The 54,060-nt window shown below is 38.3% G+C and overlaps 9 protein-coding genes across 10 annotated transcripts; 4 read left to right on the top strand and 5 right to left on the bottom strand.

Annotated features, from left to right (window-relative positions):
* The first annotated feature begins 5,354 nt into the window (after positions 1 to 5,354).
* LOC125475029 (F-box/LRR-repeat protein 3-like) lies at positions 5,355 to 6,104 on the top strand. Its single transcript, XM_048579363.1, has 3 exons — positions 5,355 to 5,411; positions 5,467 to 5,586; positions 5,628 to 6,104. The coding sequence occupies exons 1-3, from the start codon at positions 5,355 to 5,357 to the stop codon at positions 6,102 to 6,104; spliced, it is 654 nt and encodes a 217-aa protein (XP_048435320.1).
* An 11,379-nt stretch (positions 6,105 to 17,483) lies between these two features.
* Positions 17,484 to 20,652, bottom strand: LOC103962744 (PI-PLC X domain-containing protein At5g67130). The gene is made up of 8 exons (XM_009375512.3): positions 20,425 to 20,652; positions 20,205 to 20,327; positions 19,263 to 19,400; positions 18,951 to 19,049; positions 18,526 to 18,829; positions 18,046 to 18,269; positions 17,830 to 17,916; positions 17,484 to 17,704 (listed from the first exon to the last, which is right to left on the bottom strand). Exons 1-8 carry the CDS (start codon positions 20,533 to 20,535, stop codon positions 17,672 to 17,674), a joined length of 1,119 nt encoding a protein of 372 aa, XP_009373787.2. The 5' UTR covers positions 20,536 to 20,652; the 3' UTR covers positions 17,484 to 17,671.
* Positions 20,653 to 23,968: 3,316 nt separating this feature from the next.
* Positions 23,969 to 24,958, bottom strand: LOC103962745. The gene is made up of 3 exons (XM_009375513.3): positions 24,798 to 24,958; positions 24,385 to 24,473; positions 23,969 to 24,287 (listed from the first exon to the last, which is right to left on the bottom strand). The coding sequence occupies exons 1-3, from the start codon at positions 24,819 to 24,821 to the stop codon at positions 24,140 to 24,142; spliced, it is 261 nt and encodes an 86-aa protein (XP_009373788.1). The 5' UTR covers positions 24,822 to 24,958; the 3' UTR covers positions 23,969 to 24,139.
* A 1,569-nt stretch (positions 24,959 to 26,527) lies between these two features.
* On the top strand, positions 26,528 to 28,693 carry LOC103962746 (COBRA-like protein 4). The gene is made up of 6 exons (XM_009375514.3): positions 26,528 to 26,683; positions 26,772 to 26,851; positions 27,043 to 27,499; positions 27,614 to 27,761; positions 27,852 to 28,132; positions 28,214 to 28,693. Exons 1-6 carry the CDS (start codon positions 26,632 to 26,634, stop codon positions 28,492 to 28,494), a joined length of 1,299 nt encoding a protein of 432 aa, XP_009373789.2. The 5' UTR covers positions 26,528 to 26,631; the 3' UTR covers positions 28,495 to 28,693.
* A 98-nt stretch (positions 28,694 to 28,791) lies between these two features.
* On the bottom strand, positions 28,792 to 31,982 carry LOC103962747 (COBRA-like protein 1). The gene is made up of 6 exons (XM_009375515.3): positions 31,696 to 31,982; positions 31,177 to 31,256; positions 30,156 to 30,612; positions 29,916 to 30,075; positions 29,549 to 29,826; positions 28,792 to 29,380 (listed from the first exon to the last, which is right to left on the bottom strand). Exons 1-6 carry the CDS (start codon positions 31,799 to 31,801, stop codon positions 29,088 to 29,090), a joined length of 1,374 nt encoding a protein of 457 aa, XP_009373790.2. The 5' UTR covers positions 31,802 to 31,982; the 3' UTR covers positions 28,792 to 29,087.
* A 4,332-nt stretch (positions 31,983 to 36,314) lies between these two features.
* LOC103962751 (solute carrier family 25 member 44) lies at positions 36,315 to 39,226 on the top strand. 2 transcript variants are annotated; one of them, XM_009375521.3, is made up of 6 exons: positions 36,315 to 36,686; positions 37,026 to 37,407; positions 37,500 to 37,696; positions 38,197 to 38,341; positions 38,461 to 38,614; positions 38,839 to 39,226. In XM_009375521.3, exons 1-6 carry the CDS (start codon positions 36,646 to 36,648, stop codon positions 38,862 to 38,864), a joined length of 945 nt encoding a protein of 314 aa, XP_009373796.2. In that variant the 5' UTR covers positions 36,315 to 36,645; the 3' UTR covers positions 38,865 to 39,226. The 2 variants fall into 2 exon arrangements, with proteins under 2 accessions (XP_009373796.2, XP_048434993.1); XM_048579036.1 differs by having other exon boundaries at positions 36,316 to 36,686; positions 37,073 to 37,407.
* Positions 39,227 to 39,508: 282 nt separating this feature from the next.
* On the bottom strand, positions 39,509 to 41,040 carry LOC103962750 (probable methyltransferase At1g29790). Its single transcript, XM_009375518.3, has one exon. The coding sequence runs from the start codon at positions 41,021 to 41,023 to the stop codon at positions 39,569 to 39,571; it is 1,455 nt and encodes a 484-aa protein (XP_009373793.2). The 5' UTR covers positions 41,024 to 41,040; the 3' UTR covers positions 39,509 to 39,568.
* Positions 41,041 to 41,187: 147 nt separating this feature from the next.
* LOC103962748 (uncharacterized protein C9orf85 homolog) lies at positions 41,188 to 42,370 on the bottom strand. The gene is made up of 3 exons (XM_009375517.3): positions 41,951 to 42,370; positions 41,788 to 41,835; positions 41,188 to 41,693 (listed from the first exon to the last, which is right to left on the bottom strand). The coding sequence occupies exons 1-3, from the start codon at positions 42,302 to 42,304 to the stop codon at positions 41,511 to 41,513; spliced, it is 585 nt and encodes a 194-aa protein (XP_009373792.2). The 5' UTR covers positions 42,305 to 42,370; the 3' UTR covers positions 41,188 to 41,510.
* Positions 42,371 to 47,012: 4,642 nt separating this feature from the next.
* Positions 47,013 to 49,847, top strand: LOC103962752 (receptor-like protein kinase FERONIA). The gene has a single exon (XM_048579034.1). The coding sequence runs from the start codon at positions 47,054 to 47,056 to the stop codon at positions 49,724 to 49,726; it is 2,673 nt and encodes an 890-aa protein (XP_048434991.1). The 5' UTR covers positions 47,013 to 47,053; the 3' UTR covers positions 49,727 to 49,847.
* Positions 49,848 to 54,060: the final 4,213 nt, after the last annotated feature.

Genomic DNA, 54,060 nt, shown 5'->3' with positions numbered 1-54,060 from the left:
TCAAGCAAAGACGATGACGAGTTTGCTAAACCTGCAACAATCAAAGGGAGTAGGACGCCGTCAGAAGGACCGAATGCACCCATATTTCGATATATCCCGATGTCAAGAAGAAAGAATGGTCAATCTCCATTCGAAACTGAAACAAGAAAAGCCGACACACAGTGGCACACGGATAATGTGAAGTTGCTCAAGACAAATGCAATTTTGCCTTTGACACAGCTAGGGGGTGCTAAGGTCGCAGGACTACCACAAGGCTTCATAAAAGCTCTACCAAAGAAGGTGGAATCAAGCTTTCTTCCAACCAAAAGGACCGAGGAAGGTTTCGACCCTAACGCCTACAAACTCATGTCAAAGGCCGGGTACGACTTCGCTTCTTCTGCGGTGGCTGGAAAGAAGGTTTCAAACACCGTCAATAACGAAGAACGTAACCTTACCAAAACTCAAAAGAAGTTGAAGGAGCATGGTTATGGAGTTGACAACAACAAAGCCGGACTTGGTTTCACACCAAATGCACCTGTGATGATTTCAAACAAAGCGAAAAACACTAGCGCTCAACACATCAGCGTGAGCATTGAACAAGACCAAGGAGAGCCTAAACCCTCCCCTCGGACGTCGGTCTTCGATAGGATGAGCCATTCAAGCTCCAGAACGTCAGTGTTTAATCGCATTGGTGGTCAAAACCAAACCTCTGTCTTCAAGAGGCTTAACGCGCCAACATCCCAAAACTCTGTTTTTGAACGGTTGTTAAAGCTTAAGAAACAAAGCAGCACAGTTATCTCTCCTCTGCGACGATCAGCTTCAGAAAAATTTGAAGATAATGAGAAGCCTTTTGGAAAGAGGAAGACAACACCAAAGGAAGAAAAGCTCGATGGGTTAGGAGAAAAAGATGACGTTCGAAGCTTGATTCCTTCAAGGATGAAGCGCCAAGCAATCTTAGAGGTCGACACAAAGGGACCACTGAAAGTGAGAAGGCGTACTATCATCCACACCAGACAATCCTTATGCCAACAAGCTCAAGAAGACAGCACTGAAGAGGAGATCCAAGATGTTTTCCACATCACGGTTCAAGAAGGTAAAGAAGACGAAATCCCCGAGGAAGATGTCACTGCTGCACCACCACAGCTCGAAGATGGGGGGCAAGCCACAGTGGATGATCTCAAGGAACTCAACTTAGGTACAAGCAAGGAACCAAAGCCTATCTTCATAAGTGCATTATTAAGTACAGATGAGATAGAGAAGTATTATCAGCTGTTGTTAGAATACAAAGACGTCTTTGCCTGGACCTACAAAGAAATGCCCGGCCTGGACCCTATCATCGCTGTTCATCATCTTGCGGTCAAGCCTGGAACACGACCGATAAAGCAAACTCAAAGACGCTATCGATCTGAGCTTATCCCACAAATCGAGGTCGAGATCGACAAGCTAATCGAAGTAGGCTTTATTCGAGAAGTGCAATACCCCAAGTGGATCTCCAACATCGTCATTGTCCTTAAGAAATCAGGACAAATACGTGTTTGCGTAGACTTCCGGGACCTCAACGATGCTTGCCCAAAGGACGACTTCCCCTTGCCAATCATTGAAATCATGGTGGATGCAACCACTGGCCATGAGGCATTATCATTCATGGATGGCTCTTCTGGGTACAATCAAATTCGCATGGCCCTCGAAGACGAGGAACTAACAGCCTTTCGTACTCCAAAAGGTATTTACTGCTACAAGGTGATGCCCTTTGGTCTAAAGAACGCTGGAGCTACGTATCAACGCGCAATGCAGAAAATCTTCAATGACATGCTACACAAAAACGTAGAATGTTACGTAGATGATGTGGTGGTTAAGACGAAGAAAAGATTAGACCACTTGAAGGATCTGCGAATAGTGTTCGAAAGGCTGCGAAAATACAACCTCAAGATGAACCCGTTAAAATGTGCGTTTGGCGTCACCTCTGGAAAATTCCTTGGCTTCATCGTCAAGCACCGTGGTATTGAGGTAGACCAATCAAAGATCAAGGCCATTCAAAGCATGCCCGAACCAAGAAACCTGCACGAGCTGAAAAGTCTACAAGGACGGCTAGCCTTCATTAGACGCTTCATTTCCAACCTCGCAGGGCGTTGTCAACCGTTCAGTCGCCTTATGAAGAAAGATGTCCCATTCGTATGGGACAAAGCGTGCCATAATGCTTTTGAAAACATAAAGAAATATTTGTCAAGTCCACCTGTCCTGGGGGCACCTGTGCCCGGGAAACCACTCATATTGTATATTGCAGCTCAGGAAAATTCAATCGGAGCACTCTTGGCGCAAGAGAATGAATCCCAAAAAGAAGGAGCACTTTACTACCTCAGTCGGACTCTCACCGGCGCTGAGTTGAACTATTCCCCAATAGAAAAGATGTGCCTCGCTTTGGTGTTTGCCATTCAGAAACTCAGACATTACATGCATGCTTACACCATCCACTTGGTTGCTAAAGCCGACCCTGTTAAATACGTTATGTCTAAGCCAGTCTTGACGGGGCGACTCGCTAAATGGGCTTTGCTTCTTAATCAATATGAGATCATCTACGTCTCAGCTAAAGCTGTCAAGGGACAAGCGCTAGCAGACTTCCTTGCTGATCATCCAATCCCGGCTGATTGGAAAATCTCAGACGACTTGCCTGATGAAGAGGTGTTCTACATCAATATTTTTCCGACATGGACGATGTTCTTCGATGGATCCGCACGAGCAGACGGAGCGGGGGCAGGAGTAGTATTCATGACGCCACAAAGGCAAATACTACCTTACTCCTTCCAACTGAATGAGCTATGCTCCAACAATGTTGCTGAGTACCAAGCATTGATAATCGGGCTCCAAATGGCGATCAACATGGAAATCACAGCTCTTGAGGTGTATGGCGATTCCAAGCTCATAATCAATCAACTCTTAACTGAATATGAGGTGAGGAAAGATGATCTCGTCCCATACTTCCGGCTAGCGACCCAACTGCTACGAAAGTTCGAAGCTGTGACACTGGAACATGTGCCAAGAAAGGAAAATCAAATGGCAGACGCTCTCGCCAATCTAGCCTCGAGTATGACACTAGGAAAAGATGAAGTTGCAGACGTGCCAGTTTGCCAAAGGTGGGTGATTCCGCTCGGTAATGAAATGTCACTAGATGATACAAATGTCATCTCAGTACTTCCAGTCGATGCTGAAGAGTGGAGACAGCCGCTGATCGATTACTTAGAGCACGGAAAGCTTCCAGATGATCTTAGACACCGTTCCGAAATACGTCGACGAGCACCTCGCTTTCTTTACTACAAAGGAACACTATACCGACGCTCTTTTGAAGGAGTACTCCTGAGATGCCTAGGTGAGGAAGAAGTTAATCAAGCCATGGAAGAAGCACATTCAGGTGTGTGTGGGGCACATCAGTCTGGACCAAAGTTACATTTCCGGCTTAAAAGAATGGGTTACTACTGGCCAAGTATGGTGAAGGACTGCCTGGAACACGCCAAAAGGTGCCAAGCCTGCCAATTCCACGCCAACTTCATACATCAACCGCCTGAACCATTACACCCTACAGTTGCTTCATGGCCGTTCGACGCATGGGGATTGGACGTTGTAGGACCAATTACGCCAAAGTCATCTGCAGGGGAAGCTTACATCCTAGCTGCAACAGATTACTTCTCCAAGTGGGCTGAAGCCATACCTTTAAGGGAAGTAAAAAAGGAAACTGTTGTTCGTTTCATCAAGGAGCATATCATCCACCGATATGGGGTGCCTCGCTACATTATCACTGACAACGGAAAGCAGTTCTCCAACCGACTCGTGGACGAGCTTTGCGACAAATACAAGTTCAAGCAGCACAAGTCTTCCATGTATCATGCTCCGGCCAACGGCCTGGCAGAGGCATTCAACAAGACGTTGTGCAACCTCTTGAAAAAGGTAATCGGCCGAACAAAGAGAGACTGGCATGAAAGAATAAGTGAAGCACTTTGGGCATATAGGACTACACATAGGACTCCTACCCGAGCTACACCTTATTCTCTCGTATATGGCGTAGAAGCTGTTCTACCGCTCGAAAGTCAAATCCCCTCACTAAGGATGGCTATACAAGAAGGCTTGACTGATGAAGAAAATGCAAAGTTGCGCCTTCAGGAGTTGGAAGCGCTGGATGAGAAAAGGCTCGAAGCTCAACAACACTTGGAATGCTACCAAGCACGGTTATCCAAGGCATTCAACAAGAAAATCCGCCCAAGGTCTTTCCAAGCCGGAGATCTCGTGCTGGCATTGCGTAGGCCCATCATCACAACTCATAAGACAAAAAGCAAGTTCACATCAAAGTGGGATGGACCCTACGTGATACAAGAAATCTACACCAATGGCGCCTACTTAATCATGGCAGAAGACGGGTTAAGGATCGGCCCCATCAACGGCAGATTTTTGAAGCGCTACTACCCCTAAAGCAAACACACCACGCTCCTGGCCCGCAAGAGCATAAACTGTGTACGGCAAAATCATCATCAAAATCATCATCAAAATCATCGTCAAAACCATCACTCATTTGAACTACGTTATGACTTGATCTCTTCTTTGGAAGAGTACGTAGGCAACTTGAAACTTCAAAACTTCAAGTACAGTCACATCAAAATAAATAAATAAATGTTTCATTAAAGAAAGTCAATTTTATTACAAAAGAAAAGAAAAAAAATAATACATATGTTACTATGTATTAAAAAATATATATATATATATATTCTCTATTCAAAAAAAAAAAAAAAAAAAAAAAAAAAAAAAAAAAAAAACGAAAAATATATATATATATATATATATAATATATATTTCTATATTATATATGTTGAAGTGTCCACTTAAAAGCCGCATGGAGCAAAACAATCTTGGCCAGATTCCACTAGCCCAAATCCGGGCCCAGGCACACCCTCTCTCTCTCTCGCACACACTTCACTTTTGGTTCCATTTCTTCACACCAGCGTGAACAACCACCACCTGCTCAGGCGTCAGCAGCAGCGCCGGCTCCTTGTTCTTTCTCCACCCAGACCCACAAAGAATGCTTGGGAAATCTCCCTCTTCCCTGCTCAGCCGATGGCAGCAGTGTTGATGCAGCACCAACCGTTGACCGAAGTCTCAACCACAATCACAGTCCCCGCCGCGCTCTCGCTCGCCGTCGCCCGCGTCTCGTGCGCCCTACCAGCTCCGATCGAAGCGCGCCGCAGCTAGTGGATCCGACAGCAAGGGTGATGCCAACCCGCCATCTGCGAGTCGTCCGCGTGGCATACGCACGTTTTCCGATCTGAATCGGCCGGCAAAGAGCGGGTCCGATAGTGACTCCGATGAAACCCAGAAGTTAAAATTTGAAAAGAATGGGAAGCATGGCAGGTGCAAAGCTTGCTTTGATGAAACGGGCAATGGGGTTTGTGGTACAGAACCTTGGTCCATCTGATCGGCTGTCTGTAATTGCCTTCTCCTCTACAGCCCGCCGGCTTTTTTTTCCCCTTCGTCGGACGACCTCTCCAGGAGGCTTGCGGAGCTCAGAGACTCCGCGGCGGCGGCTCTGGCGGAGGCGAAGAACTTGGAGAAGCTATGTCTGGGGAGGTGTAAGATGATTACGGATATGGGTGTTGGGTGTATTGCAGTTGGTTGCAAAAAAGCTGAGATTGAGTCATTTGAAATGGTGCCTCCGTGTTACCAACCTGGGGGTCGGATTGCTTGCTGTTAAGTGTAAAGATCTTCGAAGTTTGGATCTTTCGTACTTGCCAATCACAGATAAATGCTTGCCGTCGATCTTCGAGTTACAATATCTTGAAGATTTGGTTCTAGAAGGATGCTTCGGCATCGACGATGACAGCCTTTCTACCTTCAAACATGGGTGTAAGTCGCTTAAGAAACTTGAGATATCTAGCTGTCAGGACATTAGTCATGTTGGGTTGTCCGTCCTAGCGAGCTGTAGTGAAGGATGTTTAGAGCAACTCGTATTGTCATATGGCTCTCCTGTGACTCTTGCTCTTGCTGATAGTTTGGAAAAGCTTCCAACGTTGCAGTCAATCAAATTAGACGGTTGCCTGGTTACCTGTGCTGGACTAAAATCCATTGGAAAATTGGTGCTACCATAGGGATACTTTAATGAGCATTGCAAAACATTATGAAACTGGGGAGACTCTTCCAGAAGAGACATTTTTGAAGCTTTTGGCGGCTAGGACTTTCCGTGCAGGCTCCCTGAGCCTTCGGCAGATAAGATTTGCAAGTGTAGATCTGAAGCTGCACACAGATTATGTACCGGGTGGAGCAGAATCCATATTTGATGTTGATCGCAGGGTTAGTGAACGAACACAAGTGATCCCTCCACTTCCAGAAGACAGGTTCCTTTGTGGTTTCAGCTACATATTTGCAAGTGGATATGCAGCTGGGTCCTATCCAGAACTCGCCGTGAAAATTATGGCTCGTATATGTATTGAGGCAGAATCTTCCCTTGATTACAGGACAATCTTTAAGGAGATGATAAAGTCGACATCACCTACCACCCTCCCCTGTCCATTGTCGCAGGTCGCCCTCTCCTTGGCGACGTTGCAGATCTCGCTCACCTGTGCATCGCCAGATCCATCTCAATCTCCAAATCCCTCAAATCCCTAAATCCGTCACCAGCGTACAAACCCTGTGATTATATCTTGCGGACAGAAAAATCAGAGGAGGTCATGCCATAGCTTCTAGAAGGTTAACAGTGCAACCTGGGCGATAAACAAGTGACAAACAAAAAAAAAAATTGAAGCAAAAACAAGCCAAAAAAAAAAAAAAAACTCCCTGCCTCAGCTGGTCCTCCCTTGATATTTTGGGTCTGATCAGAGCGGCAATGGAGTGGGACTTCAAGGACAGCGACCTCGATGCTCTGGTGGGGTCCAGCATCTCACAACCCCAGATGAAGAACCGACCAGCTGAATCTCTAGGATTGGATCCCTGAACTCACTCACTCGCTCAAAAATGGCGAGTCGACTCGTGCTCGCCTTCGCCTCTCGGATGAAGAGGTAGCGCATCTTCTCCACCGTATCCATCAACGGCCGATCTATCGACATGCTTTCTGTTTGGCATCAGATGCAACGTATAGTTCATTACTGGTGGCCCTGGCATTAGTGGTGGGCCGTTGATTCCGTGAAATTTCTGATGGTGGAAGACGACGTTTCTGGTGACGGAAGTGGCGAACAACGTGAGGCTTTCAAGCAGAAATATTGGGACTTTGAAGATGCAGTGGCAGGAGGGTTTCCGAGAAGCAGGGGAATCTGCGTGCTGCTCTGTATAAAAAAAAAAAAAAAAAAAAAAAAAAAAAAAGGGGCCTTCTCTTCCATGGTGTTCATAATTCGAGAGCTCCATAGCTATACGTTGCAGATGAGAGAGATTCTCTTCTTCGAAGATTTGCAGGGGATTTTAAGCAGGGTGCAGAAGGAGATGCAAGCTTCATTCGTCTGGCTATTTCAACAGGTCTTCAAACTTGACGCCTTGCACTACCTCGAGTTCGTCATTCTAGCCACCATGATCAAAATCAACGAAGAGCTTCATTGACCGCCGTCAAACGACTAGCCGGTCTTCAAACTCGACGTCCGTCTGCTTGCCTTTGCTGCTGCCTTTGAATGTGATTGACAAAATCAAAGTTTGTCAACTCACACCCAAAGATCTCGTCCGTCTGCTTGCCTCTGCTGCTGCCTTTGAATGTGATTGACAAAATCAAAGTTTGTCAACTCACCCCCAAAGATCTCCTCCGTCTTCTCTCGGACTCGCCTGGGTTTTCACCCACGAACTCAACCTTGCAGATGGCCTTATAAAGAAAAAAAAAAAAAAAAAAAAAAAAAAAAAAAAAGTAGCAATGATTATGCCGGGAAGCATATTTCAAAAGAATAATAATAAAAAAAAAAAAGCAATGATGATGCTGGAAGCATCTTTCAAAAGAATAATAAAAAAAAAAATATATATATATATATATGTATAATAAAAACAATGATTGTGCTTCTGGAACCATGTGAAAAAAAAATGTATATATAATAAAAAGAAAAAAAAAAAAAAACAATGATGATGCTTCTGGCACCATCTGAAATATATATATATATATATATATATATAAATGAATGGTGGATCAGCGCCACCGAAAGCAAAGAAAAAAAAAATAGTGATGGACGGTGATGTATATGTTTTATCTGTATTTAGCATAATACACTAAATAAAACGAAGCATGTTCATTGATTTTCGAGAAATTACAAGTGCAAAAAAAAAAAAAAAAAAAAAAAAAAAAAAAAAAAAGTTGAAGTCTTCACAAAGGTTGTGTACGTGAAGCCCCACTACGTGGCAACACTCTCGGAGCAGAAGGCATCGGAGCAAGAGGCATCGGAGATAGAGCATTCGAGGCCTCAATACTTGGCGGAACGCTAGATGACCCAGGAAAGAGGTGCCTCTGGAAGAAAGCTGCAAACCGTTGACGATCATCAAGCTCCTCAAGCTTCCTCTTCATGCCCGACGAATAGTTATTTGCAAGCACATGCAAACTTCTATTCTCGTACTTAAGCTGTTTAATCTCCTGTTTAAGATCTTCCACCTCTGCCATCAATGATTCCACTTGACGGGACCGAGCAAGCAGGCGTTGGCCCATGTTGGACACAGAGCCCGCACACTGAACACTAAGAGCGAGGGACTCTTGAACGGCCAACTCATCGGACCGTCCTGACAGCAGCCTACTATCTTTTGGAGTAAGGAGGTTCCTAGCTACTATTGTAGCTGTTGTGGCGTCCTGCATCACGGAGTCTTCACCTGTAAGAGGACCGTTAGAGGATAAGAAAGAAGGACACCATACATTACCTTGAAGTGGCGCAACCGGATCACTGCTGAGACTCAATTCTAAGCTAAGGTTCGATGGGTTAGCCATTTTTCAAAGGTGTTAAAAGAGATGGGTGGATGGAGTTAAAACTCAAAAGGCCGGAGATGGTTTTCAGGAATGAGCAACCTTCAAAGTATGCATGTTACAGGTGATCAATACCTCTATAAAAAGGAAGAGGCGCTTGCTCAGAAATCAAAGAGGCGTTGGTTCAGAAATCGAAGGGCCGCTTATTCAAAAGAGAAGAGACATCGCTCTGCAAATCAAAAGCTGGATTTTCCGGCGTAAGTTAGGCGACGCTTTCTCGGCTTTCCAGAAAACGCGTTCAACTTTGTCAAAAGATCTCCGACAAAGTTGAAAACACGTGGAGACTGGCGACGCTTTCGCGGCTTTTCAAAGCACGGGTGCCACTTTGTCAAAAGATCACGTGGAGGTCATCATCGCAGCTACACGTCTTTAGCTGACAAGCGCAAAGTTCGGCGACGCTTTCTCTGCTTTTCAGAAAACGCGCGCCATTTTGTCAAAAGAGACGCTCGTGCAGAAATCGAAGAGGCGTCGTTCAGAAATCGAAGAGGCGTCGTTCAGAGATCGAAGAGTCATCACTATTTCAAAAAGCCGGATTTGCGGGATCAAAACGTTTGTCGACAAGGGTAAAAGAACAGTACCACCACTTGTTATTGGGAAATCCCTATATATGTCGACCTTCATCTTTTATGGCAAGGCAAACCTGCAAACAAGAAAAAAAAATGCCCAACTCTTCCTCACCTCCGAGAGTACACTCCCAGCAAAACATCTCAAAATACTCAATTTTTTCCTCTTCCCCAAAGATGATACCAGATGCCTGGAGTACAGATGACCCAGGAGGAAACGGTAGATGGAAGCATGTGCTGATTCATTCACCGCTTCTTCAAAAGCAAAAGTATCTCATATCATCAAGGGCGAAAGCAAAGGTATCTCATATCATGCTTTTTCCCTGTCCTTTTCTTTGTCCTTGCTCTTACATGCAGGAGAAGGGGATATAGAGTTATCAGTCGGAACCTGAAATCAAACTTCCGACCTGGAACTGATTGCCTGGAACCTTTGCCTGGTTGCTTACCTTGCATTGCTCTCGAGTACTCATCGTCGCGGAGAAGTAATGTTTTGAAGCACCATTTAAATGCAAAGGTTGCATTCCATTCCTGCATCAGAGGACAAATACTACACGAGAAGATGCCAAACCTGCATAAGGAAATACCACTTCTGCAAAGGGAGCAAGTAAGACAAGTGAAAATGATACATCAAAGCATGTGGAGACAAGCACAACAAATATATGTGCTGATTCATTCGCTGCTTCTTCAAAAGCAAAGGTATCTTATATCATGCTTTCTCCATGTCCTTTCCTTTGTCCTTGTTATTACTCACATGGCAAAGTGAAAAGAGCAATCAGACGGCATTTGGAGTCAGTTTTCCGATCTACCCTCTTCAATACGAATTGGGGAAAGATTGAACAAAGAAACAGGTCATCACTTCCACCTCCTGCTTGCCTGCCATGTGTCTGAATCCTGCTACTCAATTCAAGAGTAGCACAAAGGAAAATCAACGGTAGGGGGAGACCAAAAGAATCCTCCAGCCCAGTTCAAGATCAAGCCTCGATGGCCCTTGAAGAAATCACAAGTCCGATTCAAAATCAAGTGTTCACCACCCTTGAATCAAATTCAACTCCAGATAAAAGGAGTAAGTTCAGACCTTCGGAGGAAACCAAAACAATCCTCCAACTCAGTTCAAGAGTAAGCTTGTGGAAAATCAACGATTGGAGGAAACCAGAAAATCTTCCAGTCGAGTTCAAGATCAAGCCTCGATGGCCCTTGAAGAAATTTCCAGCCCAATTCAAAGATCAAGCCTCGACGGCCCTTGGGTTGACATCTACATTAAGGGACTTCAAAACGCATCTTCTACACGTGACAAGCACATGTCTACGACACGCCTTGAAGTGGGGGCATTTGTAGACATCAAAATTTCGGTGAAATAAATGTTGACCAAAAATTAAAATTTCAACGCTCACATATCACATAAATTTTACATGTAGCGTGTGACTCAACGAAAAATCGAAATAAATTGGAAAAGTCATCAAATAGGACACGTGTCAATACCTGGCAGACATGATTTATTTCATCTGATTATTTAAATCCAAAAATCAAGTTTTGGAATTCTATAAATAGGAGGCCAAGGCATTCATTTTGGGGAGGAAGAAAAGAAGAAAGGAGGAAGAAAAGAAGAAAGGAGGAAGAAAAGAAGAAAGAAGGAAGAAAGAAGGAAGAAAGGAAGGAAGAAAGAAAGAAGCCTTGAAACTCTAAAGCTCTCAAGCAAAACCCGAAGAATCAAGAAAGCACTTTTCGTTCATCGTTCATCATCCATCAACCTTCAAGATCAAGCCCCAACGCCCTTGAAGAACTTCCACCAACTCAAGATCAAGCCCCGACGGCCCTTGAAGATCCGTTCATCCTAAGATCAAGCCCCAACGGCCCCTTTGGATCAACAACCTCAACAAATCCACACATCCGTTCATCCTTCAAGATTAAGCCCAGAAGCCCTTGAAGATCCGTTCATCCTAAGATCAAGCCCCAACGGCCCCTTTGGATCAACAACCTCAACAAATCCACACATCCGTTCATCCTTCAAGATTAAGCCCAGAAGCCCTTGAAGATCCGTTCATCCTAAGATCAAGCCCCAACGGCCCCTTTGGATCAACAACCTCAACAAATCCACACATCCGTTCATCCTTCAAGATTAAGCCCAAAAGCCCTTGAAGATCCGTTCATCCATCAACCTTCAAGATCAAGCCCAACGCCCCTTGAAGATCCATTCATCAGCTGTGCATCCTTAGATCAAGCCCCGACGGCCCTTTGGATCAACAACTCATCCACAAACCCACACCCTACGAAGATAGAATCAGAGGACCAAATTACAAAGAGATTGTAACCCCAAAATCATTAATACAAAATATTATTTTGTACACGTATTCTTGTCGCTTGTTTCAGGAATTTCTCGTGTTTACAGCGTCTCTCCAAAGACTAAATGATTGGCTGAGTATTCTCCAACGACTGGACATCTATTCTTTGGTTCTTTTCCCACCAATTTTCTCAAGATAATTGGTATGAATAAGACTCCACATATCTCGCAACTGCATCTCATTACCCATAATCGGATTATGAATAACTTCAACCCAGCTAGAACACAATCCAACATCTTCAATAAGCATCCAATTCGTACCTGCATCAATAGTCATTTTGTTGGAAACCAATTGGATTGAAACTTTGAGAGAAAGATTGGAATGTGGTTGAAAGTATTTGAGAAAATATGAAAATGTGGTGTAAGGTAGAAGATAATGAGAAGGTATTTATAGAAAAGTAAAATCAATTTTTTTTTTCTAAATTTTTTAAAAAAAATTTCGGATTTTTTATTAACTTAATTAATTTCTGCCGTTGGATTAAAAAAAATTGAAATCCAACCCTCCAGATTGTGCCACGTGGCACAACTGTAACATTTCAAAATTTTTAAATGTGATTTCTTTTTCTTCTTTTTTTTTTAAATTTATAAAGCCGAATAATGTGGACCGTTGATCTCAAATCCAACGGCTCTTGTTGTGCCACGTCATCTAGCCTTTGTTGGTACGTTTGAATTTTTTTTTTACCGTTGGAAATCCAACGGTCCAAATAAGGTATCCGTTGAAATCCAACGGACGACGTCACGCCACATGCCCCACAACGGTAACAATTCAGAAGTCTGCGTTGTGGGCCCCATCGACTAAAAAGTTGTCGGTGACGCGTCCCCACTCGTACTTGAACGACATGCGCCTGACGCAAATTTTTTTAAATCATGGCTGACGTCACCCTGACGTCAGCCTTGCATCACCTGACCCTCATGCTCTCGGGCCATCGATTGGAGCCGGGCCTCTCACTTGGGCACCCCCCTCAGTCCACACGCTCGCATGGGTTGGAGCTTGCAGCTCTGGCTATTGGGTTGGAAAAATGGCCGGTCCATCGAGCTACTCCCCCTGCTGGAGTTGCTCTAATTATGTCGATCGAGGGAACTTGATAATAAAAATCAACTATATGTCCAGATAGTTAGTTGGTAGTTGCTAGTTGTAGAAGGGACGACTGAAGTACTACAAGTCCTCTGGCTCTGCCATTTCATCGCTAGCTAGTTTTTGCTAGTGGCAGTCGGTCCTGCAGACAAGAGGTCAGGTAACGCGTGTGGTCTACGGCCAATTGGCCACCACTATGGGCATGGACGTACGTACGTCCGTCTGCATAACTAGGGTTTCCTGTCCTATCTTACTCTAATATACTTTCGGCTACTTAATGCCAATAATAGAGGCCTGCTACACTCTTTCAGATAAAATACAAAAGAAGCCCAAACCCCAAAATTATTGTGCTCCATGCAAACTCGTGCTTGCGATGCGTCTCTTCTCTCTTTAATTTTTACGTGCTCTCTCTGCCCTAGACAGACAATCTTACAATTTATAACTATATTACATATCTAGGTATACCAGCTTTTAGTTTTGAGTATATGTAATTAAGAAATTAACAATTTATATATATATATATATATATAATTAGGGTTATATTATAAGTTGGACAGATTGTTATGAAACTGATGAAAAGCTTGGAGGCAATAACCAATAAGTAAGTATGTGGTTCCAAGCAACAATTTTGGAAAGATTCTGATAAAACATAAGGTAGCTAGGTTGGCTCCACAGCAGAAGGGTAAGCACCCCCACCCCATGTGTGAAAGGGTCCCCAACTGCAATTTGTATTGACGCATAATTGCTTTTCTTTGCTGTTGTTTCTTTCATTCCCTCCCACTATTGTATTATAAAGTTATATTATTTATGTTGCTTGAATGTGTGTTTGAGTGTTCATGATCTCATCTCCATCTGGAGTAGTAGCGTACGTACTCTCTTGCATTGGAGAGAGAGTTACGTATTTTTTTGTGTCTACAACATTCATTGTTTAGAATGAGTGACAAATTTGATGAGTCACGCGCGTGAAGAGATTATACAACATATTATGAGGTTGACTCGCTCGTCATGCATGCATTGAGCTTGAGGTGCTTGGGTGAGTTGAGTCCAGTAATCCAAATTAGGTAAGCTTATGACATATGGGCATAGGTACCAAAACCACGTGATCGGGGGGCTGCTTGGCCACTTCGAGCGAGCAAGGTTGAAGCTTGTGGTGGGGTTCTCCACGCACATAGAGGGGCTGGTCTAGTCTTGTGGTGTAGTTGTGTGCATTAACAAACAACAATGTGGAATTATCAACTATGGATCAAACGATATGCCCAATTTCATTTGCATGTTACCCCCTCGTGGGTGTATCTTAATCGTCCTTGGTACCTTTGTGGAATATTTAATGTTGACAAGTACCAGACACTCAGCTTAGTGATCGATCGATCAATATTCATCATCCAACACACCGTCCCACCCCTTCCTCTCCCAAAAAAAAATAATAATAAAATATCCAACCATCGGTTCATCTTTCAATCACAAAAACAAACATTTTTTACTTTAAAAATACTACTCTTACCATATTTTTCATACCACATTTGTACCTTTCTCTAATAATGTCAATTATATATAGTATGCAACATGTTATTTACCATCTACACACCTTATAATTTTTGTCTTTTGATTATCTTCAATTCATTTAATTTGACGGTTGAAAAAATAGTGTGTACAAATAACACCACCCTTAAATACTCATACATATAAGATTCACTCATACTTAAAATTCACCAATACTCACTAATATGCTATATGACGAGATATGATGGTATACAAACTACTTATGTTTTATAAAATATCTTGTTTCATATAACAAAATAGGAGTTTTAATGAAACACTCCCAATACTGTCCACTTTTAACGAAAAACCATATTTTTACCTTTCCCTAATACTATTCACTACACCTTTATTTGTCATTTTTTTATATTAAAACTAAAGTTTTTTTGAACTTTTCGTTAGTTTTCCTTAACAAAATAGCTTTTCAAAATATTCATCAATATATATATATATATATATATATGTTGGTAGCTATTGAGTAGTGCGTTGACGACAAGAGTACTCCCCGAACACAATAGTCAAAATGATATAAAATACGATTAGTATAGTATTAAACTAATCACAACATGCCCATGAAAATGTGAATTTAAAAAGAAAAAAACATTTTTCTATTGTTTCATTCATGTGATGATACACCAATGACATGAAGCCCATTATTCTGGCAAAAAAGCAACATCGAAGCAGGTTGCTGGTGAATATAATATCAAGTAGGTAGTCACAAGTAGATCTGATATCCTCTATTATTCCTATTGTACAATTGAACCTAATGACATTGATTTTACAAATAATATAAATATGTTTATTCCTTTGCTCAATATTGCTAGCATCTGTTTGATGCCTCCTAACCTACCAACTCACATGCTCCACACCAATTGAGATCCTTGAGAATTAATTTGGTACATAATATAATTAGCTACTCGATTCTAATTAAACTACCGGGAATGCATCCATTGTTTGACTCTGGATTAATAAGGTTATGATCTTTTTAACTTCGGATCCCTTGGTCACATTCATCAGATTATGCATCCATTGGTCACACTTACGAGTCATGAATTTGACCGAATCTACCAGCCATTATCCTTTTAAAGCATAGTTGTCAAATATAATATTTTAAAATTTTATTTGATTGCTAATGTGATAGATTGAATATACATGTTTTTATTTTAACAAACAATATTATTTATACTAAAAGGGTGAGAAGTGGGCTTAGCCTCACAATAGGCTTGCAATAATGTGGTTGAAATTCGTTTTTGGCGAAAATCTAATCTAATACCTCTCATTGACAAGTGAAGAGAGGTACCACTAGACCGTAATACTAAGTGACACTATATGTTAAAATCTTCTTCATTTTTCATGGATGTGTCAAATATTTATTTTATTAATATATAGGGTTCTATGTTGAGAATAACTCTCACATTGATGGGAGAAGGGATCCTGCATGAGTTTATAAGAGGTTGTGATATTTCCTATATTGCCAATTGTTTTTATGGTGGAACCTCAACTTTCTTTATGGTATCAGAGCAGATTATCTCACGTGTGAAGCTAAATGGTCGCACGTGCTCTACGTCACCTCGTTGTGTTGTCCGTGAACGGGCATATTGAGAATGAATATCACATTGATAGGAGAAGGGACTTTGCATGGACTTATAAGAGGTTGTGTTACATCTTTATATTACCAATTGGTTTTATGATGGGACGTCAACTTCCTTCACTACATAGTTACATTAACTATTAAAAAAATTAAAATTGTTTTTAGTTTTCATCCTATTCCAATTGCTTGTCAATGGGACTCATGAATTAAAATTTTAAATTAAAGACATTTGACTCCATCTTTATTTCTAAAAAAAAAAAAAACACCTAGAAAACAAAGAGTCAAATGACTCATCTGCCATGTTATGTATTACAACTTCATTGGAGAATAGCTTGATGTCTTTAGTATTGGTTGACATATTTGACATCTACTTTGGAGATAGTCTAAGGTTGGATTATTCAATTTGTCGCTATTTGGAAATATTGCCTCTGCTAGGACCCTAGTGATTCGGTAAAGGTGACATCCACTTCGAGTGTAATTAAGTTTGCTGGTTTTATTGACAAAAAAAAATTACGTAAATTTTAGCTTGTAATTAGCATCGAGACATCAATTACATCTATCAATCTACTCCTAAAGTAGGTCAAACAAAAGAAGTAAATAACGAAAGAAGGAAATTTTAAGACACAAAACTTTGTTAGTAATTATTCAACTGCCCCTTATAGTTATTTGTGTACTCATTGAGGTGTTCGATTCTTCTTCGTCAAAATCGTTTGTATTCAAACAAGGGAAAGAGAGAATGAATTAAGGGTTATTCCTTGTATTATCTAATACTCACTTTCCATCAATGTAGCCGAGTGCTTGCACAAATTCTGTTTGGCTACATAGCATGGAATACAATACATTATACATTGTGTTTGGTTATATGTACAACATAATTAAAGCCCACATTCTGAGCTTTTAGTTTGATCTCATGCAGCATAAACAAAGAAAACAAAATTAAAAGTAAAATAACTCTATTAAGTACTTTAATTATGGGCTCATTTGGAATTGTTTCAAATGTCTGAAAACACTTTTAATATTTTTAAAAGCATTCCCAAGCAATATTTTATTAACTTGAAGGATGATTGTTGGTTTAGAAACGAATTTTCTTATGTAATACTATTGTTCGAGAACTTCCATATTGTTTTTTTATTAACAAACCCCTAATATCATTGTATTAAAACAAATCTAGATTCGGTATATTGCCATATCGTTAAAAAATGAGTAATGTTGCTCTGGAGTTGCAAACATTTTTAGAGTGCGGAGAAGCCACCTCATCCGATCCACTTGGATCGTGCATCCTTAAGGGCAATGCCCCAGTGCGTAGCTATATGACATACACTGTTTATGACCATGTTTTTCTAACATCGAGCCTATCTTGCAGAGGTGCTCAAATTGAATCAGTGGATAGATTTCTTTTTTTTATCGGACTAATCATTAGCACAAACAGTTCGTGGGAGAAGACAAGATTGACAAGTTGAACTGCCATTTTTTAAGTGACAACATATCTTTCATCTATTAAGAATGAAACGACAACGATTTACAATATAAATATTTTTTTTTCTAAAGATAAATCAATTACAAACTATGCCGATTCATCGAAATTCCCACAGTTCTCTTAAAGATTTAAGCTTCATTACATGAATTTGTATTGTGTCTCCTATGGCTGGCAAGACCCTTGAGGTGATCCCGGCTGCAATCAAGCACATAAATTGTTTATAAAATATATATATATATATATATATATATATTTTATGAAGATACTTTGCCAAAAATACAAAAATTATTTTGGTGTAGAACCAAAATTTATTAGCTTACCACACATGCATGTACATCGTTACATCCACACAAGAGCTCTCCATTGAGATTGTCCAAAGCTTGAAACGATCCTCCCCCTTCACTCCTCTGCATCACAACCCAAGCACGTATAAATAAATAAAATTTCAAAAGTTACAGAAATTAAATTTGATTATTTTTAGTATACATTAAATCTGACTTTTCAGTGGTTATTAAGCAGGGGAAGAGAGGGCATGCCTTGTAAAAATCAACAGCAACAAAGTTAGCCCATCGGTTGGCAGCAGCACCATGACAAGTGTAAAGCATGTTAATCAGATCCCCAGAGTTATTTTCGCAACTTTCTAGCTTCAAGGGAATAGAAGCAAAATAATTCACCAAAACCAAAGATTTAGTTTTGTCATCAAGAGGTGATGACTCTCCTCTATTTGAACAACTTCCTTCCTTCATTCCATCATCCCCATCTGCAAATTTTGGTGTTGTAAGGTAAGACATTCATTCATACATGCCCCTTTCAAAGGTAGCGGGATTCATATCGACAATTGTGTACTCAAATTATCGATAGTTTATCAATAATGCAGACAATGTTACCACTAGTAGGCAATGCCATGTGATTGTCAATATGGATCCAGCCCAGGTAATTTAGTAACAGACGGAAAATCATATGATAATATTAAAAAAAAAAAAAAAAAAAAATGTAGTTGGGTTGTTGCTTCTTACATTGGTTTTCAACCATGTAGTTCCACTGGTAGGCGATTCCTTCGGATTGTTCCTTCGCACTTTTTGAAGTAAACACAAGTAGCCTTTGGTTATTGGCAACCATGTCACTAACTAGTGGCCAGTCCTGGCCATTTTTGGGCATGCTTGTCACCGGAAACCAATAGTTCTTCAACCCGGAAGCGTTGAAGACGTTTGTCAATCCATTTGGAGCTTCCACATAGTCCTCCAATATCAATGTCACAATTTCTGATGGGTTGGCTGATAAAAATGCTTCAACTTCCTTCAGTGTATCTATAGCTGGTTCCTATATATTTGGGAAGCAATGTTGAGGCAAAATACATTTTGTGTGCAAATTTCTTAATCAAAGAATATATATATATATATATACAAGAAGAAAATGAAGTTGGACAGATGGTATTGCTTACAAATGCAGTAAAGTCGTAGCATTGTCCATTAAAAGAATGGCACAACCACACATCGTCCTTAAAATCATACGTATCGAGCATCAAGGCTCGAACCCCATTCTGCAAAAGGTCAAGGATTAATTGAGAAATATGACTAAACCCTACATGTTAGCACTCTAAACAAGTCATCATGCACTCATCTTTCAAACAACATAAGGGAGAAATTGCATTTTGACGAGTGCATGATGACCTATTCCAGAGTGCTAATAACAACTTCCAAACAAAATTGAAAAGGCAAAAGGCATGCATTTATATAATTGAAGGATGTCATACATTTAGTTGTTGAGTAACAGTATTTTCTTGATTGTTGAAGGTAACGCGAGGAATTCCAGTGTGAGATTGCTCTCCCTCAATTGCAAAGGCATTGTGGGTTGTCAAAAACGCATACTTGTTGAAAGGTAGAGAATTGTTCTGCGATAATAAAAAAAAACACAACTAATCTTTTACCCCAAATTGACATAGATGAGTAAGCAAAGTCCTCCGCCAGTATTGGGCCTCAATGGGCCTACACAAACCATTCTCCTAAAGCCCAATCAATGGCATAGAAAACTCTAAACTTCTGGTCACTGGTTGTGACAGCCGAAGGGGCCAAGTCATGCTTAGATTCCACGGAGTCGGATTCGGATCCTCTCCCAAGCCAATGGAGAGGATCATTCTGACCAAGTATTGTAGGCCGTTGAATTTTTATCCAATGGCTACAAACAGAGTATCTCTTTAAAGATATAATAATTATAGCCGTTGAATGAAAATCCAACGGTCCAAAATGCTTAATCAGGAGGATCCTCTCCATTGGCTCAAGAGAGGATCCAAATCCCACGGAGTCAATATGTCATTGTGGACCCCTCTACCCCCAATAATCTGCCCTTTTCCCTCTCCATGGTAAGTTCATGTAAAGTTGGAAACTTCACAACATATGCGCCTGTCCGTGTCTCTATGTATGTGTAAGAGAGATAGGCGAAATATTGATGTTCAAGCTTTTTATCTCACATTTTTCTCCATTTTTAGAATTTTAACTACTCGAGGGCATCGATTATACTCAATGGAGGTTCGAGTACTGCTCATGAGGCCTCAAGAACTGCTCAAGCGGTCTCGCATGGTTTTATTTCTAAAATTTCTAAATCTTTAAAAAATGGACGAATCAAAATCTTGAATGTGTTACAAGAAACGTTAAGTTATCAAAATTTCTAGAGGGAGAGGGGTAGTTAGGTCACGTACCAATAGCTTGAATTGATCTGTAATGGCTGATCTTATACATCTAGAGCCTGAGAATCCTTGTGGGCAACATCCGCAGTAAAGCCCGGCCTCACAATCGGCATCCATCGAGCATTCGTCCAACAGCTACACATTTGAAAGCAAAACAAATATCACTCCTTCTTTTCCCAGTCACAAAAAAATCATAATTTGGATACACAGACATGAAAAAAGAGGCCCGAACCTTGCACTGTCCGTTGGAGCAAGCTTTGGCGACGCTAAAAACCGCTGCGACAACCGTGACTAACAAAACTAAGTTCTGCCGAGCAAACCCTAACTTCTGCCGAGTCTTCATTTTGCAACCCAAAAAAGATGAAGGGAAATTGTGGTTGTCGGGTTTTGACCACCAAACTTGGGTTTCTCAGTTTTGGCTGAGAAAACGAAGTCTGCAGAACTTATGAACGCAAACTAAACTGACGAGGAGTTCTTATGGTTACGGATATAAATGCTAAACCCAAACAAAACCAATCACATTCATTCACAACATGGATGGAGACGTAGAGGAAAAGGTTAAATCACTCGCACCGTAACGGAACTTTCATTAACCTTGGACCTTCACTGCCAAGTGGAAAAGATTGACTGGTGGCTAAGCACTGATGAGAAAGAAACAAGAAATAGAATTATTTATTTGAATACTATTATGAATAATTAGGATAAGGAATAAAAAAAACCCATGAGAGTATGTCCATCCGCATTGCCTATGTTCCATATATGTTCAACTTATATATAGTATGCAAATCCATTTCAGTGTGACCGAAATACGGAGCGGACATTAACTATATGTCACTATACCCTTAGAGGAACACTTGAAAAAAAACTTTCCTCCAATTATAAAATAATATGTTGCATACCACCCCGTGTTCTTAGTACACTAAAAAATCTCTCCCATTTTAGAATAACCTTTTTAGCTAAAATGGTCCCTGAGATTAGGATAACTTCTCCCTTTGGTCCTTAAGAATTGAAATCGATAAAACTAATTCATGAATTTGTCCACCATCAATTATTTTGGTCATTCTGTCAAAAATCTCCATTAATTAGGGGATAAAATGGTAAAAATACCTTCAATTTTTGTCAAATTATTTTGGCCTATTGTTTATTAAATTGAGAGTATTTTTGTGATTTTGATCCTTATTTAACAAAAACTTTCACAAAATGATTGATAGTGGACAAAATTAAAGATCACTTCTATCGATTTTAAATCTCATAACTTTGATCTCATAGACCAAAGTCAGAGAGGTCTTTTGACGAATGTATTTAAGGGGTCAATTTATGATTTTCACTTTGTCCATGTAGTTTTGATTTATGCAATTTTTGCGTTTTAGTTTAATGATTGTTATAGTGCAATTTTTGCGTTTTAGTTTAATGATTGTTATAGTTTAAGAATAATGACTTTATCTTTATCAAAATTTCAATGAAATTAGTACTTTTAGGGAAGGGGAGTGTCTACATTGGTCTAAGAGAGAGTAGCTGCCGACACTTGCATATAAAGTTCAAGCACTCAACTATAATTGGTACCCACCAATGTCGATTGACTTGTTAACACATAAAGTTAACGTTAAAGGAGCAATAGTTCATAACGTTTTCAACAAAAAAATTTAAGTTAGGTCAATCTCTATCACACAATGATTTTTCACAAAAAATTAAGCGTTGAGGAGTAAATGATTTTTCATTTTGAGTTTATTACATGTGAATAAAATGTATCCCGTCTAATCTTATCATTTCAAATAGTTGGAAGGGACAAATTTCCCTAATGAATAATTCTTTTTTTTATCTTCAAAATGGACAAAAGTTTTTCATTCCTTTTTTGAGGCTTGAATACAGTGAGATATCCAATCTAATTTCATCCCGAAGAACCAAAAGGTTAAATATGTATGTGGAAAGAATTTGTGGAACGACATTTAATTTGGGTGTTGTTTCATGGTCGTTGTTTCAATTTGTTTCAGGTGGAGCGACACAAAATTATGTTCATTGTTTCAATTTGATTTATTTAATCTAATGGTTAGAAATAAAAAATAGAGTGTATGAGAGATTAAAAACGATGTGTGAAAATCAGCTCTCGTTAATACTCTTCTATCTCTTTTTGTCACCAACATTGTTCTTTCGGTATGCAGAAAGATATTCAGGAGAAATAGAAAAGTAAATATTAGATTTAGAGATAAATTTGTATTTTTATTTCTTATTAGGGATAAAATTGAAAAGAAAAGTTAGTATGAAAAGTTATTATGGACACAATTGAGTTTTCAATATTTAAAAGGATAATATTGTCCTAAAATAATGTAATTATTAATGTTAACAGTGCACAATAATTACAATTTTTCATGTATTTTGTTTTCCCATCTCACGGGAGAAGACGGGGGCAAATGTGCTCTCCATTCCTCATGGGTTTTGTTTTCCCATCTCATTTTCCGACATTAATTACAATTTTTCACGAGTCTGATTTTTAAATATAAAAAAAAGAAGCAGGTTACTCAATACTACCTTCTAGTGGTATTCATCTTCATTTGAAAGTTTTATATTCGAATATCGTAGATGGCGAATTTGATACTAAATTAAGTTGCTCATTGTGTGGCTTAGCCAAACTCTCACTCCTCCTAATGTAAAAATATCAATGTACCAAAAATAAAAAAATAAAAGTAATTTCTCATTCCCAATCCTCATTTTAATGCTACTTGGTATACTATGTGTAGTGGTATTTCTCTCTCTATTTTTAAGTAAAAATTCTTAATTTCGATCATAAATGGTTAGTTCGATAACAATTTGTTCACCTACTCTTTAGTGTAAATATATTGTTACATTAAAAATAAAAAATTCAAAGTTTTGATCTTGAAAAAAAACATATCCGTTAAAAATAAAATAAACATATTCATGGTCTCGCATGGGCCGATCCTAAACAACAAATTGTTTTTTTTTTTTTTTCTATGATCCAACAAGCCCAAACAGTTTGGCATGTACTTCCCAATATCATTTGTCGTAATATTTTTATTTTTTCATTTTTGCCAACGATTCTCTTGTTTGAAGTTCATTGCCTGCGTGTTAAAATGACTTCTGCATAATTGGAATAACTACATTCTCACTCTTCTGAATTGAGACAATTTGTAAATGGGGCATGAGGTTTTAATTTTTTTTCATATTGCATCATGAAGTTTAAAATTTTTCTCAATTTACATTTTTTATCTTTTTGAGCATCTAATCATCTATTAAATTAAAACTAGTTTATTTTATTTTTTATTTTTTGTCAAAATGTGCAAATATGTCTTACATGTTAGACTTTACAAAGGTCTCAAGCTTACCAAATCATCAATTCAATAAATAAGCACACAATCAATCAAACTGAGGACACAAATTAAAAGAATTTACACCTGTGATATATGAGAAAATTGAAATTCGTGACCTATTTGGGAATTCACACCAAGCTTAAAATGGTGTAAAATGAAGTTAGTTCTTGAAATATATATTTATATTTTGCCCATGTACTGAATTATCACAAAAAAAAAAAAAAAAAAAAAGATTGATTGGTTTTATTACGATGTTTTTCAAGTATCAAAATGACAAGCTCATCACTAAATTATTGTTTATACAAAATGGGGTAACATGAATGACTGCTGTGGAATTTCACAAGGAATGTGATATCCACATATCACTTTTTACTTTTCACACTCTTTATTAATTTATATTCATTGATCTTATTCAATTTATTCGATCCGACAATCAAAAATTAAGAGAATGTATGAAAAGTAAAAAGTAATGTGTGAATAGCACATTCCTTTCACAAAACATAAATAAGAAAAACTGGCCCAAAGCAAAATAGTATAAACTGACATGAACGAGTTGCTATAAAACTCTTAAAAAATAACACCCCCGGGGCGCTCACAAGTAAACTTTCACGAACATGTCCGATATCATTTTTCTTGAGAGAAGAAGTGGTTGATGGTAGGCATGATCTCCGGTGGCCGTGTGCGGAGGAATTTCCGGAGGCCGTGCTCGGCGTACTTCTCTCCCTCTTCTTCGTTTTCAAGCACCGCCATTCGACGGTGAGCTTTGTTGATTCTGCAAATAAATTAACTAATTAACACGTTTATAAACTTAGACCTTTAAATTATATATATATATATATGTATGTATGTATATGTATATTAATTTGTACCTGACTTCAGGGTTGAGGAACATGTTCCTTGTAAGCTGAAATGCGCACAAGCTTGTCACAAATGTCATCGCAGCCATTAACGGGTACACCTGAAGATATGTCAAATAAAAATTGGGATTAATTATTTGCTTAATTGGATTGTTTTGTTGAGAAGACTAATGGACCTTCAGAAAGTATTTTCGTGCTATCGTTTTCTTCCCATCAACAGACAAAAACGAAGAGATTTGAAAAAAAAGTAACCAAATTAATTTAAAAACTTTATAACCAAATTAATTTGAAAACTTTATTCTCAACTATTTGCGAGGAAGAGATCTGAACTCAAAATCAAGGGTGGGACATATGTCGTCGCAATCAACTAGCCTAACTGCTATTTAAAAAAGTAACCAAATTAATAAAAGCCGAAGCTTGCTCACCTCAGGCCTAACCCAACGCCCCATCTGAAATCCAGAAATTCTCCTTCTCTTAGTACTTTGATTTTCTCTAACAAGATTTGTGAGAGGAAAGTAATTTGCTTTGCTTTCTTTCTGCTTCTTGCTTTTTACCGTTGCGTTTGGATTTCTATGGGCCAAGTATATATAGTGTTACGTGGATTGGTATATATGGAAGAATGGAAAATTATGAGCTACTTACTGTGGGCAGCAATAAACTTTTGACCACCTAAAACCAGCGGCTTAGCCTGTGGATTTTCTTAAACGACCCAATAGGAAATAACATTTTGCATTCAGGGTTGACAATTTTAGACTTTGACCTTATCGCTAGAATGTTCCATGGCGTCAAAGCAATTTAACATATCCAAAATATGAAATAGACACGCAAGTGATCATTTACTACAACAATGGTAGAAAAGTATTAAGTTTTTATATGACAATGGGGGTTTAAACTTTTTCGGCGATTAATCTCACATCTAATCTAACAAAATATATCGCTTGACAAAAAAAAAAAATAAATAAAAAAAAATAAAAAGAAATAGACGCAAGTGGTCCTTAACTACAGTGGTGAAAAGATGTTGAGTTCTTGCATGATAGCGTAGGTTCAAACCCCTTCGATGACTAATCTAACATCTAATCTAACAAAATCTATCATTTGACCCAAAAAGAAAAAGAAAAAAAAAAAGAAAAAGACTACTTATGAATACTAGAATGGTTTGGGACGACCAAACCTTATGTGTAGTTTGACTTGCCTAATTCATTATCTCTCTCTCTTGTTTTTTACATGCACATATAACAACAGGAACACCTCTATCGTGCATCTAATTAAAACGTTTATAAGGAGAAGTGTTCTTCTTGTTTCTTAAAAAATCACTGAAAATTACTTCTGTTATTTGCAATTACTTTTTAAGTTATTTTGTCAAACCCTTTGATAAACACATTTGGTTGAAATTTTGCCGCTTTTGTTTGAGTTTATAAATTAGCAATGCAGCTTTATGACCCCATGCAATAAATTTTACGCTTTTACACATAAAAACCAGTTGATGTTCACGCATTCGACCTTTCGAAGAACTAATTCTCAATGGTTAATTAGCTATCAATCCCTTTCCAAGCCAACTCAAGCCTTTAAATTGCAAGAACTTGAGTTGAGTAGTCTTTATTTCTATTAGCAAGGGACTCTTATCCCTACTCGAGCAAGTGTACACATGCTAAAACTATTATTAGGTTGCCATGCAGAAATAACTTGTTTTGTAGAATAGTTATATAAAAATAAAACAATTACAACACTTTTGGCATGCTAAATTTCTTTTTCTTTTATAAAAGATGATACTAGAGAAAGGGGAAAATCGACCACAAGATTTCACATTCGGGGTTAATAGTTAATACTTTTAATCAAGAGTTAAGCTAGAACTTGGGTTGTATAATTTCCATTATTTTTAATCACTTGAGCTACAAACCTAATCATCAGCGGCAACGGAGGACCGTTGAGATGTTGTGTTCACTGCAAATATATTTCAATTGCCTAGCCAGCAAGGTATTATTAGCAGTTAATTTACGACATGGAAAGCTCAACAGAAGTATTCAGATGAGAAGGACTAAGAGATCAGAATTGAACATGCAATTATAACTTTTAAGTATGCAACAACCATTAGGTAATCCATCTGTTTACAAAGCTAACGAAATTTTCCTTTGCACGATCTCTATTTTTCTTAAATACACACACTTCCATTGGCTACTAAAAAGCTCCTGCTCATTGCTTAAGCTTACGATCCAAACTCTATCACCGGGAAGTCAAAGATTAGGGTTTCGGACCGGGGAGATGAGAACTTTGGTATCAGTTCTCTTCTTTCTTGCTATCTTTTCATGTGCTGGTAAAACTCTTAACTCCTTTAGACTACTACGCATTGGATTGAAGAAAGAAAAATAATCACTTATCTGATGTTTTCTGATTTGATGCAGCTGCATATGATCCGTTGGATCCGAATGGAAACATAACTGTAAAATGGGATATCATGTCTTGGACACCAGATGGTTATGTGGTGAGTATCACTTTTTTCTTGTAGTAAACTTGATTTCTGACGTACTTCATATACGTTACTCGATGACGTTAGTTGTACGAATTTCACCTTCGTCATTTATCTAAGAAGATTGTTCTAAAAAGACTTAGAGGGTACATACCAAATGTACGAATGATCGATTCTGCCTCTATTGAATGAACTGTATGTTTCAGGCGGCTGTTACTGTGAACAACTTCCAAATGTACCGGCACATCATGAGCCCGGGGTGGACATTAGGGTGGACATGGGCCAGAAGAGAAGTGATATGGGCGGCGGTGGGAGCTGAAGCCACGGAGCAAGGTGACTGCTCCCGGTTCAAAGGGAACGTACCTCATTGTTGCAAGAAAACCCCCACCTTTGTGGACTTGCTTCCTGGTGTTCCTTACAATCAGCAATTCACAAATTGCTGCAAGGGTGGCGTGTTGTCCGCGTGGGGCCAAGACCCCTCGACCGCTGTCTCATCCTTCCAGCTCAGTGTTGGATCAGCCGGCACTACAAACCGTACAGTGAGACTTCCTAGGAACTTCACTCTGCTAGGCCCTGGAACAGGGTACACTTGTGGCAGGGCAAGGATTGTGCCTCCCACAATTTTTTTGACACCTGCCGGACGCCGCAGGACTCAAGCTTTGAGTAAGTTCCTCCGTGTCACATGATTCAATTTATTTCAAACATTTTTAGATTATTGGTTCGTTTTGATTAGCATGTGACATGTCAAATGCGTAACAGTTATCCGATTTTGTGCAGTGACATGGAACGTGACCTGCTCATATTCACAACTTCGGGCCAGAAAATACCCAAGCTGTTGTGTCTCTCTCTCGTCCTTTTACAATTCCACAATCGTTCATTGCCCTTCTTGCTCTTGCGGTTGCCAGGACAAGAGAAATTGCGTCCAGTAAGTCCTCGACCAAGTGACGATATATTGTACAATCTGTGCAAACATATATAAATAAATCACATGGTCATAATTTTGGTTGTGTTGCAGAAGTGATTCCAAAATGATTAGCGTGGTTGAAGATGACGCTAAGCGGAAAGCCAATGCACGGCCGCTACTGCAGTGCACACGCCACATGTGTCCGGTGAGAGTGCACTGGCATGTGATGCTGAATTACAAGGAGTATTGGCGCGTGAAGGTGACGATTACAAACTTCAACTATCGGATGAACTACACGCATTGGACTCTGGTTATGCAGCATCCTAATTTCAACAATGTCACACAAGTTTTCAGCTTTGATTACAAGCCTCTCATTGCTTACAGCTCCATAAGTGAGTTCAAATCGATTTCCTCTTCCACGTTATCTTCTCGTAGTCATATATAGGCTAACATAGCTGCTACGTTATACGCAGATGACACTGGAATGTTTTATGGATTGAAATTCTTCAATGACCGATTAGTGCAAGCCGGGGAATTTGGGTTCGTTCAGTCGGAGATGCTGCTTCAAAAGGACAAGAACACCTTCACTTTGAGGGAAGGGTGGGCATTTCCTCGCAAAGTCTACTTCAATGGCGATGAGTGCCAGTTGCCTCCACCTGATGTCTACCCGTTTCTTCCCAATTCTGCCCATGAAATTCTACTTTCCTTCTCAGCTTTGATTTCGTCGTTCTTTTTCTTGTTTATAGCTATCTGATGATTTGGTTCCATAGCTTCCACAATCGTGATCGACGCCCTAAAATTTTGAAGCTAAGGTATGAAGGATATTTTGCACAGAGAATTGGAGCACAGATACTTCCAAGTATTCTTTGAAGAAGCAAACTTAACTTATTTGTATGTATCTTGTGAAGAGAGACTGGACGAGTCTGGTATATGAATTTCTCTGTTCATATAAATAAGTACATGATTGGCAAATGAAATCTTTAATTTAATGCAGAACTGCCACAATTTGATTGAACAACGCGATCATTTGATATATTACGTAAACAGTAAGAACAGATAAACTCATCAGATTTTATTGCTCGTTTCGGATTTACCATCATGACTACATAATCTGGTAACTCTACAAGCAAGAGGGTCTGGCGATATGAACATTCATACAACACAAGCCAGAAGCAACCTACCCTTTACAGTAATACAAAAAATGAACATCAGCAGCACATTTGACTCCATCTAATTTCATGCCGGGAACACTGATCATAACGCATCAGAACATCTAGTGGCTTCCATATATTCCTATCTAAACTATACCCTTTGAAAATCATTGATCGGAACATTTTCGAGCTTAGATTAAGCATAAGCATACATGACTGCAATGGTCGATAGACAAGTCATGATTAGAGTGAGCAGAGAGACATACTGCCGGAAACCAGAATTTGGCAACCATGGATAGGCATCTGGAGGTGGCATCACACAGTTATCACCATTGAAATAGACCCTTCGAGGGAACGCCCAACCCTTATCAAATGTAAAAGTTGCTTCATCCTTTCGGAAAAGCAGCTCTGACTGTACATTACCAAGAGGCCCAGCTTGCATCAGAATATCATTGTAGAACTTAATTCCCCATAACATGCCAGTATCATCTGTTTGAAAGAAAGCCAGATCAGAGATTCGCAACTTTCAATGTTAAAAAGGAAGAATAACATATGCAGTTCTTTTAGAAAATCATGCAACACTTCAAGTTCGTCAAATTATGTGAGCCAAGAACTGAAGAACACATGAAAAGTAACAAGAAGTCAGGATTAACATACTTATTGTCGCATAAGGAGTTATCGACTTGTAGTTGTAGCTGAAACTCTGGGTCAGATTGTCAAAGTTTGGGTGTTGGACAACCATGTTCCAATCGGAATAATTCATCCTGTAATTGAAGTTTGTAACTGTAACCTTCACTCGCCAGTATTGTTTGTAGTTTACCTTGACATGCCAGTGCACTCGGATTGGGCACATGTGCTTAGTGCATCTAACTAGAGGTGTGTAGCTGTTCTTGTTGGAGGCTGAGACAACTGAAGCCAAGTAGGGGGAATCTGGTCTGCAAATTCACGGAGAATATAAATGTCTTAATGAAAAAGCTTAAGTTAAAAAGAAGTTAAAAGAAGCTGATTTCAGAAGAAAGCTCACTCTACACAGCTTCCTGGATGAGTTGTGTTTCTCTGGCAATCGCATGAGCATTTTGGGCAGGGCACTATAGTGTCATTGTAGAACGATGAGAGTGAGACACAACATGTAGGAGTTTTCTGAGCCAGTATTTGCGAATATGTGCACGTCACATTCCATGTCACTGTCACGAACAAGGGGTAAGAATGACTGACAAACTTATTAGCGCAAACATTTATGTTTAAAAAGATTCATAACACTTACTCATAGCTTGAGTGACTCTCCTTTTATCTGGACTGATAAATTTAGTTGGTTTGACGACTTTGGCACGAGCACAAGTATACCCAGGACCGGGTGTGTTCAGGGTGAAGTTTTTAGGCAGTCTGACGGTCTTGTTTGTGGTTCCTGCTTGACCAACGCTTATTTGAAAAGAACCTACAGCCTTTTCTGGATCTTGCACCCATGAACTAAGTACCCCTCCTTTGCAACAATTTGTGTATTGTTGATTGTAAGGAGTTCCGGGCAATAGATCAACAACTGTAGGAGTCTTCTTACAGCAATGGGGGAGTGTTGTTTTGAATCTTGAACAATCCCCTTGCTCTGTGGCTTGTCCTCCCACCATGTTCCATATAACCTCCTTCTTTGCCCATGTCCACCCTAGCGACCATCCCGGTGCCTGAATGTGCCGATACTTTTGGAAGTTAAAAAGTGTAACAGCAGCCTGTACATTCAAAGAGAACACTAATTAGATATTCACTCAACTCTACTATGCTTCGTGGAAAGGTAAAACGAATCCATGTTTAATGTTGCTGTCAACAACTAATAGAGCTTTGTTTTACTAAACCAAAAGTGGAACGTCTATCTTTGAGTGCAGCTTGCGATTGAGTTTTTAATGTAGAGGGGACCAAATCCTAAACACTCATTCTAGTGACTAAGTTTCGTAGTTTCATTCCCGAATATCTCGAATAGGAACATGACATTGTGAATGAAAACAAGTACCAAAGAAGCACAATACCAGACTACGAAAAGTAACAGAACTAGGGTCACTATGTAGTTTGTGCAAGTAAAAATCCAAATGGAAGCATGACATAAAGATGATGTTCAGTGTTTGGCAACTGATCGATGCTTGAAGAACTTCGACAATCAGCTCATGTTATTACGCAGAAATAATAATCATGTTCCGGTATTAACTTAATTCATTGTATGTATATTTCTTCGAATGCAACCATTTTACGCATTCTGTGCAACTAGTGACAAAAGCAAACAGTTCTCAAATAATACTTACAACATAGCCATCAGCAGTCCAGCTTATGATATCCCATTTGATGGTGATATTTCCGTTCGGGTCGAGTGGATCATACGCTTCTGGCAATTAACAAAAACAATGAACAATGTGATGATTTGAATCAATCAAAAACTATGTCAAACAATAATTGCAGAGCCTTGTTTGCCACAATTTCGTCTGTTAAAATTCAAAAAGTTCGAATTCATTCCGAAACGCAAGAACTTCATAACGAAATACAATTTTACCATGAAAACCCATCTGCATCAACATCAGATAAAACCAAAACCAAGAAGATTAAAAGTTTTGAAACATTAAAAAATAAACAAAAATAAAACCTCATTCCCTCACTTGTAGAAGTGAAAACCCAAAAGCCAAAACCTCACAAACATTGAAGAAATAACACACGTTGGACCAAGAAAATTAAAGATTCAAACTTTGAAGAAATTACAAATTACCAAGTAAAAAAGAGTAAAAAAGATTCAAACTTTGAAAATATTGATCAAGCCTGAGCATATATACCTGTTGCAATGAAGCTGGTGGTGCAAGAAAGCACAAAGACAAGAAAGGTGGCGAAACTGATGAATTGTGGGACTGATCGAATCATGGGCAGGAACAGAAACCCCATTTCTGGCAATTAGATTTTGTTCTGGTCGGAATGTTTGTGGTCTAATTTTTCTTAGGTGCCGCGAAGTTTCATACTTTTTGTCAGAGGTGGTGGCACAGCCTTCGTCTGAACACAAAGAAAAACAGAGAAAAAGAGTGTGGAAATAAAGAGTGGGGAGAACGCGGAAGCGTGTGCTACTGCCCACTTTCCAAGTCTGCAAGTCAGTTAAATGTACTCATTTTCCTTTTCTTTTGTCAAATATAAATGTAGCCAATTTTTAATTAACTAATTTAATTAAAAGTCTGGAAGTTTTCGGTTCGACTTTAAAGATAATGATTGTATTAAATAATGGTGCTGAGAAATATATGTGTACTCTATAATAAAAATATAATAACGAGGTTTTTTTAGTACTCCTCAGTCGTCAGTGTCCAGTACACATTATAATTTTTTACGATTAGATTTTTTATTGTTCAATCGTTAGCTGCATATTTAATCCGCAGTCATCAGTGTATGTCATGCACAAGAGATAATAAAAATATCGTATTATAAAAGATGAGTTCTTCAAAGGAAATAAGTATTAATTTGTGGGTTGTTTTATGGTAAGATTTAATTTGTAAAATGGGTTAAAAAAGATTAATTGACTGTTTCAAAGTAAATAAATACTTGACAGTTGTGATGATCACAAATCGAAATCAAGGGTTTGACAATTTGGCAGCTTCTAGACATTTAGTAGTTATCATGCCCGTTTGGAGCTTAATTTTTTATATTTCAATTTTTTTTAGTTGTTGCCAAATTTCATATTTCAATTGGAAATAGATAATTAATTTCAATTTTTGGTCATTTAGTGTTATGGTGCTGTGATATTTTTTTTGCACTTATAAGTAAGATATTTTAAATTTAACTCTCGAAAATACTAAGTTTGATATTAATTATGACAAACTCATTATGTAATTTAATGCAACTCTCTCACTCTCGTGAAATGAGCCACTAAAAGACCATGGTGGTTCTGAGTCCATCTGGCTACAGTGTAAAATAATATTTAGGCGCCCCAAGCCTGCATTTGTAGAAAAAGAAAAATTAGCAGTTTTGTTGTTTTCTTTATGGTTGCAAAGCAAGGAGGGGTTTATATATATATATATATATATATTTTTTTTTTTTTTTATAATAAATGATATCAATTGAATTAAGATGGTAGGAAAGTGGGCTACGTCTCACACTGGGTTAATAATAATAACATGGTTCAAATTCGCTTTTTGTGAGAATTAAATCTAAGATTTCTCACTTACAAGTGAAGAGAAACATCATTATACCCTACTACTATGTGACAAGCAAAATGGAGAGTTTTAGGAATCGAGTTTAAAATAGACTTTAATGTTATTTATAAAGCAATATAATAAACTATTATTTGCAAACCTTCATTTTTCTATCAAATGAGATTTTTTCGTACTTTTTTCTATATTTTTAAATTTTTAGTGCATTTTACCCTCCTCTCTACCTCACACTTAGTTGTATGGTTTTGTACATTTCTCTCGGTTCTCTCTATTAATTTTAAAGGGACTTTCTTTCAAGTTTTGCCAAGATTACTTCATTTGCTTATGTTATGAGTTTAGAACTTTTTTTCCTCAATACACATGAAAGGCTCTCCCTCACAAGTAATTCTGGTTCCGTCACTGTCCGCTCATAACATAAATATATTATTGATTTGTATTCTAGTAGTAGACCTTACTGAAATATTCATGTGTTTTTTTTTTTTTGAACAAATGATATTATCTACATTAAGGGGGAGATGAAGGTTTTAGCCTCACAATGAGCAAACAATAATATGGTTCAAACTTGTCTTTAATGAAAATCGAACATAAGACCTCTCACTTATAAGTAAAGAAAAATACTATTAAACCGTAATGCTAAATGACAATTCATGCATTCTTATTTTATGGTTTAATGAAATGAAATATTTCGGTTAATAAGTTGGGAGGATAGAGTCAAGTCCAAAGATTTATAAACCCTTTTCCGCGGATGCAGATCTAGACCTTGTCCTAATTTTCTTGCGTATAAAATGTGCATGGTATCGGTCAAACACGTGGACGACATTTTTTTTTTTTTTTTTGGGGAAACACGTGGATGCCAATTAGCGGTCTCTAAAATCCAGTTTTCAACATATATTTGTAAGTTAATGGCGTGACGTACGGTTCATTAGACGAGTGCTTTTAAACGATTAAAAACATTTTTAAAGGATATTTTTGAATTGCATTAAAGTATTTTTAGAGAAAATATTTTTGGATTCTTAAAGTATTTAAAGTGCTCTTTGCTAAAAGTATATGTTCTGTGCTTCTTGCTAGTTTCAGAATTAACTTGCATTTTTACTAAAATTTGTTCAACAAACATTTTATTTAAAAACGTTTTCAATCATTTAAAAATACTTGTCAAACGAACTAGTAGTCAAACAATATAGTTAGACACATACTTTCTCTCTTGTGCAACCTTCTATAGCTATTAAAAGATTTTTTTTTTGGGTAAGTTATTAAAAGACTTACCAAAGACGAATCTGAACCATATTATCTCATTGTGAGACTTAGCTCATTTTCCCATTCCTTAGTATAAATAATATTGTTTACTAAAAAAAAGAAAAATAGTTATGTCTTTGGAAATTTGATTGTGTTGTACTTTGCATTTATAACTCAAAAGTCGTTATTTTATTCTATGAAACTCAAAATTCGTTTTACTTTATTATATTTTTTATAGAAAACTTTATTTTAATCCTTGACAAAGATGACTTTTAGATTAAAACCATGAGTAAGATCAAAATTTAATTTTAGTCCCTTGATACATTAATAACCTCATTTATTAATCATATTTTGATTTTTTAATTATTTTTCTTTTTCTTCCTAATTTTTAATGTATTAATTTTATTTTGTTGTAAACATTTAGATAAACTAATTTTTTTTAATACAATATATTTCGATGTGCTTTGTCTTCTTCATATAGGTATATTAAATTCATTATAATACATTTCGGTACATACATTTCTGTATACACATTTTGGTACACATATTTCGGTACATACCTTTAAGTACATTAATTCAATATAATAAATTTTGGTACTAACATTTCGGTACACTCGTTTAGGTACATTAATTTAATGTAATACATTTCGGTGCGTATATTTCGGTACATACATTTCGGTACAAACATTTAAATACATTAGTTCAATATAATGCATTTCGGTACACACATTTCGTACTAACATTTAGGTACATTAATTGAATATTTCAAGTTTGAAGAATATTAAAAAAATTAATAAATTAAAAAAATTCTTTTTTGGTCAAAAAATAAATTAAAATTTGTATATTTATAAATTTAAGTATTTAATGGGAGACATTACATAAAATACACATTAATTATTTTGAACTAAGGACACATCAAGGAATTATAATCAATATGTAATTTAACACCAGATTTATTTTAAATTTCAATCTTCTTGAAGGATTAAAGTTAAAAAACCTTTTATTTTTATTTTTTTTTGTTCTGACAATTTTAAAGTATAACACATGAACCACTTAAATCAGGTAACATAAAACACATGTGGACTTACACTTCACACATAAGAGATCATGCTTTAATATCACAAAGAAAGTTGAGATTCACTACAAAAATAATTAACTATACGAAGAATGACTTAACTACTTATAAATATATAAAAAATTATATATTTTTCAAATGTGAGATTTATACCCTCGGTACTTTTTTACAAAACACAACTCTAAAAAAATAAACGTATTGTGTACACGTGTTTTCACTTTTCAGAACCATCCATTTAAATCAAACGGGCGACCATGTGCATGCATGGGGTTCGCTAATTAAGTTAAGGCCCAGTAATTTGTTCAATAAAAAAAAAAGGAAAAAAAAAAGCCAATAATTTTCTATTTCACCAACTTATGCCAATCCAATTTCAAAAGGAAGGAATATGGTGGAACCAAAGAAAATCTACCCAACTGGGCTGTCTGGTTGTTCAATTATAATAGCAATCCCGGCCCGGACCAAATTTATTGCCGACCCGTACGAAACGGAATCAAATTTTTGAAATTGTATTCATTTAAGATTTTAAGAGATTTTGAAAGATTTTAATAGATTTATAAAACATAAATTTTGATGAAGTTCAATGCATAAGAGAATGAGAATGGTTTTGAAGGCTATTCATGGCGGGAAGTTTCGTCTTCACGAGAAGATTGGATAAAACAAGTGAGAGTAGTAAAATAAATAGCAACATGACAATGATTTTTTGTATCAAAATCTTAAATAATAGCTTAAAAAAAATTAAAAAATACTGATATCATGACACTTCGAATATTACTAGATGCTTCAATTTTTTTTTTGAACAAACAATATCATTTTTAGATCACTAACAGTATCATACTAATAGTTTGTTGCAGAAGAAGATTAGTGGAGATTGAATGGTTCGTTGTCAGTTGGTAAAAAAATTATTAAATAATTTTTCTGTTGGAATTTATTAAATGAATAAGTAATTAATGTGTTGTTAATTTTATGAATTTTGGGAGAAGCACGCCACACGCCACCCTGCAAAGGAAAAACAACCTCCTGACCCGCGCTGAGCCGCCGCCGTAAGCAGAACAAGAGTCGGCCGGTTGAGTTTTCTCCAATTCCTCCTCCGCCAAGCAATCAAAGTTCTCCCAAATCCCAAATTCAAGAAGAAAACTCCTTACATTTCCACGCGCTAATCGTTTCAATCTAACTTCGTACCCGTTTCCCAGAATCTTGGGGGATTTTTCGGATTCGGAAACAAGATGCTTTCTTGAATCCCGAGTCGCCGGCTTCCTCCTTCTTCTCTTCGATTTCGAGCGACCTCCATGGCGGCCTCCATTGGCAACACCGAGATTAATTGGGACAAGTATGTTCTTTATTCGATCAATTTTTATTTTTGTCCATTAATTGAGAAAATCCCATTTGTTATCGCTTTGTTTTTGCGTTTTGTAGATGTTTCTGGGTGTGCATTCATTGACATTAATGCTACGAAATCTTCAATTGATCAAAGAATTCGATAGGAAATTGGAAACCCATATATTGGTCGAGTGCTCAAATGAGTGAATTTTGTGTTCCATTGAGTTTTGATGATGCTATGAATTCTTTGATTAATTGAAGAGTTCGAAACGAAATCCGAAACCCGTGATTTATATATTGGTTGAGTGTTCAAATGAGTGAACTTTGTGGTGTATTGAATTTTATGCAGGCTTGATAAGACTAAATTTTATGTGGTTGGAGCTGGCTTGTTTACAGGGGTCACAGTGGCACTGTACCCAGTATCCGTGGTGAAAACCCGGCTACAAGTTGCTTCCAAAGATGCTCTAGAGGGAGATGCATTGTCTATGGCCAAAGGCATTTGGAAAGCAGATGGTATTCGTGGTTTATACCGAGGGTTTGGCACTGTGATCACCGGTGCAGTTCCTGCCCGGATTATATTTCTCACTGCTTTAGAGGCCACCAAGGTGGCTGCTTTCAAGATGGTTCAACCCTTCAACTTATCTGAGGCTACAGAGGCAGCTTTGGCTAATGGAGTAGCTGGAATGACTGCCTCGCTTTTCTCTCAGGCTGTCTTTGTTCCCATTGATGTGGTAAATAACTTTATAGGATCTATCAGTTTCATTTGAGTACTTTTGTAATTAGGGGTTTGAGATGCTAATTTTGAGTAATGGGTTTTCTTTAGATTAGTCAAAGATTGATGGTGCAAGGGTACTCGGGCCATGCAAAGTACACCGGGGGGATGGATGTTGCTCGTAAGGTTATAAAGTTGGATGGCATACGAGGACTTTATAGAGGGTTTGGACTTTCTATTATGACTTACTCTCCATCTAGCGCCGTATGGTGGGCTAGTTATGGTTCAAGCCAGCGCTTAATCTGGAGGTGAGAAATGGTTTTTTGTTGTCCATTAACTCTAGTTGTATTTATTCTTAAACTAGGTCAACTAATTCATAATTCGTTAATCAGTAAATTTTATATCTTTCAAATGAATGTTGGCCATACATAACTTAAGATTTTCTGTTGAACATTCTATTTATCATTTTACCAGGGCATGAAAAGTTTGGAGGTGTATCATTTTATTGTTCGTTTTAGGTGGCCTCTGGTTTGAGTGTGTTAGTGGAACATGATAATTATGTTAAGAAGTAATGAGTTGTCGGACATAAACATCAGTACTGCAACTTTGTCGGTTGTTAGGTTGGTTAGCAATTCTAAAGTCCATCAAGCCAATGAATATCTATAATTTTGTAAATGAACTTCGTTCCTCTTAGATGAAGTTATAAGGTGAAGGAGTTTAGGTGAATCAAATACCCTTTTTTTCAACAGTTTATCTTTATTGCCTGACAAAATATCTCGGTGTTACATTATCCTGGTTTATGAAGCAGTTTCTTAGGCCGTGGAACTGGTTCTGATGAAGCTGTTCCGAGCGTGGGGAAAATAGTGTTGGTTCAAGCTGCTGGTGGAATTATTGCAGGTGCAACAGCATCCTGCATAACAACTCCATTGGATACCATCAAGACACGACTGCAGGTATTCATATAAACAGTTAATGTATCTGGTTACTTTGCTGGCTTGCAGCTTGCTCATTCTTCATTTGACCAAGTCATCGACAAATTTGTGTTTACAATAATTATGTCGTTGTATTGTAGACAATGGGACACGATAAGAGACCCACTGCAAGAGAAGTTGTTAAGAACTTGATCAGAGAAGATGGCTGGCAAGGTTTCTACAGAGGGCTAGGTCCAAGATTTTTCAGTATGTCCGCCTGGGGCACCTCGATGATATTGGCTTATGAATATCTGAGTACGAACTCTTAACCTATATTTTGGGTCCTCTTCTCTTTATGTTTCCGTCGCGTAATGTTTACCCAACTTCTAGGTTCAATCTACTTTTGGTGACCTATCTCGAAATCTATACATGCAGAAATTTTAAATTCCTGCTGTTCAACTTCTCAAGCAAAAAGCATTGGACTTGCGAATACCCGAAATTGTTAACTGATTTCTATTTTGTTGTTTCCTTACTTTCAGAGCGTTTGTGCGCAAAAGATGAATAGGTGGTCATTCCTCTTCCATCCACAACCTTTTCTTCTAGCCGTGGAGCGACTGTGCAACGACAGAAAATTTGGTCATGAAACAAACTGGTACCGAACATTTCCGAGGAATGCTAGAGATTGTGGACGCTGAAGCCTAATTTGTTAATTTCGATTGGGCAGTTTGATCCCAAGATATCTCAATATGCATACTTTTGGAAAGGTCCTCCGAATTCGTTCAAGAATTTTTCTGCTACGTAGTTTTGATATCGTTCTTTAAAAATTTAATTGAACTCATTTGAATTTTTGGTTCTATAGCAAGTGTACCTTCACTCTCAGCAGGGAATTTCAACTTATTAATGCAACAACAACAAAGCTTTATCCCACTAAGTGGATTCAGCCGTAGGAATCTTAGAAGGTTGCTACGCTCAGTTTTGTCTCAAGCATCACTGCGCTCGGTTTTGTGTCAAATCTTCCGGTGGCTTCAAGTACTCCAAAATGCATTATTAATGCAAGTTATATAATAATTTCATGTTGCTATACATTGTTCTCTTTAAAATATCAATGTAATTGCAAACCTTACTAACTACAATAGAAATGCTTAATCCCTGCTGTTAACGACAAGTATTACTAGTTAAAAGATCACAGGATTCATTAAAACACAGATATTGAGAAATTTACTCATTAACGACGGTTATTAACCTCTGGAATTTACTCGTTAACGATGATTATGAACCTCTAATTGGCTTCTCCAAAACAGCTGAGAAGAAGAGCTCATCTCCAAGCTTATCGGTCTTGGGCACTACCCTCCATAGCAATGGCTTGTAGCCTAACCTCTTAAACTCGTCCAAATACAACTTCATGTCTTCCTTGTGACAGAAGAATCTGTCAATCCAAATAAGACCCTTAGGCCGAAGGACGCGGTCCCAATCAAACAATACAAACTGAAGGAGTTCAGCTCCAATCCAGCCATCCAAGAACAAAGTGGAATGGATAATGTCGAGGGTGTTGTCGAAGAAAGGTAGCCTCGAACCGATTGATGTGTAAAGAGGAAGAAGGCCTCTTAAGGCGATGACCTCATTGAAAGGAGCCCCTAAGTTTAAGGTACTTGATGCAATGGTAACGTTTTTTCCCCTCATGATAGCAGCAAATGTTCCCGTGGTCGGGCTAAAGTCTAGGCCAATTCTTATCTCCCCCGGCTTTAAGCTTAGAACTTCATCGATGGTGAACTCTGCCGATGCAGACTCGTTTGTTGGTGTGTCCCACGCTTGTTTCGAAAGGTTAAAACAGTCCGAGCATTTGAAGAAGCCTCTTCGGTCCTTGGTTTCTTTCGAAACAAGGCAAGAGTAGTCTTTGCACTTGTAACTGTTCCATAAGATGTTAGCATTGCTAGGTTGAGTCCAAAGGGAGAAGTTTATAGGAAGTGGCTTGGTGTAGTGTGGCGGTGATTTTGTGAAGCATCTTCTTCTTGGCAATGGATCACATCCACGAACTAAAAGCTTCTGAGCTATTTCCGAATCATCTGGGCACGTGCCGTGGATCTTATAACTCATAAACCGGTCTAAATTGGTTGCCATTCGGGCACAAGCCAACCCAATTGATGGAGTTATTGCTTCTACCCCAAGAAAATTTTTCTTCCCAATCTGCCTGTTTTGTTTTGGTGAAATGTAAATACGAATCTCACCCGAAGTGAAGATTGTGCCACCTGGAACCTGTTCTTCAGCTTCAGCTTCACCTTCCTCTGGATTTGTGAAATCTTCATCCACGGTGCTTACTTCATCTTTGTCCGGTTGATGCTTCTTTGTAATGCTATCAGCAAGCTTGTCCAAAGAAATGGCGATGCGAAGAACCTGATCTGAAAATTTCACAAGTACTTTTGATTCGGAACTTTCATTATGCAGCTGCTGCAACAAAAGTCCCAGCTGGATCTGCAAATGAGCGACATCCGTGTGCAGGGAGTGAGGCAAAACAAATTGGTCGTGGGAGATACTGGCGTTGAAAGAGAAAAAGGATTGCGGATATGAGATGTGGAAGCCGAAAATGAAGACTGTAACGGGGCTGACAAGGAGAATGGCACATAGCATCGTCGCAAGAAGGCATCTGACTGGCTTGAAACTGCTTTCCCTCTGCATTTCGTAAGATTGGCTTTCTTCTTCCTTCCAACTTGGATAAATAACAACCATTTGAAGATTCAATCACTCTCGACGCTGTTGACTTGAAGAGTGAAGTTGGATCTCTCTTATTTTTCTATTAAGCTTTCGATCTTCCCCAGGTGCCTAGCATACTTTATTGGCAGCTTGCTTTTAACCCAAGAAACCCCCCAAAAGCAATGCAACTTGATCTGTGATAATATTAAACAAGACCTACTTCATTGATAGTTAAAAACAAACAAAATTTCAAAGTTTCTGTGCATAAGCACTTGTACAAAATTATGCGTGGACCACTAAAACAACGAAAGAAACACGAAAAAAAAGACGTTGATCAGTTTACATCTTCAAGACCTTCTTCATGGTGTTGAAGAAACGAGGATATCTTTGCCCAATTTGTCATTGATAGTACAAAGAGATGCAAGGGATTTCGAACTTGCGTGCAAAGGATGGCACACTAGACGATCATAGCCAACTGGCGTAATCCACATGTTCGCTACTGAAATACTACTTAGCACCTCTTTTAATTGAAAACATGTGCCTCATCTTCGTCGCCTTCACCATCATCACCGTCGTCATCCTCATCATCATCATCTCTGCTTGCCTCTGCATATTCTTCGAGTGAGGCAGAGGGGAACAGGTCCCCTGCTTTGTCTTCTTTCTCGCTTGCAGCTTTCGCTACACCCGCAGATTTTCCAGCATTCATCTGTTACAGTACAATCCGAGATCACAAATTATGCAACTTTTGATTCACAATCCAATACAAAAACAAACAAATGTGTTCGAATTCGAGAACATACCGCACGCAATAGACTCCTCCTATCTCTTTCTCTTGCATTTTTGATCGCCTGTGCATTACAATTTTCACGAAACAAAACAAACCCATCAATTTTCGTCAATTTCCGAATCGAAAACCAGTTAAAAACTGTAAACTTAACAAAAAACAACGTTAAAAAACCAAACCTCTTGAAGCTTCTTCTGCTCAGACTCCACTTCCGCAAGGTCTTTTCCGACAATTTGCTCGACACGACAGCAACACTTCGCACAAACACGTTGCTCCTTAGCACAAGCAGCACAGAGCTTATGGTGGGACTGGCGGACTGCGCGTTTGGTACAACGTTGGCACTTGGCGGGCTCCGTCAGGGTCTTGTACTTTCCGTAACGGCGCTTCCACTCGATCTGTTCCTTGCAGCGCTGGCAGACCCCCGTTATCTCCGACAGCGGCCGGAACCGGCCTCCGACCTCGGTTTCGTTGATTTTGACGCCGAGGTTTGGCTTCCATGCGAATTTGTTTTGGTGCCGACCGCCGTTCATCATGGTTCCTTACGATTTTCAAAGATTAAAACTTTTGCGTTTTCTGTGACACCAGGGTAAAAGAAAGTCTAGGGTTTTAGGGGAAGACAGACAGAGATGACTAACCCGATTTGAAATTTGGGTCATTTCTGACCCGTGTTTGATTTGGATGTGGGTTGTTTGGAATCTGATTGGGCTTTTGATTGGGTTGATTTGCTATGGTCCATTTAGCCCTATGGGAATGTGGATACCAACTAGCCTACAGGGTTTGAGAAAGGTGTGAGAGGTTCATTTGACAATTGGGGTTTGGGTTGGAACTGCGTACGACTGTCAAGATCATTACTTCTTTCGTACTGTGTTGGAATTTGAAACTTATTCGACAATATATTTTTTGACTTAGGACCGTTATAGTTATGGTCGCTTCTTAGTTTTAATTGCCAGCTCCCATGTCATTAGGTCACTAGCTTCCTTGACCTTCCGACACAGGACATGCATTAGCCCCCATACATGGTTTACGATTTGTGGATTTCATACAATATAAAGTAAAGTTCAAGTTATTCAATATTAATTACAAAACACTTATGTTGATCAGCAATATGTTATAAATTAGGAAATGAGAAATGACACAATTTAGAAACATGACCTATGATTACCGTGGCATTTTTTGTAATACTATTGAAAGGAACAGATTGTGATCAATAACAAGGTAATTAATTGATTGGTCAAACAAGTGGCGGATTGCTTGGTAGATAGAGCGTTTCTTTTGAACTCACTATTTTTTGAGTTTAAATTTTCTCCGATCCCCAAAGTTAGAAAAATTCGGTGCATATTATCCTCTCGTTTGTCAAAAAAAAAAGATTTATCCGTAACTAAGTATTTCTCTTTGGTTTATACCTAGGTTAGTAAAGGAAATTACCTATGATTACAATGCTTCATTAATACATTGATTGGTTGAGATAAATCTCTAATTCAACCACCAATATGAGGGGGTTATCTATGCAGCAATATCGTAAGTTACGATTTGGACACTGGAAGATGTCAGACGTCCTGGCACATGCACTGAAATTATAGCCCAATTCATTAGACCGGAGCTCGAAGCCTTGTTCGATAAAACTCCTAACGAGTTTGACTGCTTCGAAGGTGTGCTTCAACTCTCCGTTGCCTGAATTTTTGTTCAAAGAAATCGGGGACAACATACCTGCCGAGATGCTCAAGGAAAATTTCCGAACTGATGGTGCACATCCTCCGATTCCCAATGCCTGAAGTGATTACAGATTGGTTTGGAGTTGTGATGCTTTAAAAAAAAAAAAAAAAAGCTTATTAAAAAATTTAGAACATCAAATGTGAAAAGCATAGAAACGCAGAAGCAGAGTCTACCATACTTCTAAGAAAACGTTTATTTATTTATTTTTTAAAGCATGGTGATTAGTTTTAGTCATTTAATATGCTCATAGCAATTTTATACAAAAGTTTAGCAGACACTATTTTTTTAGTTAAAAGTACTTTTACAAAACAAGTTTACCAGACACTCTAACAACTTTATTTTCCACTTATTTCGCTTAATGGTCATTTGTCTCTGAACACTACTCAAAATGGATATGGAAAGTATATTTTCCACTTCTTTCGTTTAATTATGTATGCTAATGTGTTTTGAGAGTAGATTCATGTATTAAAATGTTTCAAATTCATAAATAATGGTTCATATAGTTGTATAAGGGTGGTGCGAAAACCTCTGTTAATTTTTATATTTTTATTTTTTTCAAGTTATTCGACTCAACCGTTAAGGAAAAATGAGATGGAGTGTGTATGGATAGCATCACCCAATATATATTATGCATCCCATTCATGAATCGCATAATTATCACTAATTTTTAACTAGTAGAAGTTTAACCATAAATTTTAGTAAAACGCCAGTCTTCTTGTAACTTGTTGGTTTTATATCACTTCCATTTCAAAACAGATGAACATAAGAAATTCTATGAAGACAATGTGCTTTTTGGTTATATACATTATACACCAGTCAACATAAACTTAGCTAGGCAGAAGCTCGATGCCTCAACTGATTGAGGATATCCCCTAATATTATTGTAGCCAAACTATATTATATTAGGATGGTCGAGTATATTAAGTATTAATTTGTTCAAATGCCTTATAAGAATAGGGTATGTCAGTCGTCTATGTGCACTTAAAATCAATCGTCTGTATACACTTAAAATCAATAATACATGTAACTTGCAAAATGCATAAATGCTAACAAAAATCTGTGTGCGTATTATCATCATCGTACCTCAAAAATCATATTGTAAAGACACATGCTTGTTAAAATGACGTATACCAACTCATACCTGGATACCATTTGATGGGTTGGTTGTTACTTGTTGGTGGTGAGACTTTTCAACCTAGCATTTTCCATAAGACAATATAACAAGTTAACAACGCAATCTCTACTTGTTTGGAAAAGTATACAAGCAAATCACTATGGATGAAGACTAGTGGCAAAGACTATGGATTTTTTGTCTACTACCCTTTGTATCAAGTCTATTAACTCTACTCTTGATGATTGAGACGTGCAGCCAAATATTTGACATTCAAATCTATAGCTGGTATTGTTTGTCTGGAGTGCGCTGCATCTTTCTGGATGATGAACTCGCCTTTAAAGTCTTTGATTCATCATGTTTGAAAAAGACTTATATGAAATGAATTCAATATAATTGTGGCGTACTGAACCACTATTACAAAGTCATATTAGAAAAAGTTTCGCACATGATCGGATGTTAGTTAGTGGCTTGAGAAGTCATTGTGCCAATAGATTTTTCAATATCAATGGCATAACCCAGTATACCAAGTGTTATAATACAATTAGTTAATCTTAGAAAAAAAAAATAATCAATTATGTTGTCACTTGACATACCAGTCATATATTCCCAAACACACTAAAAATTATCTCCTTTCTGATGAATCAACGACGAACTCCTCCATGAAATCATGTCCCACTACTATTGTTTTGCCCTAGATTTTCAATAATTGAGCATGCAGACAATAACGTAACAACCCAGAGTAGAGGTTTAATGATAACCCTACACGTGACCGGAGACTCACCCTCTGTCTACACTCTGATCGATGAAATCACCCTTCAGTGTGGCTTTCCGGCAGCCAAGTCAGCATAAACCTTTTATATGTCAATCTTTACGTGCACTTAAAATCAATGCTACATGTAAATCGGAAAATGCATTAATGCTAACAAAAATCTTTGTGCATAATATCATCATCTTACCACAAAAATCACATTGTAAAGACACATGATTGTTAAAATGACGGTTTTTTTAATTTTTTTTAATTTTTTTTTGTAGAGACGGATTAGGCGAGATTAGCTATTCGTCAATAGTCGCGTGAGAGGCACCAACCCTCTCCCAAAAGAGAAATGATCGTTGCATCCAGAAACCCCCCGCCCGTCCCCCATCTACAGGATTTTATTAATAATAAGAAGAAAAAAGGAAAAGTAAAACAAACGGGAGGGACTAGGCCAATACCCGCTAAAAACAATTAACGAAAATGATATGGACTAGTTTAAGATTGCTTAGCTTCAGTCACCTGAAATTGATTTCTAATAATTCAGCTGCTCATATTTCATTCCCAAAATCCTCTTCCATAGCAACAATTTGCTCCTCGCTCGAACAAAAAAATGAAAGCCCGACACAGCCACTTGTACATGACGTTTACTAACTCATAGCTGGATACCATTTGACGGGTTGTTTGTAACTTGCTAGTGGTGAGACTTTTCTACGTAGAATTATTCATTAGAGTGTATAACAAGATAACACAATATCTACTTGTTCGGAAAAGTATACAAGCAAACGACCCACCATGCATAAAGACTTGTGGCAAAGACTTTGACTCTTCAAGTCCACTACCACTACCAATAGTTTATAGTCTATTAACGTTGTTGTTGATGATTGAGAATCTTTAATTTAGACCACACATGCATTCAAAGTCTTTGATTCATGAGAGAGACTTAAATGAAACAAATTCAGGGTAATTGTGACGTAATGAACCACTAATACAAAGTTACGTTGAAGAAAATAACAATTCAAGTAAAGAAGTTGATATGAAAAAAATTACTTTTAATTTAACAAATTTTCTTGATGAAATGACCAAAATAATTGACGATGAACAATTTTAAAAACCACTGCTATCAATTTAAAATCTCAAAAAACAATATAAATAATTATGCTAATTTCCGCGATCATTTAACTAAAAAGCTTAATATATAAAGTGGCTGGAGAAGTCACTCCTCCATTAAATTTTGAGAACTTTAACGAAAAGTTCTCGATATTATTTACTTTAACGAAAAATCACATTTTTACACTAAAAAGTCAATATTGATACTATTTACTGTACCTTTTATTTTATTTTTATTGTTAAAATTTAAAATTTTCAAACCTTTTTGAGTGGTTTTCCTTAAATTTTCTCTCATGCCCCACTACTTTTGTTTTGCCCTAGATTTTCAATAATTGTGCATTCAAACAATAATATAACGACTCAGACTCAGAGTAGAGGACAAGACAAGCTGCTTCAATATTCATCAGAAATTTGGTGAAAAAAAAAAAACCTCTGAATTTTCAGACACCCAGTTTTCCAATTACAACGAAACACTTAACCATTAAAGTATTCAAAATCCAGTTAGAAGTTCAATTATAAATGGAATTTTGTTAAGCTTACGACAATAAGCAGCAACAGATTCCCCCGTTTCCAAATTGCAGCAAACACCTTACCATGAAACCCAATCTTTCTCATCTGTTCCTTACCCTGTTTCTGCAAATCATAACCCTACACGTGGCCGGAGACTCACCCTCTGTCTACAAACCGGTCGATGACATCACCCTACAGTGCGGCTTTTCCGGCGACCAAGTCAACCAACAGGACGGACGAACTTGGAGTGGCGATATCAACTCAAAATTCTCCCCCTCCCAAGCAGCTGGCAGCTCATCCGTACTCAAAGCAGCAACCCCGATCTCCTCCTCCAGCCAAGTGCCTTACACCACAGCTCGGCTCTCTCGCTCCGAATTTACGTACACATTTCCACTCACCAGCGGCCAAAAGTTCATCCGCTTGTACTTCTACCCCACTTTCTACGCCGCCGAGTTCGACCGATCTAAATCCCTCTTCTCAGTCGAAGCCGGCGGCTTTACCCTTCTCCGCGACTTCAACGCCTCCGTCACCGCCGACGCTTCCGGGTCGGAGACAGTATCCAGGGAGTTCTGTCTCAACATTGCATCCGAACAGAGCTTGAACATCACGTTCACTTCGAGCAGAGCAAGTCCAGATGCCTATGCCTTCATCAATGGAATCGAAATCGTGTCCATGCCCGACAATCTTTATTACACTCCGCCGCAAAGCGCAGATGGGGCTGTTCTCGTAGGCAGCATAAACCCGCATCCGATCGAAAATAACACCGCCATGGAGATGGTCTACCGGATCAACGTCGGCGGATCTCAGCTCTCGTTCAATCAGGACACTGGAATGTACAGAAACTGGGATGGTATTCAAGTGGAGGACACCTATTTGGACGATTTGAGTAAAAATTTTAGTGTTCTGCCGCAAAACAGTAGTATTGAGCTCGACTTTTCGGAAATTCCGAAGTACTCTGCTCCGGAAGAAGTTTACCGAACCGGTCGGTCGATGGGGTGGAACAAAACCATAAACAAGAGCTATAATCTCACCTGGGGGTTTCCGATAGATTCTATGTTTAATTACTTTATTCGGCTTCATTTTTGTGAGTTCGAAGGAAATGTTACATTGCCCAGGGACCGGCTGTTTCAAATTTTCATCGCCAATCAGACGGCGGAGCAGTTTGCGGATGTAATCACGTGGAGCCAAGGTTATGGGAAGCCGGTGTACAAAGACTACGTCGTTTTCGTGCCTGCAGGCGCCGGAAGTAAAAAGAAAGTTCATCTCTTTCTTGCATTGCAAGCCACCCCAAAAGATTGGTTGACGAAGTACAACGATGCAATCTTGAACGGACTCGAGATCTTCAAGCTCAGTGATTCAAAGAGGAATCTCGCCGGACCAAACCCCGACCCGCCTCTCGAAATAGCTCAGCCAGCGCGCCCCAAAGTTTCCGACAAGAAATCGATTCCTCTGCTTGCCATCATCGCCGGTGTAGTTGCAAGTGTGTTTGTTTTAGCCTCTGTGTTCGGATTTTTGGTTTTCCGGAGAGGAAGAAAAGTCAAGGACTCAAACTCCGGGCAAGGAACAAAGTGGGGTCCATTTTCTTTTTCGACGACCAAGTCAACCAAGACTCGCAGCTCTTCTTTACCGTCCGATTTGTGTCGCTACTTTTCACTGGCGGAGATCAAAGCCGCCACCCAAGACTTCGACAGTGTTTTCATTATTGGCGTCGGCGGTTTCGGACACGTCTACAAAGGAAATGTCAACATGGATGGTGGGTTGCGCCCTGTTGCAATCAAGCGGCTGAAATCGCAGTCGTCGCAGGGAGCTCACGAGTTCAAGACGGAGATCGACATGCTATCCCAGCTCCGCCACGTCCATCTGGTGCCGCTCATCGGGTACTGTATGGACGACGGCGAGATGATCTTGGTGTACGACTACATGGCGCATGGGACCCTCCGCGACCATCTCTACAATACCGGTAATCCGCCTCTACCGTGGGATCAACGGCTACAGATTTGTATCGGGGCGGCGCGTGGGTTGCACTACCTTCACACAGGGGCGAAGTACATGATCATTCATCGAGACGTAAAGAGCACAAATATCTTATTGGATGAGAAATGGGTGGCCAAAGTTTCAGATTTTGGACTTTCGAAAATGGGGTCCGCTACTGTGTCTCAGACCCATATCAGCACGGTGGTGAAGGGTAGTTTCGGATATTTGGATCCTGAATACTATCGCCGTCAACAATTGACGGAGAAGTCTGACGTATATTCATTTGGTGTAGTGTTGTGTGAAGTACTGTGTGCGAGGCCAGCTTTGATTCGTACGGTGGAGAAAAAGCAAATGAGTTTGGCTGAGTGGACTAAAATCTGTCACCAGAATGGGAAACTTGATCAGATCATGGATCCGAGCTTGAGGGGTAAGATTGGAAATGCATGTTTGAAAAAGTACGTTGAGATTGCGGTGAGTTGTATGCATGACAGTGGAATCGAACGACCGTCAATGAATGATGTTGTGTGGGGGCTTGAGTTTGCTCTGCAGCTTCAGCAGAGCATTGGAGGGGATTCAAATTCGAACGATGAAATGGGCAGTGGAGAAGACGTTGAGAGTGTGACTAGGAGCGATGTAGGGTTTATTAGCTGGGAGGAGTCGTCGGACTTAGAGAAGAGCAGGGTGAGCAAGACTAGTAGTGATCATAATTCTACTACTAATGAATCCATTAAAGGAATGTCTGGGACTGTCTTCTCTGAGATCAACGATCCCAATGGAAGGTGATGGTTGATTGAGCAACGTTTTTAATCCGTTAGTGTTAATATATTAAGCTTGGACTTGAACATATAAATTGTATTAATCTGATATGATATATGCTATAATTTGTCAACAGAATTCGTACGTAGTTTTGTTGTTTCTTAAATTATCCGCAATTAAATTTTGAAGTAGTCTAAACAATTAGGTGTTGGTCTTATGGTACTTCTCTTTCAAATGTTGATGGAGAAGTTAGCGAGGTTGTAGTTGAGAAAAACTTGTATTTAACTTAAAAATATTTAAATTTTAATAAATATTGAAAAACCACTAAGCCGACACATATGAAACACATACAAAAAGCAAGTGGCTCTTTACCACAGTAGTAGGGAGTGTTGAGGCCTTGCATGATGACATAGGTTGGAACTCCGTTGATGATTAATCTAACAAAATCCATCGTGTGACCCTAAAAAAAAAAAAAACACACACACACACACACACCCCATACAACAACAATTAATACAATAGCAATTAATCCATCAATTACCACGATTTAGACAAATTGGTAGAATTGTAGGAGAAAAGTGAGTTTTGTGTGGATGTTTGAATAAATACATAGGTATTTATAGAGTTTTTGGTTGAATTTTGAGTTAAATAATTGTTTTTGAATTATTTAGCTATTGAATTTAAATTTGGACTATTAGATTTTTTTTTTATCGTTAAATTTGATCATATTCGATCTCAGTTGTTAGATTCAATGAATTTATAAATATAAAACAAAAATATTAACTAAATTTGCCTCATGTGGCAAGCATGAATTTGGCCACTTGTCATCCAACTTCCCGTCTTCCACTAACACAAGTGGGTTACCCCACTAACCCAAACTCAAGCTGGCCGGAATTTGGCCCATTTTTGGGTTTTGGGTTGGGTTGGGTTTTTTTTGGGGGGGGGGGGGGGGGTGTGTGGTAAGGAGTAGGGGGTGAGAGAGGGAATAAAAACTAAAATTTGAGACTTCCAAGGATTGGAGTTAGGTATGGCAATGGTTATGGTGGGCGGGTAACAACGATTATTTACCCATAACCGTTTACGCTCATACTCGCATAACCGTTTACCCGTTTTGTAATTGCCTAAACGGTTATACCCATATCCATAACTGTTTATAAACGGTTAACCATATTCACAACCGCGTACTCATTTAATCATAACCATTTCATTTATCTGATTATCCCTTTTTTAATCCGTTTATCCTTTTTTTTTTTTTTTTTTTTACCTTTTACCCATCTACATGTTTTTTTGTTTTTTTTGTTTTTAACCTTCAAAAAAAAAAAGTACTTACAACATTTATTCCCGACGTATATGTTATAATACATAACAACAAATTTTTGACTTGAAGAAAACCTTAATTTATACGTCTCGCTGATCATGTCAAACATTTATAAGGTCTACCTTTTTGAATGAACTCTAAATGTTTGATGATGAACCCTTAGGTCGCTTTTAGTGTTTAAAATTAGTATCCATCTCTTTCTTACATGTGCATCGAATCTAAATAATTATTCAATCAAGTTCAATCAGACACCGGACAAACGCAAGCATTCAACAGAATCCGCAGGAAACATACATGATTTTTTCTTACAAATTACCTAATCAAATTAATAACAAACTTGAAGTATTCCTGAATTATTAATTGCTTCTTGACTTGGAGAGAGCTTCCTTGCGTCAAAGTGTCATTTGGCAGAGATATATAGGTAAACGGGTATCTGTTGATATTCAAATAAACGGGTAAACGGATACCATTTTATAACCGCGGTTAATACTCATAACCACCTATTTAAATTTTATGGGTAAACGAGCACATCCATAACCGTTTATTTATCTAAACAGTTACCCATAATTATGACTCTGAATTTTAAATGGGCGGGTAACCGCAGGTATTTTGCCCATCCCTAACTTGGAGTTTGCCTAAGAGCAATTCCACGCCTAAAAAAATTCGCCAGCACCCAGCTTATTTATCCACTCAGAAACAGTAATAGACCCTAATGAACAGTAATAGGCCAAAACATCTCCACCCCTAATGAAAAATAGCCTAGTCAATTTAATTAAAATATTATTATTTTATTATAAAATAATAAAAAATAATAATTTTATTTTTAATTTTAATTTTTGGACTTTAATTGTCATGCCCCAATCCCGACATACGTCCAGAATTGACACGTGACGTCACCAAAAATCCGTATCTATCATATCCCACCTCCGGGATATGGGCAAGCACAACTCAAAAATCAAATCACATAGTTATTTTTCATATACTTTATGGCTGCATCTAACCTCTATGTTAGACTGCCTACGTACTCTAGACAGGGATCAAGCCATTCGTAGTTCATCATGCACAATAATTGACATACAACATAGTCTGATTAAGTCGAAAGGCATAACATTTCTCAATCAATCAATAGAACTTGACACGCATGAAATTACTCGACTCAGGGTTACATAACAAACCCATCTGAAAATCATGATTTCCCCTCCATCAATGTATAGGCCATTATGTCACAACATGATACCGCAATTCACAACAAATATCATTTCAAGGAACCAACGAAGCACAACACCATTCTCTAGCCACATTTATCAACAAGTCTAATCATAACAATAACCATGATATCCAACATAACAATCCCAGATGACGATTAACATTTCCACTTCACCCATCACATGAATCATCACGTTTCCCACATAAAATCGCATTTCATAGTGTGTAACATAGTTAAGAATTAACAAAGTACACTTTATTCTCTAGAAATATTAATCAACTAAAATACTCATGATAATCACTCATATCCAACGTCATTCCGTAATCACATCAATCAATAATGTCAACCATCACATCAACAATAACACATACTACATGTCAAAACGCAAGGCTAGAGCAACACCATTCGGTTGAAGACCAAATCTTTGGAAAATGAGATTTTGGACCACCCAACGGACCAAGGCACCAAAGGGGATTCCGGACCATCACTCAACGGAATCCAAACAGAACTCAGTTCCAATCCACCCAACCGAATTGAACGGAAGTCCAAGAAACATAACAACGGCTCGAAGGAACAAGACATGATTCAAGTTACCCCATTCATGAAATTCAACGAAACGAAGCAATATTGGGCAAAATCCACATCACAATGGGTTATCGGTCATTTACTAGACCTCACATCTCCCAAGCAATTCAATATACGTTTCAATCACATGTCACAACCATTTCCAATACACAAGTCAAATCACATTTCACTTCATCATACTAATCACTATACTTCCAACATTATATTTCAATACATAGCTTGTAACATATCAAGGAATCACGAAGTACAATATTAACATTTAATTACGTTAATTAATCAGTGAGATAACATATTATTTCATGAATTTAATTAAAGAACTCTACATAATTCCCAATTTGGGTTAAGAATAATAACATGGTAATTCTAATTTATTTTCACAATATCTATAGTGGGTAATTCCCATCTACTCGAATTTAGGATTCTAAATCACCTTACGGAATGAACAAGAGCAAGGATTCCGGACCACTCAACGGAACCAAAATATCAAGCGGTTTCTCATAATCTACCCAGACCTGTCATATGTAAAGTCAATGCCAATATTATGGAATTGGTGCACTGGCAATTCAAGCACTCAGATAAGCTAAGAGGCTCGGGTGAGGGACAATAAAATAAGCATGTGATACAATAATAAACCCCGCCATCAATCATAATTTATAAACCTTGAATATAAATCTTTCATAGGAAATCAATACCAAACTTTTGAAAACTCCGAAGGAGGCACCCAGACATCCAAAAGTTCATTTCAAACAACCATAACATCTCACACCCATATTCATATACACACAATGAAAGTAGAATTAGGCGACACTGTTCATCCAAAGCCTACACTTTGCAACCATCTCAAACTAAACTCTATGAACTAGGGTGGATACAATCCCGGACCATCACTCAACAGGATCGCGGAGTAAGAGGGATTCAATACCATCACTCAACGGAACCCAAACCAAGATACGATTCCTGACCATCACTCAACGGAATCGCAGAGTGGAGAATGAAGGATTCCGGACCATCACTCAACGGAATCGCAGAATCCATTGCATAACCACCAATCAATGAAACAACACATGAATCAAGTTACTCCAGTTATAAAGGCTCAACGAAACAAGATATGAAATAATGAGACGAGCATTGACACATGTTTCAAAACAACAAACCCCATGACAATGAGTTAACGGTCCACCACTAGCCCTCACCTCATCAAATCAAGCCAAACATACAAAACAAACCATATTTCCAATATGCACGTCAAAT

Source organism: the organism of the source record quoted next, unplaced genomic scaffold (assembly GCF_019419815.1).
Source record: "Pyrus x bretschneideri cultivar Hongxiangsu unplaced genomic scaffold, Pyrus_bretschneideri_v1 Contig13, whole genome shotgun sequence".
In the NCBI taxonomy this organism is placed as follows: Eukaryota; Viridiplantae; Streptophyta; class Magnoliopsida; order Rosales; family Rosaceae; genus Pyrus; species Pyrus x bretschneideri.
Note: the sequence above shows the minus strand (reverse complement) of the source record. Positions and strands in the feature narration are given on the sequence as shown.

Bases quoted from the DNA above. Each gene is read 5' to 3' on its own strand.
- LOC103962750 (XM_009375518.3), bottom strand. From the start codon at position 41,023: ATGGTTGTTATTTATCCAAGTTGGAAGGAAGAAGAAAGCCAATCTTAC.
- LOC103962748 (XM_009375517.3), bottom strand. From the start codon at position 42,304: ATGATGAACGGCGGTCGGCACCAAAACAAATTCGCATGGAAGCCAAAC. The intron at 41,836-41,950 runs GTTTGGTTTTTT...TGTAATGCACAG, and splicing joins AGCAGAAGAAGCTTCAAGAG to GCGATCAAAAATGCAAGAGA. The intron at 41,694-41,787 runs GTATGTTCTCGA...GTACTGTAACAG, and splicing joins GGAGGAGTCTATTGCGTGCG to ATGAATGCTGGAAAATCTGC.
- LOC103962744 (XM_009375512.3), bottom strand. From the start codon at position 20,535: ATGAAGACTCGGCAGAAGTTAGGGTTTGCTCGGCAGAACTTAGTTTTG. The intron at 20,328-20,424 runs GTTCGGGCCTCT...TCAAATGTGTAG, and splicing joins GCTCCAACGGACAGTGCAAG to CTGTTGGACGAATGCTCGAT. The intron at 17,917-18,045 runs GCATGCCCTCTC...GTTGTGATGCAG, and splicing joins TTGCTGTTGATTTTTACAAG to AGGAGTGAAGGGGGAGGATC.
- LOC103962747 (XM_009375515.3), bottom strand. From the start codon at position 31,801: ATGGGGTTTCTGTTCCTGCCCATGATTCGATCAGTCCCACAATTCATC. The intron at 30,076-30,155 runs GTAAGTGTTATG...TGTTCGTGACAG, and splicing joins GAGAGTCACTCAAGCTATGA to TGACATGGAATGTGACGTGC. The intron at 29,827-29,915 runs GTGAGCTTTCTT...GTGAATTTGCAG, and splicing joins CATCCAGGAAGCTGTGTAGA to ACCAGATTCCCCCTACTTGG.
- LOC103962751 (XM_009375521.3), top strand. From the start codon at position 36,646: ATGGCGGCCTCCATTGGCAACACCGAGATTAATTGGGACAA. The intron at 37,697-38,196 runs GTGAGAAATGGT...TTTATGAAGCAG, and splicing joins AGCCAGCGCTTAATCTGGAG to TTTCTTAGGCCGTGGAACTG. The intron at 38,342-38,460 runs GTATTCATATAA...GTTGTATTGTAG, and splicing joins CCATCAAGACACGACTGCAG to ACAATGGGACACGATAAGAG.
- LOC103962746 (XM_009375514.3), top strand. From the start codon at position 26,632: ATGAGAACTTTGGTATCAGTTCTCTTCTTTCTTGCTATCTTTTCATGT. The intron at 27,762-27,851 runs GTAAGTCCTCGA...GTTGTGTTGCAG, and splicing joins GACAAGAGAAATTGCGTCCA to AAGTGATTCCAAAATGATTA. The intron at 28,133-28,213 runs GTGAGTTCAAAT...CGTTATACGCAG, and splicing joins CATTGCTTACAGCTCCATAA to ATGACACTGGAATGTTTTAT.
- LOC125475029 (XM_048579363.1), top strand. From the start codon at position 5,355: ATGGGAAGCATGGCAGGTGCAAAGCTTGCTTTGATGAAACGGGCAATG. The intron at 5,412-5,466 runs GTACAGAACCTT...TCTCCTCTACAG, and splicing joins AACGGGCAATGGGGTTTGTG to CCCGCCGGCTTTTTTTTCCC. The intron at 5,587-5,627 runs GTGTAAGATGAT...GGTGTATTGCAG, and splicing joins GAGAAGCTATGTCTGGGGAG to TTGGTTGCAAAAAAGCTGAG.
- LOC103962752 (XM_048579034.1), top strand. From the start codon at position 47,054: ATGAAACCCAATCTTTCTCATCTGTTCCTTACCCTGTTTCTGCAAATC.
- LOC103962745 (XM_009375513.3), bottom strand. From the start codon at position 24,821: ATGGGGCGTTGGGTTAGGCCTGAG. The intron at 24,474-24,797 runs GTGAGCAAGCTT...ACATATCTTCAG, and splicing joins GGCGTTGGGTTAGGCCTGAG to GTGTACCCGTTAATGGCTGC. The intron at 24,288-24,384 runs GTACAAATTAAT...ATTTATTTGCAG, and splicing joins TTCCTCAACCCTGAAGTCAG to AATCAACAAAGCTCACCGTC.